Here is a 72,089-nt window from a genome sequence, read left to right as displayed (position 1 = left end):
AGTGGCAGCCAAGGTCGAGGTACCTTAACAGAAGACTCATAGTCGGGTTCAGACACAGGGTCAAGGAAGGCGGCAGAGATGCAGGGTCAAGTCCAATCCGGGGTCAGCAACAGGAGGTCCAGGCAGAAGGGAACGGGAACGCAGGCACAGGAACACAGCAACACGGAGGAACTCAGGTAACACGGCAACACAGGACTCAGGAGCAGGAACACACAGGAAGGCAGGGAGGACAGAGGAACGCAGGAATACTAGCAAGGAAGCTTTCTCTTGGGCTGTGAGGCTCAAAGATCCGACAAGGGTAACAGGAAGGGGCAGAAACTTATAGCAGGCCAGCGCCAATTATCGGCGTGGGAGTCAGAGAGGCCATCGCTGGAGCCAGGGAAGGTGAGTAGAGCCGGCTCTAAAGGTACAAGCCGGGACATGGGTGCGCCCGCGATCCGAGACAGCGATCACGGGAGCACCCATGACAAATCCTCTGTATCCTTTCCTCTTCTTTCCCCTCACACCTCGTAACTCACTACCTAACTTTATATAGATAATTTCTCATTGACTAGCATGTGGAAGATATCTTATTGATAAGATAACTCAAGTTCTTACCAAAACTCCTACTTGCTATTTATTAATTAATGTATACTATTATAAAGGTGGCCCAACTTCTTCTTTTTGAAATGCAGAGGGAGAGTTGTGTGACAGTATAGATAGACATCTCTACGCTGACAATCCTGGAGGTAGCCATAAACTAGATATTGTGGTTTCCTTTGTATAATAACATGTAAGAAGTCACTTGCAATTCTTCCTGTGCAGAGACTTACTCTACAAGCTACAGACAGGTAAGGTCTTTATCCAGGGAAGGGGTAGGTAGTCATAGCAGAGCTGACTCTGTGTCTTATAGGTAAGTTAGCAGGGCTGAGAGTGTCACTGGGGGGCATGTATCTTAGCTTTTTTTCTTTGGTGTATAATTGAGTAATTTGGCAGGTCTTTTTTTGCGCCTTATGTGTGATCATGTCTTTTTTCTTTTGATATATTTTCCTAGTCTGGCAGGGGCAACTTTAGGGTATTTTTTAGACTTTTGTTGCAAATGCCTTAAATCCACATGGAAAAAGCCATGTGAGGGAGGGGGGGGGTTATATACAGGATTGGACTGTAAATTTTGGATTTGAGGCTGTGACCTGTATTTTTAAGAACTCTAGCCACACCGCAGGGACATGACGGCATATGAGACTACGGTCACACATTGGGGTAAATTTATCAAGTGTCTGAAAGTCAGAATATTTCTAGTTGCCCATGGCAACCAATTACAGCTCTCCTTTAAAATATTCATGAGCACTGGTAAAGTGAAAGCTGAGCTGTGATTGGTTGCCATGGGCAACTAGAAATATTCTGACTTTCAGGCAGCTTAATAAATCTGCCCCATTGTGTTAAAACATGCATTTTAAAACACATCACAACAGCTGAGAAGAGGAGATTCGCCTAATTACATTGCTGTCAACATTGCATTTACAAAATACATGTGTTAACAATATGTTGACATACACGCTAACACATCTTTAACAAACGTGTGTGCTAACACGGTGTTAACATTCACTGGGAATGACATGTGGACAGTTGTGACGCGTGTGGCCTCACCCTATAAAGTAAGTAAGAAATTTAAATAAAATGTGAATGAAAAATTGATTTGTATACCTTATATCTGCCTACTTTAAACTTATTGTAGCCACCAGAGTTTCCTGTGAACATACAGAATGTTCTATGGAGTTTGTATTTGTGATTTTGGCATATTTTCTAAAGTCTTAAGTCTCCCATGCACAGTATCAGTCTGATGCAATGTGATCACATTAAAAAAAAATTGAAATGTTTTATTTCTAATAGTGTTTTACATTTTAAAATTATTTAATATTTTTATAAAAGCCAAAGATTTTTCACAATAAAGAAAGTATTATAAGGGTGCATTCACAGGGTGGTATGCCTGCCGGGCGGGCATACCGCCGTGCGCTGGAGAGGAGGTGACCCCTCCCCTCTCCATAGGAAACAGTGGTGCACGGCCGCACACTTGGGAAAAGATAGAGCATGCTGTGGCACTGTACCGCTGCTGGGCTACCATTGCCGTCTATGGGGAGATATATATGTAGCAGCAAATTTGCGGCGGCATATACATCCCCCCAGATGGCCTTGTAAATGCCCCCTAAAGCTATCAATACTTGTCCTGTAGAAAAAAATCCCTAAACATCGCTGTAAATGAAAAAAAAATTAAAAAGTTATGGCTTTTGGGAGGCAGGGAAAACACATGCAAAATGGAAAAGGACTTAGTCCTGTAAGGGTTATTTATTACATCACTTGGGATTTGACATATATATAGAGCCAGAACAATTCTCTATGTAGTGGCCGGGCAAGGTTACTGCACTGCATAGAGTATTCAAATAAAGCTGTTCTTAAGCTCCAGTCATCAATATCAGTAAGATGTAAAAATCCTTTAACACAACTTCATAGATACAAACAGAAAAAGGCAGATGTTTATGGGTAAGCAAATAACAAATTTTTATTGAAATAAATGTGAATCATAAAAACAATTAAAAACCCTATACAGGAGAGTGAAATAACAAAGATTCTCCCCAAAATTCAAATAAGGTAAGAAAATTGCATAGCACAAAAATGTCAAAGGGAGTAATGTGTTCCACAACGCCGGAGAATGAATGCCTATAGTCTGATCGGATAAAGGTAGGAAGGACATCCGTATCAAATACACACAGGGAAAAGTTTGTATAAAAATATAGATCATAAGAATGTACTACATAAGGTAAGCACCAAAAAGTCTTGGATTTACAGTATGTCCTGATATAAGTAATAGGCAGCATACTACAAGAAATATTAACTATATGACGAAAATAGATAATCTCTAGTGGACGGCGATAATAAGTACTACCTGGGAGGTAGCTAGTAGGCGCAGAATAGATATATTCATATCGCAACGAGATCGCATAGATATCAAAAATAAAACTAATATGTTGAATAGACCATCACTAATAAATAAATAAATAAATACTCAATTTCATAAGAAGTAGTGCCACCATTATGACAATGTTTACTAGAAAAAAAACAAAAAATAACACAGGGGATTGCTTCAATAAATATACATGTGTAAAGTTGGAGTTACAGAAGGTAGGCAAACATATAAAGGAATAAGGAGAAGCTGATAATCAAAAAGGTACTAGATGAATATAGTCCCAATAAATAAATCACAATCACAATACATGTGCAAGACAAACAAATTCGGAAGTGAAGCTGTTCTTAAGCTCCAGTCATCAATATCAGTAAGATGTAAAAATCCTTTAACACATCTTCATAGATTATATAAAAAATGACTGAATTATTCCAAGGTTCTCCTTATTCTAATACACACGAGTTATACAAATAATGTTCTGTGCAATAAATATCTATGTAGGACAATTTCTTTGACTTTTCACTGTTATAATAGTATTTTACTTGCAGTGAATCAGTTACTATTTATTATAATCTAACTATATCATTTTCAATTGTCTATAAATACTGTTTTGTTTGGTGTTATTGCACAGGCATATTAAGGTTTGTTACATCTGAAAATGTTCTTTCGTTATTTACTATATGTCAGCAATCCTTCATGAAGATCCGTAACTGGGAAAAGAAATCTCTGCAGTCAGTTCTAAAAATTTCATTAAGTTCCAGGCTCTCATCTAAACATTGCACTTAAAAATAACACTCTCTATTGCTGCTTTGGGATAGTGTTTTGGCAGAAACAAATATTCCCTTCTGCTTTCAAGAAACTTCTGTTTTAACTGAAACAGTAAATAAATATAATTAAATCTTGGAAATGAAGGATAAAATACAATGTTGGTCGTTTTTCAAAACTACCAACGCTAAATTACTGTTTGCCATTTTGGCCCACATAGAAGTACATTGTTTGAACATATGCTAAATAAAAAATAATCATTTATTATATCTTTTTTCACACACTAGATTTATGTTACAAATGTTTGCGTAAGATCTGTATTAAACTGGGACATCCAGCAAACTGTATGTTGCAGCAAGCTGCAGTGAATTAAATAGTTTCATTGCTTTCCTGCTGTAGTAGGTCATTTACCTACACAGAGCTGAAGCTCAGAACATTCATAAATTCTGACAAGGAGCTTTTTCTATAAATGTGCTTTACTCAGCACTTACAAAGTTCCTTTCCTTGGTAACTTTAGAAATGGTTTTCAAAAAAGAAAAATAATAGACACTTTCATTAGTTGAATCATTGGTTGACTATACTTATATACTACAGATATATATGTATATATATATATATATATATATATATATATATATTATATCTATACAGCGGAATTTTGCCCAGAAATATATCACTCACTATCAAAACAAAGTTTCAGGCCATAAATGGTAAACCCATGGTCTACTCCTGGGTGGACAAACACTTGGTGCAGATTGTAAAACTGACCAGTAAGTAAGGAGTGTACTTTCTTTCTAAAACCAATTCTATGTAAATGCCTTAGATAATTAATCAAATGACTAAGAAGTCCTAATAGATTGTTAGAAAAACACAAGGGGGTTCTCTATGATATTCAGGATTACATTGGCAAAATAACATTGTGGCTAGGCTCATTTGTAGAAGTTAGCTATACCCCTATACATTAAAGCTCAAAATTAGAGAACAACACACAATTTCCTACATTTCAAGTTCCTTGAGGTGACTAATTCTGCCTTCTCCTCCAGTTTTCTAGCAGATAAAGCATATGAAGAGGCCGGAGCCTCTTAGTGGATATGGGCACAGAAGCACCAGCAAAGCAAATTTTAAAACTGGGGTTCAAAACGTTAGTCTTAATGAATTCCCCTCATTGTGTAGTCCTATGTAAATATATCCTAACATGTGTAAAATTTTAATCTTATTCCATAAATTGTATATCTTCTAAATCAAAAAATGAATATATAAATGAGATAAATGAAACATTGAACAAAATTATGAATTATCACAAAGTTTGAACCAAAACAGAATTATATCTCAATTAAATTAATTATGGAATAAGTAATCTTATTCCATAGATTGTGTACAGGTGGTCCCCTACTTAAGAACGCCTGACTTACAGACCACTCCTAGTTACAGACGGACCACTGATAATTGGTAATCTCCTGTACTTTAGTCCTAGGCTACAATAAACAGCTATAACAGGTTCATACATGTTCATGAGCTCTTGCACCGAAAGCCCACTTTGCAGTGACCAAACCTCTCATTAGCATAAAAAAATCAAAAAGCTAGACTCACCTTTGCTTAGCAGCATGTAGACTGGAAAGAGGAGAAGTGGTCCACAGGTAATTTTAGTGAGGAAAGTTTATTTTATTTGGATCTGATGGGAAACATGTTTGTCAGTAAACTGGGTAAAAACTGAACCAAATAGTGTAAAGAAGAGGTGAGTGAAAGGTGGTGGAGGAGGTTTTGTGGGTTGGGGAATGTTTTCTGCAGCAGTGGTTGGACCTTTCATACAGCTACGCGGCAGACTGGATGCAAGTGTTTATCAGAACAAAAAGGGTGCACTCCAGCAGTGTGCAAAGGGAATCCTCGTAGAGTCGTAGTCCAATTGAATTATCCATTCATTAAAAAGATGCACAAATTCACATGAGGAGACAATAAGGTTGACGGGTTTCGATGCTGAGCGTCTTAATTATAACCTACAAATGCTTCTGACATTATGTCTTATATCAGAGCCAGGTGAACTGAGGGAGGAGTCCCACCTCTCCCTCAGTCACATTACTCAGTAAACACACCTACTCTGTCACATGAACATAGGTAAGTTGCAATATGATTACATGCACATAAGTTAAAAACGCAACGTACTTAAAAACTACATAACCTAGCTGACTAGCAATGTTGGCAGACCAGCAAATGTATGAAGGCAATAGGAAATTGATAACATAATTACCGCTACTATATTGCACGGTAAAACTTTAGTTCCTTAAAACGGACACAATATAACACTGTTAATCATATAAATGTTTCATATAGGTGACCACTTAGAAAGAGGCATACATAAGGAAAATCAGGGAACAACCTCCTATAGTTAACATGTTGATCTTCGATCTTCATACTGGAGAGCAGGACTCCAATGGGTCTAAATAAACGGCAAGATCTTATTCTTACCTATTGATACTTACTGTGGGGGTCCTGTCACTTTGTATTCATATGATCTGGAGCACATCGTGGTGTAGGGAACTGTCACCATCACTGTGATTAGTTTTTTAAAGAGAACCCGTCATGCAAAATAACCCCCCTAAACTAAATATATTTTCATAAACTGCCATTAGAGAGCATTGCCTCTATCCCTTCATTGTCCCTCTACATGCCTGTAAACCTAAGCAATGAGGTCCTAAAGCTGTATGCAAATGACCTGTGAAATGTCCAATGAAGCATTAGCATATTCAAGCTGTCCACTCTATTCATGAGTGGGAGGCACAGCCACACCCCCAGTGCATGACTGACAGCCTGTATAATGATGTGAGGCTGTATAATGATGTGCTTCCTGGTGCTGGCGCCCCCTGCAGCCTGTGTGTGCATGTGTGTGCATGTGTGTGTGTGTATAGGAGAGATACAGCAGCTCCAGGCAGCCATGTTACAGCAGAACATGTCAGATTCATGTGTAGCTGATGTCTGTGTCTCTCACCTGTATATTAGGAGGATGCAGCATGTCAGCAGATACAGCACTCACACACTAGCCATGCTTTACTATACATTACACACAGACATGAGCAGGGGGAGGAGAGGGGAGGGGGAACAGGGGTGACATCACTGCCTCTGACCATGTGACCAGCCTCATTTATATGATAAAGAAAATATGATTTTATAATGATTAATGTATGAAATAACTAGATAAAGGCTGGGATGGGATCCTTGTGAGCTGCTCCAACAGGTAGTAGTGACAGGACTAGTGGCAGAGACCTGATGACAGGTGTCCTTTAACATGTTAACTAGTTTGTTAACTTGTTAACAGAACAATATAGTAGCGGTAATTATGTTATCAATTTCCCATTGTCCCATACATTTCCTGGTCTGCCAACATTGCTAGTCAGCTAGGTTATGTAGTTTTTAAGTACGTTACGTTATTAACTTATGTGCATTTAATCATATTGCAACTTACCTATGTTCATGTGACAAAGTAGGTGTGTTTACTGAGTAATGTGACTGAGGGAGAGGTGGGACTCCTCCCTCAGTTCACCTGGCTCTGATATAAGGCGTAACGTCAGAAGCATTTGTTCGAAACGTGTCAACCTTATTGTCTCCTCATGTGAATTTGTGCATCTTTTTAATGAATAAAGGATAATTAAATTGGACTAAGACTCGGCAAGGATTCCCTTTGCACAGTGCTGGAGTGCACCCTTTTTTTTCATCCTTTTATCCAGATGGCTGTGGATCATCTTTCCGTGCACCAAAGGTGAGCCGAGGTCGGAGTGCCATCTTTTGAGGTCTCGTGGTTGGGTGACCTGGCATTTTTTTACTACTTCATTGTAGTGGGATATATATTTTTTTACACTGTTTATCAGAACCGTCTTCTTTTTTACATTCATTACTCATTCAACCAGCAATTTTCATTTCCAACAGCTTCCCTTATCACACAGCAAAACAGGTGAAGTAGTTCCTTGAAACAGAAAACATTGAGACAATTAAATGACCAGCCCAGAGTCCTAAACTAAACACAATAGTAAATATCTGGAAAATCCTTTGTCACAAAGTTATGGCAGAGACTGTAAGAAGAGTGGACCAAAATCCCACCAGAGTGTGAGAGATAAGTGATCTCCTGTGGCCACAGATGTGCTGAAGGCATTCAAAGCGAAGGCCTTTAAACTCATTACTCACTGGTGACTGTTAAAAACTTTAGAAAATCTTTCTCTGTGCCACAGTCATTGTTGTTCTCTAATTATTATTATCACGAAAAGTTTTAATGTTGATCTACTTTGGTAATTTTGTAAAACGCTGTTCACATGGTGTACCCCTTACAAAAAAATCCTTTAAACGTTGTTCAATGCAGAATACATTATTTCTGAAAAAAAATCAAGTGATTATACATTTCGCTCTAATTTTGATCTTCAGCATATATCTTAAGCCATGTGTACATGACCTGGGCTGGAAATGAGGGGATAATAGAAAATGTCTGTGCTGAAAACTAGGGCAGGAGAAGGACCCGCTTTATTTTTTGCGCAGCGGACTGATGCATGGCAGTAGACATAAGCCCATGGAAATAAATGGGGATGTGTGCTAGTCACTGAAAAGACAGGTAGCATGCAGCCCCATTCTACAAAGAAAGAGAGAGAGGTAAAGACCGGCACTACCCCCTCTTATATCAGAACAACAGGATGGTTTTAGGCAAGAAACATCAGTGGTGTGCGTTGGTACCTCTGGGGTGCTCAGCGCGAGCGTAGATCCAAGTCACTATGCGAACAGTTGCAGAGAAGAAGGTGCGGCACTCTCCAGTACGGTACATCAATTTCTTTATTTGGTGCAGGTGCAGGTACAGGACGCCGACAAGCAGCAAGGCAACGGGCCGTTTCGCGCTACAAAGCGCTTTCTCAAGCCTCTGACGTCACTTCCTCGGGGCGTGCTGAATTTATGCATGGCCCGGGGGAAGTTGCCATAGTAATTGACAACAAAGTTACAAGTTAGTGTATCTGGATATACAACAAAGTCATAAAAGTATCCAGATGGAAAGTGACAATTTTAAAAAGATACTAATACAAGCGAGGGGAGGCTTATACATAAGGACAAAAAGGAACAAGAAAAGCAGTAACGAAACCAATTGGTTAATTATCATAGGAGACACAAGCTTAAAAAGTTACAGAAACACACTAAGATCATTGCGATCGTTTAATCCTAATGCGCCCAATGCGTTACATTTAAGGATCCATCTGGCTTCGCGCCGTAAAAGATCTTTCTGGCGGTCTCCCCCTCTGGGGTTCACCCATACCCTTTCAATGCCGGAGAAGCGTAAGGGGGAGGGGTCGTTCGCATGATGCTTCCTAATGTGTTCGATAAGTCTTGGGCAACCATTCCCTGATGATATGGAGTTTAAGTGTTCTCTGACTCTAATGAAAAGGCTTCTGATTGTTTTGCCAATGTAAAATCTATTACATGAACAAAATAGAACATAGACAACGAAAGAGGTTCTGCATGTAATGAAATCTTTGATGTCTATATGGATACCTCCTAGTTGCAAGGTCTTGGCTTGAATATTGAGTTTACAGAAATTACAGTGTCCGCATTTGAAATTCCCTTTTGGGATTCCTTCACTGAGCCAATTATGTCTAGAGACGGAGTATCTACTCCGGACAAGCTCAGTTTTTAGAGTGGGACAGCGTCTAAATGTGACCAAAGGTCTAGAGGACGCAAGCTCTGCCAATTTTGTTTCCTGACGCAATAGGTTCCAGTGTCTATTGATGGCCCCGCGGATAATATTTTCGTTGGAGCTGAAATCAAAGGAGAAGGCAAACCTTCTGTCATTCTTTAATTTTTTAGTTTTGACACTCGGAAAGAGATTGCGCTGGGGAACCTTTACGGCCTTCTCTAACGCCTTTTGTACAGTCTCTTTTGGGTATCCCCGTTCAATAAATCGTGTAGCCAACTCATCTGCCTGGCGGTGAAAGTTCGAGATCTCACTATTTAGCCTTCTAAGGCGGAGGAATTGGCTATACGGAACGCTGGACTTAGTGTGTGCTGGGTGAAAGCTTTTAAAATGCAGAAGCGAATTCGTCGCTGTGGGTTTTCTATACCCTTCTGTGGCTAGGTAGCCATTTTTCGCTGTCACCCGAACATCTAAAAAGTCCAGCGACTCACCCCCAAAATTAGCTGTAAACTTCATGTTCATGTCATTGGAAGTGTTTAGGTAGTGGACAAACCCGGAGAACTCCTCCTCTGAGCCGTCCCATATCATGAAGACGTCGTCCACATAACGCAAGAATAGACGGATATGTTTGGCGAAGGGGTTGCAGAGAGAGTAGATAAAGCGGGACTCAAATACGGCCAGAAAAATGTTGGCCAAAGTACAGGCGACGGGAGTACCCATTGCCGTACCCACTCTCTGCGCGAACCACCTATCGCCAAACATGAAGGCGTTATGGGATAAAATAAACTCTAAGGCTTCGCAGACAAAGGAGATGTAGCCTGCATCTTTACCCGCACCCTCCAGGACCCGGCGGACAGCGTCTACCCCAAGGTCCTGGGGGATGCGGGTGTACAGGCTTTCTACATCAATAGATGTGAGGCTGAAAGTATCTTGCCACAAAAAATCTCCTATCGCAGTCAAAAAAGAGGTCGTATCTTTCAAGTAAGACGGGATGTCGGGCAAGAGGGGTCGTAGTAGCCAATCCACATACTGAGATATAGGTTCAGTCACTGATCCGATACCGGCCACGATCGGACGGCCCGGTGGATCGTGAAGGGTTTTGTGTATCTTCGGGAGAAAATACCATGCTGGATATGTGGGGTTTCTTGGATAAAGGCGTTCGGCCGTTTTTTTAGATAAGATCCCATTTTCCACACTGCGTCTTAATAGAGTTTGTAAGCGCGATTGATACTTTTTGGTAGGATTATGGTCTAAGGGTGAGTAGGTGTCCCTGTCTCCCAACTGTCGTCCGGCCTCCAATACATAATAGTCACGTGTCATAACCACCACATTCCCACCCTTGTCGGCCGGTTTTATAATTAAGTCATCGCGTGCCCTGAGAGCGCCCAAAGCCTTCCTTTCTCCAGACGACAAATTGTCGTCCGGGTTAGCATATATCAAGGCTTTCACGTCCTCTGTGACACGCCAGACAAAAACCTCAATGGGGTGACCGGCCGGCAAGGGTGGGCAAAAGGTGGATCGGGTCCCTCCTCTAAAATCTTCAATATGGACAATTGAGGGATTGCTGTCAATTGTCTCTGTATCTTGTGAGAGGTGTAGGTCATGTAGCAGTTGGATATCTGTCAATTCAATCTCGTTTGTATTGTCGAGGGGACTGAATCCCAAGGGACCAATGGTACTCGGGACTTCCCCTGGTCTACGTTCCCTATCGGGTTCTATTTTGTCATGGAAAAATCTACGGAGATTCAATTTGCGAGATGCTTTAAATAGGTCTATTTCAAAAGTTGTGAAATCAAACTGTCTAGACATAGCATAATTTAAACCCTTCGACAATAAAGACAGTGTATCAGTGTCCAAAGTGACGTTAGTGAGGTTGACCACAGGCTGGTTTTTATAGATAACGTCCCCATCTCCTATCGCCAGGAGACTTGCTTCCGTTTCGTGCTCTGGTTTCGTCCTCGGCCTCCTTGTCCTGCCCCGCCGGATGCGTCTCCTAAAGGGGCCGGAATTTCGGTAGTATTCATATTGGATGTATTAGGAACATCTCTGGCGGATACTCCTGCCTCGTCCGAGGGACTGGAGTCTGACTCTGTCGTCCAAAAGTCCGTATTGGTCTTTCTCTTAGTCGGTCTCCTACGACCTCCCAGTCTCTTTTTATTTGGACCATTCTGCGAGTGCCAATCTGAAAAGACAGGTAGCATGCAGCCCCATTCTACATTTGGCACATAAGGCCTTAGTCTGTTCTAAATATTTGAATAGCCTTTACACTATTTCCTATAGTGGTCACATATATTAAACCTTGACCGTTGGTGAAACATGCTTCAGATAACTAGTTATAACAAAATCAGGCATTTTATGAGTTAATTTTAAAATGTTGACAGTATATTTATTTTGGCCATAAATTTAATACCAAGCAGCAATGTGATACTTATGACTACATGACTGTTCTTTTACCACTTGGTAGGAGCTCTTGTCTCTTATATCAAAACAGAGGCAAACTCTGCTCTGCAACAGTAATTAGAAACAGCAGGAGAAGACCCATCTTGAGTTTCTGATAAAACAATAGCTACAAATACAAAACTAGAGGGAAATGGCCAATGTATAGCAACATTGAGATTAGTATGCTTAGTCTTTAGGGACATTTAAAGGCAGATATAGTAGCAAAAGACAAAAAAGACAAAAAGATTTTTGTTGATATATTTCATATACATATGTTTGAGTCCATATACACATTGTATGTGCTAATATTTTGAAAAGTAAAAATATAATAACACAAGCAGATATTGTAACCTGCTCAAAGCTTTTATGTTTGAACACTTTGGGGACATATATCATAGTTTTTTCTTTCTTTGCGTCTTATGTATGATCATGTCTTTTTACTTGTGATACATGTTCAGTTTTTCCCATCCTGGCAGGAGCAAATTTTGTCTTCTTTTTGAGCCTTTTTTTTCAAATGTCTTAAATCCACATGGACACAAGCCATGTGAGGGGGTTATATAAAAGAGAGGACACAAGCCATGTGAGGGGGTTATATGCAGGAGAGGACACAAGCCATGTGAGGGGGTTATATACAGGAGAGGATACAAGACATGTGATGGGGTTATGTACAGGAGTGGACACAAGCCATGTGAGGGGGTTATATACAGGAGTGCACGGAAGCCATGTGAGGGGTTATATACAGAAGAGGATAAAAGCCACGTGAGGGGGTTATATACAGGAGAGGACACAAGCCATGTGAGGGGTTATATGCAGGTGAGGATACAAGACCTGCGAGGGGGTTACATACAAGAGAGGATAAAAACCACGTGAGGGGGTTATATACAGGAGAGGACACAAGCCATGTGAGGGAGTTATATACAGGAGTGGACACAAGCCATGTGAGGGGTTATATACAGGAGAGGATACAAGCCACGTGAGGGGGTTATATACAGGAGAGGACACAAGCCATGTGAGGGGTTATATGCAGGAGAGGATACAAGCCATGTGAGGGGGTTACATACAGGATAGGATACAAGACCTGCGAGAGGGTTACATACAAGAGAGGATACAAGCCACGTGAGGGGGTTATATACAGGAGAGGATACAAGCCATGTGAGGGGTTATATGCAGGAGAGGACACAAGCCATGTGAGGGGGTTATATACAGAAGAGGACAAAAGCCATGTGAGGGGTTATATACAGGAGAGGATACAAACCATGTGAGGGGATTATATACAGGAGTGGACACAAGCCATGTGAGGGGGTTATATACAGGAGTGGACACAAGCCATGTGAGGGGTTATATACAGGAGAGGACACAAGCCATGTGAGGGGGTTATATACAGGAGTGGACACAAGCCATGTGAGGGGTTATATACAGGAGAGGATACAAGCCATGTGAGGGGGTTATATACAGGAGAGGATACAAGCCATGTGAGGGGGTTATATACAGGAGAGGACACAAGCCATGTGAGTGGTTATATGCAGGTGAGGATACAAGCCATGTGAGGGGGTTACATACAGGAGAGGATACAAGACCTGCGAGGGGGTTACATACAAGAGAGGATACAAGCCACGTGAGAGGGTTATATACAGGAGAGGATACAAACCATGTGAGGGGGTTATATGCAGGAGAGGACACAAGCCATGTGAGGGAGTTATATACAGGAGTGGACACAAGCCATGTGAGGGGTTATATACAGGAGAGGATACAAGCCACGTGAGGGGGTTATATACAGGAGAGGACACAAGCCATGTGAGGGGTTATATGCAGGAGAGGATACAAGCCATGTGAGGGGGTTACATACAGGAGAGGATACAAGACCTGCGAGGGGGTTACATACAAGAGAGGATACAAGCCATGTGAGGGGGTCATATACAGCAGAGGACACAAGCCATGTGAGGGGGTTATGTACAGGAGAGGACACAAGCCATGTGAGGGGGTTATGTACAGGAGTGGACACAAGCCATGTGAGAGGTTATATACAGGAGAGGACATAAGCCATGTGAGGGGGTTATATACAGAAGAGGACACAAGCCATGTGAGGGGTTACATACAGGAGAGGACATAAGGCATGTTAGGGGTTATATACAGGAGAGGACATAAGACGCAAGCCAAGTATATGAAATAATTCTAATTTACATATTAAAATAGGTCCATGAAAAAAATCCTTCCTTTGCACCTGCCCTGGAGCAGGTGCAGATTTGCGCCTAAAAAGTCACAAAAATAAGAAAAAAAAGTGATGCATAAGTAAAATGTCGCACGGAACATCTGGAAAATAAGTATACATAAGGCACACTGCACAAGGTGCAGACCAATGTAGGTTTAAAAAAACGACAGTAAAAGTCGCCGCAAATAGTATCAAAATTAACAAAAGTCGCAAAAATGAGACAATTTAACAATTGGAGTGGGTTATTTATCTATTTTGCTGGGAGTAAACCGGTAATTTAACTGACATCCCTCACTTTACCATTATTTTAGTCACATAAATAATATTTATTCTTCTTTTTATTCTACTTACCTGGCCAGGGAAATAACATCATCATAAAGATGGGAAATCTGACTGCAAAACTTGTGGTGCTGTTTGGGTTGAGGAGTGATTGGCTGCGCTCATGCTTTCCCCTAAAAAAAATGAAATATTATTTTTCATTTACTAAAATTTATATTTTAGTGGAAATTGTGAAACGTTTGTGAAACGTTTCCTAGTAAAATTCTGTTCATGGATAATTATGATTCCCTGCTTACTGACTAACTTACCGTAAATATTTACAACTCACAAACACCTACAGAGGCAGGAGGAAGGAAAAGCAAAGTGCAAAATATAAGTTAGAAAAGACAGGCGGTAAATCTGAAAGAGTTTATCAATAAAAAGAAATAAACCATATCTATCCACTAAAATGGAAGCAATGATCTGGTGTAAAATGTTCACAATTATGTGAAAATGGAATCAATGATCTAGTGTAAAAAGATTCTTTACCCTGTGGAACTGTTGATGTCTACAGTTAACTTTTAATTAGTAAAAATAAATGCAGCTGGATTTCAGCCTTCTGAGAAAAATGTCACTTTGATCTTAGCTAAAATAATTGTTAGTTTTTCTTTTTAATCCACTCAGTGTGCTCATACCTTCCTCCTTAAAGAATTTTGCCCTTGAAAAAAAGCTCTCGAATCTTAATCCCCTAACTTTTAACCCCCTTACTTTACAATTTTACCCAGTTTTATTGCTGTTTTAGCTCCTAAAACTCTCTAAGCAGACACTTCATAATTCATTTGTGCTATGAAATGCTGTGTGCTGACATGGTGCTTAGATTATCAAGCTGCAGGGTTTATCTGCACTTTTATTTAGCTTCTGAACATTCTACTAGTAACTGACAAATAGAACAAGAGAGATGAGATATATGAGAGATGAGATGGTTATAAAACACAATGACACACTCAGTTCTGCTAACTCACCTAATAAATAAAAACAGAGTCGGCTCTGCTATAAAGACCTTATCTGTCTGTAGTTTGTAGAGTAAGTCTCTGCATTCTGCTGCTGTGTCTGAGCTGGTCTTGTAATGCAGGGGCAGGAGGCAGAGAGCACTGCAGTGTATAGACCATATTACCAGATTTATGGTCGTATCCAGGGACAACCAAAATAGCAGGACTAATAGATTCAGGTTGGAATTATACCTGTGCATTGCTGTATTTTTGTTAATAATGGTGTATTAGAGAATGTGATATTTTGTTATCCTGAGAATATGTAAGAATCTTGTCTTAGTAGAAATACCCCTTTAAAGCACAAATTTACTTACATGCATTACCTCCTGGAGTAAGACTTGCATAGAACATTGTCACAATTGCTATTTCATTATACATAAATTGTTTTAAAAAACTGCACATTTTAATAATATTTTTTTTTGAGTTTGACGATGTTTGTTCAATGTTTGTAATTTAAGAAACATTTAGTACATTTTAGATACAATTGGTGTGATATATAATATTTCTTTGTATAATTCTGAAGTTATGTCTGATCTCTCAAAACACTACATTCTGGAGACTATTTTACAGAAAGCACAATACACTATGGGTGTTTCCTAAAATATGATTTTCAGTTAAATAGTTGCATGAAAAAGTATGTGAACCATTAAGAATTATCTTGAGTTCTGCATTTATTTTCATAATGTATAAAGTATAAATGAAGACCATTAAAGGGATTCCATAGGAATGCCCTGTATCCGCAAATAGTTATTTGCTTTAACAGTGTTTAATTGCTGCTTATCTTATTTTTATACATTGAACTTTTGTTACAAAACTTAGTATTATTCTGCCTCCTTCTTACATAAGATAAAGATAAAATTATGGAGAATAGGGAGCTCAGCGATGCAGTCATGCTTTCATATTCTCGCACATGCACAGTGCGCCTATTTTGGGTTTGTGGGCGAATTTGGGGTGACCGGTTCCCTTTAATATTTCCTTGATGCCTTGCACCCAAGGCCTTTTTTTGCTCATCTTGCATAATATCAATAGGAGTATGGTCAGGGCTAGAGATGAGCGAACATACTCGTCCGAGCTTGATGCTCATTGGAGCATTAGCGTACTCGCAACTGCTCATTGCTTGGACGAATATTTCACCAGCTCGAGAAAATGGCATCTCCTGCCGTTTTGATTTTTGGCGGCCAGAAACAGAGCCAATTACAAGCCAGGAGACTCTGCAGTACACCCAGCATCACGTGGTACACTTACATGTCAATAGCAGTGGTTGGCTGGCCTGATCAGGTGACCCTGGAATATACTATCCACTGCCGCGGTGCTCAGATCATTCTCTGCCTGGATGCTGTTAGGGATAGAGCTGCTGCTGGTCAGGGATAGCGTTAGGGTGTTCTATTAGATTAGTGTTAGGCAGGAGTGATTCTACAAGAACCCAACAGTCCTTGTTAGGGCTACAATAGCGTTATTTATTTATTTATTTTAAATTGCTTGTGGCTGGGCTTGCTGGCACTAGTAGTGCAGCTACTACCATATTGTGACAAATTTGCAGGAAGACTTGCGAACATTATTTTTGGCTCTTAGTGACACACATATCCATTTCAAACAGCTAAGTGGGTCAATTTATTGGGGCTTTGATTGAATTAGGCACAGTCTGCAAATATTTTTTTTTTTTCAAAAGTGAGTCACAGCACAAAATCCTTTTGTGTGCTGTCAGTGGTGCAAATGCAATTTTATCTAGCTTAGTCTGCCTGCTACTGTTTAGCAAGCTAGTCTCCAGAAATCCTAATCCACATTCTCTCGGTGAAGCGTTCTGTACATCACGTGTGGCGTAATCTAATACGATTTTTTGTTCACATTAGTGTCATCGCCATGCTGTTGCCCATAATTTTACCATAATGGTGCGATTAGGCAGCCTCAGAGGCATCCATGCATGCTGCCCCTGCTGTTTCCAGTCCATTTCCGTGGTGTTTCCATCATTTTCTGAGGTTTCCAGGTTTTTGGCCAAGCTTCCCCATGCAGAGCCTTGGTCCCCCTGAAAAATGTTCAAGTCTCCCATTGACTTCAATGGGGTTTGTTATTCGAAACGAGCACTCGAGCATCGGAAAAAGTTTGACTCGAATGACGAGCATTTGAGCACTTTAGTGCTCGCTCATCTCTAGTCAGGACTGTCATTTGCCAGTTCCAGTTCTTTTGCAGTTTTTAAGAGTACTTTTTAGAGCTTATGATATAGTATTTCCTCGGGTTCTTTCTAACCTTTTTTAGGATTGTGTATTATGCCATTGGGATAATTTGAACAGGGTGTCCACTCCTAGGAAGAGCTGCAAAATTCTACATTATTGTGAGTTGTATCATGCCTTGCACTGCAGTTTTTAGGTGGTAAGGCATTAGTAAGTAGCAATATCTGGTGCATGTCTTGAAAAAAGGGACATTTTGCCTCTTTGTGCCCACTTGAAACTTAAAAAAAAAGGGGTTGAGCATAACGGTTAAAAAGTCAGACCAGGAGTGGACAGCCCATGACTGAAATAGGTTTCATCTACAGAGTGCAAATGATGGACCAGAATTATATGTAGGTCAGGTCTATAGGTCACCTGGTGCTGGTGAAGCTTAAAATGAATACCAGTTTATTAGTGCCCCCAATTTTTCTGATTGTGGGTTGATGTACACTCAAATTTTAACCCATCCAAATTTCATGATTCTTTACAACACATCTTCTGTGGTCTTCTTAATGTTGCTTGCATTTAACCTATTTTTTGAGAAAAACAGATTTATCTTTTTTATCTTTATTAAATGAACACAGCACATCTACAAGTCACACTTGCAATCTCTTCTGCTTGACTAAATATATATTTTTCCAATTAGCCTCTCAGTAGGTTTACTGATGCATAAATAGTACACCTATTTGTGTGTTACCTGGTGTACTTACATTGTGTGTGTTTAAAATGATAGCACAGATAACAATCAGAACACAATCAATGAAGCAATACAAGTAATTCCAATGTGTCCACATTGTTTCCCTACAACTGTTCATTAACCCTAAAGGACACAGCCCTTTTTCATTTTTGCTTTTTCATTTTTTGCTCCCCACTTCCAAAATTCCATAACTTTTTAATTTTTCCGCAAAGAGAGCTGTATGGTGGCCAGTTTTCTGTATTGGGAAGCCGGAAAATAAATTACAAATGAGGTGAAATTAGAAAAAACTAATTTGTGCCATTTTCTTTTAGGCCCTGTTTTTGCTTTCACTGTGCATTCCAAATGGCACCTTCCCTTTATTCTTTAGTTCAATACAATCATGTAGATAGAAAATGCATATAGGTTTTATTATGTTTTAGTAAAATTTAAATATTTTGTCCAAAAATAAAATTCTCAATTTTGCCATATTCTGAGACCAATAACATTTTTAATCTTTGAAATGAGATGACTTTTTTATTGCTATCATTATGGGACTTTACAACCTTGTGATCGCCTTTTGTGTTGATGTGTTGCAAAATGGCAAATAAGTGACATTTTGGACATTTGTGCACTATTCGGGGTTCACCGACAGGAATAATGGTTTTTAAATTTTGATAGTTACTTTTGGGACACAATATTTCCTGACATGTTTATGACTTTTATTACTTTTTTTGTTTTTATATCAGTTGTAGGGAAAGGGGGTGATATTTGATTTTTTGAAAAAAATATTCTCTCATCTTTAAACAAAAATGTTTTTACTACCTTTTATACCCCCTACTTTAACCCTAGGTTGTCTAATGGATTCTACCATATACTGCTGTACTAGCTTTTATGTAGTTTTGCACATGATTTGTTACAGTGTGCCATTGTTACATTGTAACAGATCTTTAAAAATGACAAGTGCTGGGGTGAAAATTGCAATTGATCGTTGCTCCCTGTTGATCTCATGGCAAGCAATGATCACAACCAAGATGGCGGCACCCATGTGAAGGGTTAACACCCGCGATTGGTGTCAGAACTGATCGTGGGTGTTAGCAGTGGGTGTCTGCTGCATTATTCAGCAACACTCCATGTGTATGAAAAACATAGACATTTGTACTGTACAAAAGGTTTAATTTTTAATGAATAAACGTGATATACTCGTAATCGTACTGACTCAAAGAATAACATTCCCTACATTTGGATCATTGTTTCCCCTAGTTTGTTTATAGATATTAAGTCATTAAAAAATTGAATTACCTGAAAAGCATAGATAGTCACAAATGCGGCCATAATATATGTAAGTTTTGGCAAGATATATATCATGAAAGTACTCAATTTTATCATATGCATATAGAAAACAATACAAAATCAACACATATAATAATTGTAATAGAGCCTATGCTACATATCTGATTTCTTGTTTCATTAATGTTTCATTAACATTAACTGGCTCCCTGTCAGCAGTGTGTGTGGGGAGTCCCGGGGTTAGGGCACTTTTAATTAATATTGCTTGTGCCGGTGTGCTGACATAAGCAGGGGAGGTAACTGGGGAGTGTCATTTTGTGAGCACACATAGACACATACAGGGTAGAAAGCTAACCCGCTTGTGGTACCTTAACATTTTATAATAGCAAATCATATAAAATTATTTCTCATGAGACAAATTTATGGACATGTCCACCCAGAAAGGATTATTCCATATAACAATTCACTGTACTATTCCTAAATAACAAAATGTGGGCACATTGAATCTACTTTAGTTTCTGCTTGATCAATGTTCTGAGCTATAAGCTGATTTCAAGAAGTAAAAAAGGTTCCTATTCAAGCTCTGTAATCCATCCCAGTACACTGACTGACATGTCCGGCCACATGCTACCATATGGGTTTAGTGCTTAGGGACTGTCTGCCCATATTCAACTACATTCCCTAAGAACTCAATCCATATGGCAGCATGTTTGTAGCAGTGAGATCTGGCAATCAGTAACAGAGAGCCAGGACAGTGCAGTGTATACAGGGGCAGTAGGAAGTTGAACTCAATCAGTTGTTGGAAAATTGAGAGAGAGACGCACACACAGTCAGAGCTTGTAATTTTTATTTTGATAGTAGGACAGGCTTTCCTTGAAAAAATATTAGCAGCTATAAATAGATTGTTTAACCCCTTCACGCTCCGCGGCGGATATATCCGCCACGGAGCGCAGTGACTTAGCGCTCAGTGGCGGATATATCCGCCACGGCGCCTATGCCGGCTCGGCTCTGGATCAGAGCCGAACCGGCATCGGGAAACACGGGGTGCCGGCTGTAACTAATAGCCGGCACCCCAGTGTAACACCCGCGATCGGAGTTGTCTCCGATCGCGGGTGCTTAACCCTTTAGATGCCGCGGTCAGCGCGACCGCGGCATCTAACAAGCATCTGGGGTGTCTTTCCCCCACGATCGGCCCCCCCGAACCGTTTTCGGGGGGCGCCGATCGTTGCTATAGTAACTCTGGGGTCCGATCTGGACCCCAGAGTTACTAGCAAGAATTGCCAGTAAGATGGCGTCTGTGACGTCATCTTACTGGCACAGTGCCAGCCTATGCAAGTGTATAGGCTGACACTGATAATACTCTGCAATACATGAGTATTGCAGAATATTATCATGAAGAAGCAATCAGATGATTGCTTCTTCATGTCCCATGGTATAAAAGTAAAAAAAAAAGTTATTCAATAAAAAAATAAAGCCATAAATCACTAAAAATGCCCCAAACCCCCAAAACATATAAAGAGACATATAACTCAAAAAAAAAGTCTAAATCATAACACAAACCCCACATATATAGTATCACCGCGTCCGTAACAACCCGTAGAATAAAAGTAAATCATTATTGAACCCCCACGATAAACGCCGTAAAAAAAAACTGTTATAAACCCTCCAAAAATTATGATTTTTACCTTTTCAATCCCACAAAAAATGCTATAAAATGCGACCAAAAAACCATATGTACTTAGACATGATACTGGTGCAAAGTACAACATGTCCCGCAAAAAACAAGCCATCAACCAGCTCCGTAGCCAAAAACGTAACAAAGTTATGCCACTTGGAAGACGGCAATACAAAAATTATAGATTTTTCCCCACATTAGGGTTTTGTTTGACAAATTTAGTAAAACGTAAGAAAATATATTCATGTCTGGTATCCCCGTAATCGTATCAACCCATAGAATAAAGCTAACATGATTATTAGTCTATACGGTGAACACCAAAAAAAAAAAAGTCAAAAATCCAGTACAGAATTGATGCTTTTCTACTCCTGCCCTCAAAAAAAGTTCCTAAATTTTCAACAATAGGTGATACCAACCCCAAAATGGTAACAATGGAAAAAGCATCTCATCCCGCAAAAAAAATGCCGTCACATGGCCCCAATAACGAAAAAGCGAAAATTTTATAGCCTTCAAAAGGGGCCAATGAGGAAACTAAAATCCTGGCAGCTGCAGGGCTCTCCTTCCCTTCTGCGTCTCGCTGTGCGCCCATAAAACAAGTCACAGCCACATGTGGGGGGTCTTTGTACTCAGGAGAAATTGCAGAACAAATTGTATGGTGGGTTTTCTCTTTTTATATTTTGGAAATGTGTAAATTTTAGTGCTAAATGAACGTATAAGGGAACAATATGACCATTCTAAATTTCACCTCCATTTTGATTCAATTACTATGAAGATCTCAAGGGGTTAACAATCTTCGTAAAAGCTGTTTCTGATAGCTTGAGGGGTGCAGATTTGAAAATGGGTAGATTATATAGGGGGGTTTGATGCTAAATATGTAAAATTTCATTCAAAACTGTATTTATCCCCAAAATAGTCAATTCTGAAAATCCGGAAAAGCGATATTCTATTTGTAAGCCGCGTGACATCAAAATAAATTATCCAGACATTTCAGAAATTATGAAAATGTAAAGTAGACAAATGGGAAATGTTATTCAGCAACTTATTTAGGTGGTAAATCTATCTGCCTGAAAACGCAATGATTTAGAATTTCGAAAATGGCAAATTTTTCAAAAAAATTATCATATTTTCTTTTTTTTGTAAATAAACGCAAAACTTATCAGCCAACATTTACCACTAAAATGAAGTACAACATGTGGGGAAAAAACAATCTCAGAATCGCTTTGATAAGTAACAGTGTTCAAAAGTTATAACCATATAAAGCGAAGCAAGTCAGAATCCAAAAAATCGGGCTGAGCCTTAAGCTGTAAAATGGCTGCGTCCTTAAGGGGTTAAAAGAAAACATTGCATTTCCAAAATTGCAAACTTTTGTCATGTTCCTGAAATTTAATAATCTAGCTTGATATTCTTTACAACCCATTACTGGTATATTTATATCATCACCCATACCACACTCTGCATATTTTATATAATCACATTCTTATGAAGTATCAGAAGCAGAACATATTTAGAATCAATAGCTTTTGTGGTTTCACTCCCTCCAGTGACTGAGGATATATTCATTTTAGCTAATATACCTCATTTATTCTAGAATATATTGTTGTAGTTCTTTGGAGGAAACACCAATCATTAAATCATTCTACTTCATTTACAGTATTGTAATGTTCCTGTTCAGGAAGTTCTGAAATTCCCTGGCAGACGTGTGGGCTGAATAACAAATTTAGTTCAAAATATTTGGCGAGATGGAAAATGATTTTACTTTTACCAGAAATGTCTTAAACAGACATTTTAAATGTCACAACGTCTGTTTATGGTATGGAGAGGATTGTTTTCCTATTAGTACACAACAAAGAACTTCCTCAGGAACCAAACTCCCTTTCTCACAGATAACATATTGTAAAACAATTACTTTTATGTATAGTAAATCCAGCCCTTATGTGAAAATGTATTAGAGAATGCAAAGAGTGAAATTAGTATTATGTAAACATCTAGTTTTTTGCATGTACATTCATTTTTATGGACACAGCATATTCCCAAATAGTGTACTTTTGTTGTCCTGTTGGTCTGTATTGTATTTTTTTTTGTTAAGAAAAATGTAGGTTGCTGTGTATGCAAAAGGTATATGCATGAAGTATAGCATAGTGCAAAAAACAAGATGTTGACCCAGCCTTATACTAACAACACATGTCCTTAAAAGTACAGTAAAGGCCTTATGCAACAAAGTAAAAGCCTGTCTGGAGTATTACAAAATGGAGCTATAATATAGTCAAATGCATGATTCAATACATGTCAATGCATGAGCCAAAAGCATTCATTTATATAGGGCGGTATTATTACCTGAAATTGCTACTCACCTCTCCCCTCACCATAGGAAATATCTGTGTCCAGCTGTACATACGATAGAGAATGGTCTATCTTTTCCCCTAGTATGGAACATTATGGAGCCACACATGTGCTGCCAGGTCACCATAGCCCTCTATGGGGACGTATATCTGGCCCCAAATACGTCCCCCCCAACAGCCGTGTGAATGGGGCCTTTGAAAAATATAGAAAGATTAGGCCCTTTCTATAAATCAGCAATAAGATGGAGAGCTCCTTACTCCATAGCTGTGGTTCCCTTTATGTAGTAATATTCTGTAAGCTATAGTACAGCAAAGTGTAAGAAGAGTACACACAGTAACAACACATTTATGGAAGAACATGCATTATGGGGTGTGCAGGAATCTGCCTGTAAATATAAATACTCTGCACCATCCCACTTTCTCTCATATTAGGCTATTCTATAACTAACATTTTGAGAGTATTAAGGTGTACGGTTGTCATAGTAAAACCCAGGAATTCTCCATTGACTACAGTGGGGTTCTGTTAGAGATTCTGTCTATTTTGTGGACAGGAACTCTTTTAGTGTGGTATTTTTAGTGGAATCTAAATTGGAGGCTATGATTTTTTTTAAAGAAATGTACAAATGTATGACACCTAGGGGTTATTCATCTTTATTCTGGGACTTTGTGTCTCTATTTTTTTGTCTCTTTGGGGTTTTTTGCTTGTTTTATTTATCTTAGAGGTTGATTTTTGCATTTGATTTTGTTGGTTGTTTGCAACTTTTTTCAATAAAAATGTGCACAAAAGCCATTAAGTCTTCAGTTACCTATACTTTTTCATTGCATATGTTTGCTCAGCAGTGGGTTTTATTTTCAATGTATTCATACATTCACATTTGTATTTTAAAGGAAATCTAAGTCAAAATAGTTAAACACATATTCACCGATCCAGGCACTGTGACTGTGTTAATCTTCTTTTATTTGTTATCCATGGTCTCCTTCCTTATAAATGAAGGAAATTCTACTAATGCCTGAAGTGCTCCTGAGGGTGTTTTTAGAGCCCCTCAGTTCTCTGGATTTTTAGGCTGTCACACTACCTCACCATCCTATTCTGCTCCCTCAGCTCTCCCTCTGCCTGATGTAATCTTCCTACAGCAGAGGAAGTTTTAACACACAGTGGGAGGGGGGAAGTGCTCCTTGTACGTTGTAAAAGACTGTCAATCTGTAGCATGGAGGGCTCTGGTAACAGCCATTAGAGTCCTCATTAGCAAAATTTAAACATTTTATTTTAGAAGAAAGGAGGCCATGGATAACAAATATAAAAAGATAAATTAAGCACAATCTGGAAGATTTACTAAGAACAATGCAAACTGCACTTTTTTGGTGCACCTTTAATATGGGCTGTGCGACACACTGTTGGACTTTGCATGTTAAATCTGATGCACTGTGCGACTGAGCACCAGAACACCCTCTTTAGTGCAGAAATTTGTGTAGCAAGTGTGGCACAGACACTTCTTGTGCAAGCAGTTTGTACCTAAAAGAATATGAAAAATCCACCAGAAACTGCTCCACCAAAACCTGGTTCACGTCCCATGCTAAATGTGCCCCAATATGATGAAAAAGGTTGAAGCAAACTTTAGTGGGTGGATAAAGTATTCAAATTTGCCAAAAAAGTGCAAAAATAAGAGTGAAAAAAATAAGATTAATCACTCCCCCCCCGGCTTACTTCAACTTAATGGCACATATATTTTTAGAGTTGCTAATATTGATGCTATTTCTATTGATGGTGCTACATGAAAAAATGTACTACACAGCGTGAACAAGCCTTTGGGGTAAAGACAGAATTACAAATTAATTATTTAATTATTTATAATGAATTATTGTAATTCATTACATATATTTATTGTACTATGAAAATGATGATATTATAATTCAGAGGTTTTGTTTAGTGTTTTAGTTTCTTTATTTCAATGATGGTATTTGATTTGAAGGTACTATATGTACTATATATTTTAGCCAGGTCACTTGCAGTTACCTTTCCATTTAAGGAATACAATGGACTTTTTCGCTAATTTAAAAATTATAAAAAAATGTAAAATAAAAGTATAAAATTAGAACAATTTGCTAAGTAAAGGCATACATTGTATGCAAGGAATCAGATCCTGTTGTGAAGATTATAAAAATAGTTTTTGGCCCCATCCATGGTTCCTTATTTATAACTACTGGTACATTACAAGTCCTTGGGACTTTACATGGACTATTTAAAATAAGCCATAAGAAACTAAGTAGTTTATTGTTTAGCTGCTTCAAAGATACCCTAAGAAACCATTAGACCTTAGAGATAGATAGATCCTGGGTTGCTACAGGCTGAGCACCCAAAACCAGGCCACCAAGTCAGGGTGGCATAGACGGCAATATGTGAACAGGGACAGCATATTGTGCCAACAGTACCAGGAGCAGGATGGCAAAGAGGATGAGGTCTATAATCAGGAGGTTCTCACATCTCCAACCCGATTTCTGCACCATGGACGAAGAAGAGCAAAACCCTACTGAGGTCATGGCGGCGTATGTGAGAGACATGTGATGTGCCATCAAATGTTATAACCATCATTCCCCTGCACAACATAATGCCATCCTTCAAACCCTCTTCCACAATTCCTAATTTTCTGCTTTGACTGCTTTCATAATGCTAATTTTTATTTGATCCTGCCAATAAAAGTTTTTAATTGCATTGAATTTAATGATCATTTGGTCTTTTAGCAGATACAGTACAGTATATTAAGTCTTTTTAGTGGCTTTTCATTATTCACCTAGCCTAATATACTGTCAGTTTAGAGAGTGCCTGATAAGCCATATTTTCACAATGAATCAAAAGGCAACTGCATGTCTTCTTCCTTTATTATGCATGCCACATTTGAAGCTAATGAAGCATAACTTCTGAGCTGATATTTCTAAAGATGAAAGAGACATCATGTCACAAATTCTATTTATTTCATCAAATCTCTCACAACTAACACAACACCCAATGATTGCTCTGCAATTCATCCCTGACAGATGATAGGCATTATTGCTGATGCTCTGTCTAATAGTTTCCTACTCTATTCATATTACAATGATAACAATGTATGAGGGAACATGGTGGAAACATAAGAATAAAGGAATGCTTAATTGTAAAATTCATAGGGAATAACCTGACTGGTCCACTATATTTCACTTTTTTGTCACTTTACAGACATAAAAATGTGTAAACTGCTGTATTTTCTCAAGATGCTAGGACCTGCCATTATGTTTTACTTAGTTATATTGGAAAGTGTTAGCACAAAATAAAATGACACCTTCTACAGCTTACTCTAATAACTGGTAGGAAGTGAGAAATAACTGAAATTGTAGATTTTAAAATTATTGAAATTTGTAGATACTTATTTCGAGTATAATGTTTTTTTAACAAATAAGTAGGAAGTAGACAATACGATTTTTCCAGAATCACTTGAATGAATTTATTTTCTGGTCAGGCCTAGATAAATTACAGGGTCTGTATAAGTTGGAGAACAATTTGGAATCTGGTGTCTACTTTATTTTTTTATGTTTTATTGTTATGTTTGGGTGCCTGATTTTTTTTAAATTTAAACATTTGGTGATAGTAAATTTGTTTTTGGGAGGTCTGGGATCTGAATTTATTTGGGGGTGTAATTATATAGTATATTGAAGTCATGGCAATAAAATAGGTGTCACGGGTGCTCTCACGACCCATATCTTTGGTCACAGGCTCACCCACACTGCTTACCTGCCCCCGCTCCTGTTCCTGGTCCTCCAGGTGTACAGGTCCCCTGTCCCCATCTCCTAGGGCGCCTGCTTCAGAAGATTTAAAGGGCCAGCAAATCGTTAATTGGCGCTGGTAATTTCCTAGAATTCTATGTAGATCTGCTTCTCCTTGCAGACCCTATGCGATCTTCGTGCCTTGTGCCTTAGAGAAACCTTTGTCTCAGGCCCTACGCTGTTATTGTGAGTTCCCGTTGTGACCCCGGTTTCGTTCCTGACTGTGTTCCTCTACTGCCTGCCATGTCCCCAGCTCTGATCCCGTGCTGCCCGTCCTGACCTCCTGCCTTTTCCCGACTATGATTCTGCTCAACGTCAATGTACCTTGCCCTGGCTTCCACCGCGGACAAAGTTACACCTGTGGAACGACCTGGTGGTAACACGCAGCAAAAAGTCCAACCTGCTTCATGGTGGGCTCTGGTGCAAATTGGGTGCCACTTACATTCTGGTCCCAGGTATTGGCTTACGTCATGGTCCATGGTGGTCCAGTGGGTCCACTACCCCTGGAGCCAGACAATAGGTTCTTGAGACATTTGTGTGACACAGTATATTGTTGGGGGAATGTTGGAGGTACAGTATATGGGTCACCTCAATAATTCATCATACCTGTATAAGAATACAGCTTGCGAGTTCTGAAGGTAAGCTCCTTAGCATGTTAGTAAATTTTGTATGACAATCTTGGTGTGAATCTTGGTTAACTGCAACCTGTAAGAACAACTTAGGACACTAAACCAGCCAGAGATTCTCAATAAAAAAGAAACATATGTACTTACTTTGATCATTAATGCTAGTGTGTAGGAATTCAATGAAGCCAGTACAACCCTGCTTCACTTTGGATCTTCCAAAGGTACGCTGCATGCAAAATGAAAGCACCAGAGAGAAATTCAATGCACCTTATTGGACTCATCTCTAGGTAAGTACATACAGATACTTAACATGGGGATTTGGGTCAGTAAACCACAGCTCCACAAGGATCTGTAGTTGATTTAATGTCCCAAATCGCCCTCACAGGTTATTAAAAGTGTGACAAATAATACTGAAATTTCTTGGAAAATCTCTGCAATACCCAGATCTGTTCTGCATATTTGCCGAATTGTTTCTGCAGCAGTTGCATAGATTTTTGAAAATTACAGACTCATGGAACAGTCTTGAAAACATCAAGAAAAATCTGGTAAAAATCTTCAACAATTATCCTATATCTGAATTTACCCAAACCTCAACCTCTAATTGAAAACTGACAATACAATAACAATAAAACAATACAATAAAAGGCAGTTCAGGCCACAAAATGGGGTTAAATAGGACCTGCTTTGTAATTTGCAACCTGAACCGTCGGCTCCTGCATAGAACAGTATAAAAGATATGGAAACATCCAAAAGTATGTCATAACCAGTCAACATAAACCTATATCCAGACACAAATAAAACATACCTTTTATTAAGAATGACTACTGCCTTTTTAAAAGATATAATATGCAACTAGTGGGTAAGAAAAGTATTCAGACATCTTTAAATTATTCACTCTTTGGTTTATTACAGCCAATTGGTAAGATCAAAAAATTCTTTTTTTGCAAATCAATGTACACTCTGCACCCCATCTTGACAGAAAAAAACTGAAATATAGATATTTTGATAATTTATTAAACAAGAAAATTGTTCAAAAGTAGAGATGGATGAATTTGTTGAAATTCGATTCGACCTGATTCGCAGAATTTATTTAAAAAATTTGATTTGACCCGAATGGAATCATGACGAATCACGTTAAAAAACAGGTATTTCCTGGCTGCAGAAAGCCTGCAGGGTGTTGTATAATGTTGTACCATGCTCAAATATGCATAGGAAGCGTGGTTTGGTCTTCAAACAATTCTGTGTTTTAGTATGACACACACACGACAGCCGATGTTCTTAGAATCGCTTCACTCTTCAAATCCATGGGCACTTACAAATTCTGTAGGTGGCAGCATCATGGTAAGCCACAGTGTGGCACAATGATAGACTGTGGAAGTGGCAGCAGCAGCAGGAGGTCAGAGAGTGGCACAATGAGAAATTCTGGAGGTGGCAGCAACATAGTAGGCCACAGTGTGGCAAAATGATAGAGCGTGGAGGTGGCAGCAGGATGTCAGGGAGTGGCACAATGACAAATTCTGGAGATGGCAGCAACATGGGAGGCCACAGTGTGGCACAATAATAGAGCATGGAGGTGGCAGCAGCAACAGGAGGTCAGGTACCCCCTGAAGAAGCGTGGGCGAAACGCACGTTGGGGAGTCTGAGCAGCAACCACAGATGGCAAAAAAATGGGTAGGACACTAGTCTTCCACTTATAAGCTTATGTCTAGGTACACATCGCATGTTTATTTTTAATGTGATCGACTGTGGAAATAATACTTTCTTTGGATGTGCTACCTGACTGAGCTATGTACCCTATAAGGCACAATGATAGAGCATGGAGGTGGCAGCAGGAGGTCAGAGAGTGGCACAATGACAAATTCTGGAGGTGGCAGCAACATGGGAGGCCACAGTGTGGCACAATCATAGAATTTGAAGTTTGATATGAATTTCAAGTTTGAAATGAATCCGAATTTTGAAATGAATTCGAAGTTTTAAATGAATTCGAAGTTTGAAATTTTTAATTTCAATTTGATTTTGATGATTAGAGATGCCTCATGCATCATTCATTATAATTTCCCTGTCTTTGCCAAAAATAACTGAAATTTGGGGTATACAGCTCCCCAAAAATGGATACCCTGGATATCACTCCAGCAACTATGTGGATTTTACACCGATTTCTTGCTATTAACTTCAGCAACAAAAAAGAACTGCAATTTGGGGTATACAGATCCCCCAAAATGGAGACCCTTTGATTGTTGCAAAAATCACTCCAGAAATTACGTGGATTTGATACATATTTTTTGCTCTCAACTTTAGCAACAAAAAATATTGAAATTTGTGGTATACAGATCCCTCAAAACCGACACCCTGGGATAGGACCAGAAATCACTACAGCAACTATGTGGATTTTACACCGATTTCTTGCTATTAACTTCAGCAACAAAAAAGAACTGCAATTTGGGGTATACAGATCCCCCAAAATGGAGACCCTTTGATTGTTGCAAAAATCACTCCAGAAATTACGTGGATTTGACACATATTTTTTGCTCTCAACTTTAGCAACAAAAAATATTGAAATTTGTGGTATAGAGATCCCTCAAAACCGACACCCTGGGATAGGACCAGAAATCACTACAGAAACTATGTGGATTTTACATAGATTTCTTCCTATTCACTTCAGCAACAAAAAAGAAATGCTATTTGGGGTATACAGATTCCAGAAAATGGACACCCTGGGATTGGAGCAAAAATCACTCCAGAAATTACGTGGATTTGAAACATATTTTTTGCTCTCAACTTTAGCAACAAAAAATATTGAAATTTGTGGTATACAGATCCCCCAAAACCGACACCCTGGGATAGGACCAGAAATCACTACAGAAACTATGTGGATTTGACACAGATTTCTTCCTATTCACTTCAGCAACAAAAAAGAAATGTTATTTGGGGGTACACATATCCCCCAAAATGGACACCCTGGGAATGGAGCAGAAATGAAGTGCAGAAAAGGAGTTCATTGTGAAATTGCTGCCTGCTGTGTGACATCACATAAGCCTGCCGGTCACTGATTGGCTTACAGGTCTGCACATGTCATCGAGAGTTTTCCTTTCTCTTTCCCAGAGTTCTCTGCCCCATGTAACAGATTGTGCTCACGCCCATTTAGCTGAAAAGGGGGGAACTTTGTTCCCACGAATCACAATAAACTTCTGATTCTTGATGAACCGAATTTTCCTTGAAATTTGGACCAAATTCCACTTTGTTATTATCGATTCGCCCATCTCTAATCATAAGTATCAGACACTTTGCTGTGACACTCATACTTAACTGACATGCTGAACATTTCCTTCTGATACTCCATGAGGACCTTCTGATAGGAGTCCAGCTGTGTTTAAGTAAACACAGTAATTTGGAAAGGCACTCACCTGTCTAGACGTCTCAGCTCACAGTGCATGTCAGAGCACATGAGAATCATGAGGTCTAAGGAACTGCCCAAGAAACCCATAGACAGAATTGTAACAAGACATAGATCTCGCCACGGTATCAAAATAATTTCTGCAGCACTCAAGATTCCCAAGAGCACAGTGGCCTCCATAATCCTTAAATGGAAGGAGTTTGAGATGACCACAACTCTTGCACAACCTGGCCATTCAGTAAAAATAAAGCAATCATAAGAGAAGACCTTTGGTGAGAGAGATAAAGCAGAACCCCATGCTCACTGTGGCTGAGCTCCAGAAATACAATAAGGAGATGAGAGAAAGTTCCACAAAGTGAAGTATTACTGCAGCCCTCCACCAGTCGGAGCTTTTGACAGAACATGCTGATAGAAGCCTCTCGTCTGTGCAAGACATATGAAAGCTTGCATACAGTTTGAAAAACACATGAAAGACTCCCAGACTATGAGAAATAAGATTCTAAGCGGTATGTGCGGCACTGCTCAACACCCTCCAAATACAATCCATACAGTGAAAGATGGTGGTGGCAGCATCATTCTATGGGTGTTGTTTTTCAGCTGCAGGGACAGGATGACTGGTTACATTTGAAGGAAAGATGAATGCGGTCAAGTACAGAGATATCATGGATGAAAACCTCTTCCTGAGTGCTCTAGGTCTCTGACTGGGCCAAAGGTTCACCTTCCAAGTAGTCAATGACCCTAAGCACACGGCGACCAGAAATGGTTAGACATTTTGTCTATAGCTTTGGTTTACTCTATATTGCGGATCAATTTGCTTATGTTCATCTACAGTTTCGTACATCTATTTGACTTGTCTTTTTAGGCTACATACATGAATTACTTCATTTTAGATTTTGCAAGGACCAGACCTATGTTGTAGTGGAACAGTGGGTTGTGATTTAGGTGGCTAGATCACTACCATTATTACCTCTGCTTGTGAATTGTGTAAATTGTATATTACATTTTTTAAATGGTTTTAATATTTTATCTTCAATGAAGATTGTTATAGAGTTTTTGATACCAGAGAGACATATCTAGCGCATTATGTTGTTTAGCTTCTATTACCTAAGCACACAGCTAAAATAACAGAGCAGTGGCTTCAGAACAACTATGTGACCATTCTTGACTGACCCTTCCATAACCCTGACCAAAACCCAATGGAGCATGTCCAATGGAGAGCCTTGAAAATGGTTTCCACTAACCTTCACCATCCAACCTGAGGGAACTGAAGAGGATATGCAAGGGAAAATAACAGAGGATCCTCAAATCTAGGTGGAAATTTTTTTAAATCACTCCCAAGTAGACTCAATGCTGTAGTAGCTCAAAAGGTGCTTCTACTCAGTACTGAGCAAAGGGTCTGAATACTTATGACCAAGTGATATTTAAGTTTTTATTTTTCAATAAATTAGAAAAAATATCTACCCTTTAGTTTTTTCTTTTAAGATTGGGTGCAGAGTGTACATTATTAAGCAAAAAAAAAAAAGTCTGAATACAATAGTATCAGTACAAACAAAGTGGTAGGTATAGAAATGAATTGATTATTAGGTAGGTATGGAGGTAAATGTTAACTAGTCTGTTAACTAGTCAGAACGTTAGCGCACTCCTGTTGTATACCCTCCATCTACACTTTAATTGCCTTAATATTAGCACTCAGTTGTGTAGAAAAGGCTGTTGTGTAAAATATCCACCTAATGTAAGGCTGCAGTTTGTACTTTGTATGTACGCTGTTTATTTAGCAATACAGGTAGCAAGATGTTGAAGATCACAGTTGATCACAGATTACAACATTATAATTGTTTATCCCCCCACATATATATATACAAACAGCGACTAGCACATGACCAAAAACAATGGCCATATGCATGTGTTAATTTTATATCATAATTATGTGATCTGCTAAGCATAGTCATGGTGAAAACGTTTTATTTTGGAGCCATCTTGCAATAAAAGCCAAAAAGTATACCAGAAAGTGTTAAAATATCCTATCTTCAGTTTTGTTATCTTCATATAAATAATTTGAGTAAAAGTTTCTTGAAGAAAACTTTTGCTTTGCTTTTTATTTTCTTATATTAGCAATTATGAACAAAAAAGAATGCATGCCTCCAACTGACTATATTTATACAAAGTGTTACTTAATTCATCCAATTTGACAAATTAAACAAGCACTAGCTCTAAAAAAAAGTGTGTGGAAAATTATAAAAGACTCAAATTACAGAAACTTAATAAGATCCTTGTAAAGCTAATTTGATAGAAATTGGGCAGCACATTACTTTCCAATTTATAATTGCACAATATATTATAATCAGTTCTACTTAACATGGAATTCTACGATCTTGTATTAAGTAAGTTGCACATTAGCTACTTGAATTTACAGTAAAAATGTATATTTTTAATTTTACTGCAGTAATAAAAAATACAATTAAATTTCGGTTATAAAAACAAGTCATGAAGTGATACAGTAATTTAAAGGTGAGTGTCATTTATGCAGGATGAGGACTTTAATTTGTGTTCAATAAATACAGTAGCCAATAAATCTACTGGCTAAGAATGCACATTTCAAGTAAAGGTCAAATTTTGCCCTTAATTTTTTTTCCCTGAAAAACCTATACCCTTGCAGTATGTGATCTGAAATTGTACAGCTGATCGGTGATCAGGTTGAAGAAAGACAAAGAAAAAGGTAAAAGATCTTCAATATGAGGTAGAAGTCAAACACCAAGAACATCCCACAGATCAGTTTATTCTCAGCATCTGATAAACAGGGAATGGAGCAGAAAGCAAACAGCTCACTTTTCTGTGTAGTGGCTAAACCATGTATCTGTAGCTTAGTCATCATTCAAATTAATAGGTCCTGATGTGCAGTAAATGGTCACATAACTACTCAGATAAAGGAGATGTCTGCTTCAAGTCCCATTAGCTGTTTATCACATGCTGATGGGTTGCTGATGTAAATGGCTAATCACACTATAAAGTTCCCTTGATACACATGAAAAGTAATGTAGGCACACCACTGTGTCCATAGCACACAATGACAGATGTGGCAATGGTTTCCTTTTTTGGACAGCAGATATCCACAATTGTAGGAGACAGCCACATGAAATTGACAAATCAAGGACATCCATTATTCACAGTTTAATGAACATTCTCAATGCAGGTGCCATAGAGAAGGCCATGACACCATAGCCAGAGTATTGGATATAAAAGGAGACCAATAGACCTGTGTTTTGATATCTCCATTATATCATTAATCCCTTAAGTGTTTAGAGGAGTGGAGGCAGGGCCGATTCTAGCATATTTGCTGCCTGAGGCGAATATTAAAATGCTGCCCCCCCCACTCCTGACCACTCATTGTTAAGTAAATCCTTAAACTTTACTAACAATTAACAACCCAACAGACAGCGCACTGACACTGTGACTACAGGAACTGAGAAGCATTAGTGGCACCTAGTACCTTATAGAGGACAATCTCTTCCATCAGTAGGACTTTATTCCGGGTTCTCCAATTCATTACATATCACTGTTGAATTCACGGCCACATGTCTTCAGCTCCGTGCAGCATCTCCACCCGGAGTCCCTAAAAATACCACAGTCACTTACAGTATAAAGTCTCCTGGATAACAACACTGTGCTCCAAAATATTATATACCCCTCACAACACAACTGACCGCACTCTCCCCACATACAAAACATCCCTTTATTAATTATATATATATAGTACTGGAATTATAGCATGCTAAGCACCAATCAATATACAACACCCCCAATTTATTAATACAGATCCCCCCCAACATTTGGTTTACATGATGCAAAGTAATCTATTGTATCCTTGTCACGGGTGGTCCCGCGACCCACATCGCGGGTCGCGGGCTCACCCGTGCCGCCCTGCCCCCGCCAGCGCGCCGCCAGCGCATCTCACCCGTCCCGGCTCCTGGCTCGCTCCCCTCCGCTGTGCGCGCGCGTCCCCGACTGCTAGGGCGCGCGCGCGGCACCTTCTCCAAATTTAAAGGGCCAGCGCGCCATTAATTGGCGCTGGCCATATTGCCAAATTCTTCATAAGCCTGCCTCTTCCTGTTACCCTTGCCGGATCTTTGTGCCTCATAGCCTTAGAGAAAGCTTACTAGCGATTATTCCTGCGTTCCTGTGTATTCCTGCGTTCCCGTGTATTCCTGTGTTCCTGTGTGTTCCCGCTCCTGTGTTACCCGAGTTCCTCCGTGTTGCTGTGTTCCGTGTGCCTGTGTTCCCGTTCCCACCTGCCTGGACCTCCTGTTGCTGACCCCGGACTTGGACCTGACGTTGCATCTCTGCCGCCTGCCCTGACCCTGTGCCTGGACCTGTCTACGAGATTGTCATCTGCTAAGGTACCTCGACCTCGGCTGCCACCGTGGGCTAGTCACACCTGGGAACGACCTAGTGGTATCCTGCCGCAGCAAGTCCAACCCGCTTTGCGGCGGGCTCTGGTGAATACCAGGTGCCGCTAGGCTCCGGTTCCGGGTGTTGGCTAGTTACATCTCCCGCGGTGGTCCAGAGGATCCACTGATCCTGACAATCCTATAACTAATATATCCCACCCTGTTATTATGTTACATGATTTTACATACAGTGCAACCCTGATCAAATATATAGCACCCCCTAATGAATATATATATATATATATATATATATATATATATATATATATATATATATATAACATTTATTTTTATATAGCCATGCTCTCATATATTTAAAGGCCTCGTTATTCACCCCCCAATTAAATTATATACAGCTCCCATATACAGATCCCCTACATCTTAAATAAAATCTTGTCCCACATATACAATCCCCTCCCAGCTTAGTAATATACTGTATGCCATATACAACCCCCCAGCTTAGTAATATACTGTACCCGATATACAGCCCCCTCCCAGCTTAGTAATATACTGTATCCAATATACATCCCCCCAGCTTAGTGATATAGTGATATATAATATATACAGCTCCCATATACAGATCCCCTACAGCTTAAATAAAATCTTGCCCCACATATACAGTCCCCTCCCAGCTTAGTAATATACTGTATCCCATATACAGCCCCTGCAACTAAGTAATATACTGTACCCGATATACAGCCCCCTCCCAGCTTAGTAATATACACTACCCCATATACAGCCCCCAGCTTAGTAATATACTGTATCCCATATACATCCCCCCAGCTTAGTAATATACTGTACCCAATATACAGCCCCCTCCCAGCTTAGTAATATACTGTATCCCATATACATCCCCCCCAGCTTAGTGATATAGTGATATATAATATATACAGCACCCCCAGTATAAAATGATTCTGGCCCCATATAATATATACTGAATCCCCCCCAGTATAAAATAATTATAGCCCCAAATAATATATACAGCACCCCCCCCAGTATAAAATAATTATAGCCCCAAATAATATATATAGCATTCCATCATTACCCCCAGTGTAAAATAATTATGGCCCCATATGATATATATAGCGTTCCCCCCCCTAGTATTAAACATTTTCTAGTCCCATATAATACATACAGTTCCCCCCCTCCCAGTATAACACAACACTTTCCCACCCACTTATTAGCCACATTAAATTAATTAAAATACATGAAAAATAATAAAATACATACTCACCTGCAGGCAGCTGCTCCCTCGGCGTGCGGGTCGGCGTGCGGCTGCCTGTGTCACTGTGCGGAGCCGCGGCTCACAGGAGAGCCGCGGCTCCGCACAGTGACACAGGCAGCGTGACGTCATGACGCCTGTGTCACTGCTTAGAACTGAGCGACGCAGCTGCCGGAAAGGCGCGGCGTCGCTCAGCATATAAATCGCGCCTGTGTCTTAAAGAGACAGGTGCGATTTATTTAGCTGGTGGGCGATTCGGGCATTAATGGACGCCCGAATCGCCCACTTTAGAGCGGCAAATTTCACCGCCCTTTACAGGGACCCGCATTCTGCCGCCTGAAGCAAGATTTCCATCTCGCCTCATGGCAGATGCGGCCCTGAGTGGAGGCAAGAACAAGGCAATGTTAGTGGGGAGTTGGGGGGGAGGGGAGGTTAAAGGCCTGTCTTAACATTCTCCCATATCTACTAAGGGGGTTTGATGGAAAAGGCATAATAAATCTCCAGTGATGTGAACTGTAATTAAAAAGAAATCACTGCTATCACTACTGCTATGCAGTGGTTTTGTGTTGCTATCACTTGAAAGTACAGGAATGTTTTGAATGCAAAAAAAAGAGAGAAAACAAGCTTTAACCCCTTAAAGACGCAGGGTTTTTCGGCTGATTTCTCACTCCCCAACTTCAAAAATCCATAACTTTTTCATTTTTACGTGTTCAGACCTGTGTGAGGGCTTATTTTGTGCGTAACAAATTTTACTTTCCCGTGATGTTATTTATTTTAACATGCCGTGTACTGCGAAGCTGAAAAAAAATTCCAAATGTGGAAAAATTTAAAAAAAAGTCATGTTCTTGTGGGCTCAGTTTTTACGACTTTCACTCTTCGCTCCAAATAACACGCCTACTTTATTCTTTCGTTCGGTGCGATCGCGGTGATACCAAATTTATATAGGTTTTATTGTGTTTTAATACATTTTCAAAAATTAAACGAATGTGTACAAAAAATTTTTTTGCCATCTTCTGACGCTAATAACTTTTTCATACTTTGGCGCACGGAGATGTGTGAGGGGTCATTTTTTGAGAAATGAGGCAACGTTTTCATTGCTACCATTTTGAGGTCTGTGCGACATTTTGATAATTTTTTATTTCATTTTTTATGTTGTGTAAAAAGGTGTAAAAGTCGCATTTCGGACATTTGAGCGCCATTTCCCGCCTCGGAAGTCACCGCCGCCAATAAACGTTTTTATATTTGGATAGATCGGGCATTTTGGGACGCGGGGATACCTAATATGTCTGTGATTTTTACTGTTTGTTATGTTTTATATCCGTTCTAGGGAAAGGGGGGTGATTTGAACTTTTATTATTTTATTAATTTTTTTTATTTTTTAAACTTTTTTTTTCTTTTTTTTTTTCACTATTTTTTAGACCATCTAGGGTAATGGCGATCGCATTAAAGATGGCGGCAAACACATGGTTAATAGCCGCGATCGGTGCAAGCACCGACCGCGGTTATTAGCGGTGGGGGTTTTGTGCAAAATGCAAAAACCCCCACCTCTGTATAAAGAGGACTCAGCCCGTGAGCCCTCTTCATACATCCCTTATACCTCTGCGCCGTAGAGCTACGGCGCAGAGCGTTAAGGGGTTAAAATCGCTTCACACAGGAGTCCTAGAGCACTAGTGAGAGGTGAAGAATGGCTGGTGCGCTCCCTATATGCATAATTATTCACAGCTCAAGTCTGGTTGCATACCGGGAATGGGAGGAAGTAGGAGAGAAGAAGGGCCCCTCTGGCTGCGAGCTATGCATAATTATGCATGTAGGGAGCACCCAAGCTATTCTCCGTCTCTCTCACATGCTTCAGAGCTCCAGTGTCCAGTGATTTTAAAAAAAAAAAAGTCTTTTTTTATGCAATCAAAATGTTCCTCTACTTCAGCTTTATAGATTTGTCTTCTGCAACACGGCATTAGTATGTAAGTGATAGCGGCTCAAAGCAACTGTATAGTCGTGGTTGATTTCAATTAAGAAAGCTGATGTAGTAGCCTGGGGCTCAATGGAGACTAGAATATTTCAGATAAAGGGGTTTCTACCTTTCTATTGCGAGTAGCTTTAGACCAATTTATTGAAAAGTGGAATGTCAGGCTTCAGGGCTAGTGGACCCACTGAACCACCGCAGACGATGACATAAGCCGACACCCGGGAGCGGAGTTTAAGTGGTACCCGCTTTTCACCAGAGCTCACCGCAATCCAGATTAGACTTTCTGCGGCGTGGTACCTAATACTTTGTCTGCGGTGGTAGCCAAGACGAGGTGCAGAGAAGGAGTCGAGGAAAAGCATGAGGTCAAGACAGGCAGCACGGGGACATAACCGAAGGTCAGGACAGGTGGCAGAGAATCAGAGTCAGGAACAGAAATCGAGGTCACAACGGGAAATCACAATAATCACAGGAATAACAGAGGAAAGCACTCTCAGAGGCACAAGGCACAAAGATCTGACAGGGGAAGTATGAAGGGGCCAGGCATTTTAACAGGGAAGACCCTTTAAACCTCAGAACACTGGGGACGCACACTGGATCGATGAGACCGCCTGTGGAACGCAGGCATGTAAGAAGGGTTCCTGCTGTGATGAGGGGACATGGGTCGCAAGCGCACCCTTTCAGGTTCAATACTGAACAAAATATACACTATGTGTATACTATGTGTGTGCATACAGTGTCACTAGAAACAGCAACATGGTTGTGATGAACAAGGGGGATTCATATGCCAGATATTGTGATGAACATACATGTACAAGGGAGATTCACATGCCAGGCTTTTCTCCTGTTCATCAAGCTAGTAATATCCTTTACTTCTCCCTAGCCTTATATTGTATAACTAATGACACCTTGGAAACTTCCTACTAGAAAGGCTCCAGAGGGACTCTGGCTCTGTTGGGGAGAGCTGTTTTGCAGCCACAGCAACTCCAAAAGGCTTGAGGAGACTTCACTCAAATATTTAAAGCAGAACAAAAAAGGATTCAATGATACCAGAACCCTGACCCTATTACATTCCCGGGTTCTGGATTTAATACCAGGTAGGATGGTCCTCAAAGCCCTCTTGGGGATGGGCGGGGTTCTGTCTGCACCTAATATAACTAGAACACCAAAAAGTGGTGCACTCTGTCGGGGCAGTGGCACTAGAAACTTGCAGAACGTGCTACAGAAATCCTGAATCCGGTGTTCGCTGCACTATACACAGGCAAATGTCACACCATTTGCACTGTTCTTAGAAATGTGACCCACTGGGGGTCATTTACTAAGGGCCCGATTCGCGTTTTCCCGACGTGTTACCCGAATATTTCCATTTTGCGCCGATTGTACCTGAATTGCCCCGGGATTTTGGCGCACGCTATCGGATTGTGGCGCATCGGCGACGGCATGCGCGCAACGGAAATCGGGGGGCGTGGCCGAACGAAAACCCGCCGCATTTAAAAACCGAAAAAGTGTCGCTTAGGAAGCGCTTACCTTCACCTGGTCCGAGGTGGTGCATTCCGGCGCGTTGAGATGATTTTCAACGCAGCAGCGCCACCTGGTGGACGGCGGAGGAACTACCTTCATAAGTCCCGGCTGGACCCGAATCCTGTGCAGAGAACGCGCCGCTGGATCGCGAATGGGCCGGGTAAGTAAATCTGCCCCACTGTCTGTAACATGTTGGGTTTAATAAAAGTAAGTATGCATTATAAACCATAGCTTCATAATGTTAAAGGGGTTGGCTCATGAAAGAAAATTCCAAAATCTCAATCCCCTAGTGATGTTTACACAATAAAGATCATTTTAACCCTTTACTTTACATTTTTACTCAGTTTTATTGCTGCATTTGCTCCTATCACTCAGTGATGGCCAGTGTAAAATTCTAGGGTGTGGGTGGGGACTCTCAAAGCAGATACATTATGATCCATCTAGATATGTATGGTGACAATGTGGTTAGATGATCAGTGTACAGGTTTATATACACTGTCATTTACCTTCTGAACATTGCATTAGTATCTGACACATAGAAAGAGAGAGATGAGACAGATCAGAGATGGGATGATGAGATTCATGAGATGAATATTACATACTGTTAGCTCTGCTACATACTGTATCTGTTCTCACAGATGTATGCCTGCCTCCCCTTTCCTCCGGCCATCTGCCTGTAGCTTGCAGCTTCTCTCTCCTCACAATGTGCTTTTTTCTGGCAGGAAGTGAGTGTCTGTGGGCTCTGTCCTGGACTGCAGGGGGCAGTGCTAGAGTGCAGGAAGCAGAGAGAGAGAGAGAAAAATCTTAGCTCATAACCATCACACAGAAATCCAAGATGGCTTCCCCGACCCTAAGTCAGAAGTTACAGGTTTGTGTCTATGGGCAACTGAAATTGTGTACACCAGGACTGATAGAGACAGGTTGGAATTATATCTGTGAAATGCTGCATTTTTGTTAATAAAATTAGGGAATGAGTTATTTTGTTATCCTTAGTAGATTTAAGAAACTTTAAGAGAGACAGTTAAAATTGGTATGGGGCTAAAAGTATATGCTGCTGTCCACAATACATACATTTACTTCAAATTGTTGGATATGATATATCAGTTATTACTGGGATGTCTATTTTTTGGTCTAATGGTTAAATATCTCTGCCTATTATTATAACATTTGCATATTGTACTCATTACATATTGATAATCATCTAATACCTCTTTTTGTCAATAATTACTTCTCTGTGCAAAGTCATAGATAATGATCTAGAATTACAGACCTAAAAGCTATGAAGGTCAACGATACTGAGAGTCAATCACATTGTCTCTTTCGATTCAGAAATTATTCGTCACTGTGATTACAATGATTAGTTATAGGTGCAATTCCTACAAGATAAAAAAAAATACTGTTAGAAATAACTTGTACCATTAACTATTGTTTCTTGACTCATTAAAGTTCTTCAAACTGAGCAAATCATTCCATAGAATAGATAATTCTATCCTGACACCTAAAACTGATTTAACTAATGGCGTGTAAGGTGATAGTGTGTCAGCTAATGGATGCTGGTAAGGCGCACAAAGATATAATCATGTGATACCAAACTCCAAATATGCATTTCTGTAAATTGATTACCAGTATAAGGTTTAGTCGCTATTTCTGTCTCTTTCAAGAGTAGATGTTTCGCTGATTGTGAATTTTGCTAATTACAGTTCTAAAATGGAAATACAAGGTATATCAATGTAATTTCAGCCAGTTTTAAATATGTATATATATATATATATATATATATATATATATGCAAAAAGCAGCACAGAAATATAAAAAAGAAAATAATAGGTGCACGCTAACCAGGTCCGGGCTTCAGGTCCTCCAAAAATAACAGCACTCCAGACGTAGAATTGTGTAATAAGATAAGTGGATTTATTCCATGTTCAAAGCAACGTTTCGACTCAACGTGTGAGCCTTCCTCAAGCTCACAACTTGAGCCAAAAATGTTGCTTTGAACATGGAATAAATCCACTTATCTTTTTGCACGGTTCTATGCCTGGAGTGCTGTTATTACCTTTCTATATACTGTATTTACTATACTATACAATATACTATACTATATTTCCTATATATACTATACTATTTATACACACACATATTTACACTCATATATATGTTCTTTAAAACCATTATGACGTAAAAATATATACAACTGTCCAAAGAATAGAACTGTTAATTTTGATATTATGAACTTTGATGGACGTAGTTAAATTAAATGAAACCTACCACTTGGTAGTGGCAGGTTTCAGATGGAAATACCGAGCACCAGCTCAGGGTGAGCTGGTGCCGGAGCTTATTTTTGTTAGTGTTTTAAACCGCTGTATTGCAGTTTAAAACACTTTTTAAACTTTATAGCCGGTGCAAGGAGGTACGCGCTCGGCGCTTACCATGCGCGCGACCATGCTCTCGGCTACATAGGAAGCAAAGGAGAGCCGCGCGCATGGTAAGCGCCGAGTGCGTACCTCCCTGCGCCGGCTATAAAGTTTAAAAAGTGTTTTAAACCGGTTTAAAACACTAACAAAAATAAGCTCCGGCACCAGCTCACCCTGAGCTGGTGCTCGGTATTTCCATCTGAAACCTGCCACTTCAAGTGGTAGGTTTCCTTTAAATACATGTTGCACAGCAGCAGGCCATAGGAAGCGGTAAGATGCTGTAAAGTGACTAGTGCTGCCCAACGCGATTGAGAAGTTGGAGCCCAGGTAGGAATGAAACTGGTTGGCTGAACACTGTTTAAAGATGTCATACAATGCATTTACGATATAAAAAAATAAACTCAGTGGATACAACTAATAACCTGTGGAACAGTCTTTCCATATGTATAATTGTTTATTTTAAGAGCACCATTGATGCCATAGTGCTGTACATTTGGAAAGGGACCCCAGCAATTACACTCAGAATCAATACAGGTAATGAAATTGGAAGTCAAGCACTGTTCTCTGTTTAGTGGCTGACCCCAGGAACTGCAGCTTATGGACCATTCAATTGAATAAGATTGCTGTTGGTTTACATTATCCTTCATTTGGATAAAATAAAATGCCATGCAAAAAGTAAAATAATAGGGAAAGTACCTATGCATTTACAGATGGTATATGCACATAACCCAGTGGCAGTAAACAGCACTGATTGAATTTTGTCATTCTGAATAGCTAGGAAGGAGTGCACTGTGACCTAGGAAGGGATTAATATAACTGGGGCACTGGACAGTATTCCCTAATACTGCACAGTATTCCCTTAACTGAGTCAGCTCATTGTCTATCCTCCCTGAGAGTCTAGAGCAGTGAGATCTTAACTGTGACACCCAAACTGTCAACTGCCTGCTTGTCTTAGTCTTATCCTAGGTGATATAGGCAATGATGAAGACTGTTCTGTCTTCATATACGTCACAGCTGTGTATACTCTGACATACAGCATAAACCGTCCTGTCTTCCAATAAGCCAGACTGTTGTGGTTATGTAGTCCAACTTTATTGCTCCAACAGGTTGACAACTGAACAGTGAGGATTTGGATATTCAGATGTCTGTTTAATGGTAAAACTGAAACAGGCACATATAGGTAATCAGAATAAAGTACAGATGTACATATAACATAATGTATGTTAGCCAGTCTACTTACAAAGCATTATAGTTCATTAACAGTAACTGAGTTCATAGACTATAACATTATTTTACACCTCTTACCAGCTATGCTGTTCACAAGGAATGAAAAGGAGAAAATATATGGCGGGTAGAATGACTAAGATGGAGAGTGTCTGATCTTCCCAAAGTACAGTCTCAAAATGGTGGAAGCTCCCACAATGCATTTCACCTACTACCAATAAGATTGCATTAAGTCATAGGTCATATGACAATGACATAAGCATTAGACAATTACATGTTTTACAACTAATAACAATAACAGCTGACAGCCACTAGGCGGCGTACTAACCAAAAATTAAACATTTTAAAGGACACCTGTCATCAGGTCTCTGCCACTAGTCCTGTCACCACTACCTGTTGGAGCAGCTCACAAGGATCCCATAACAGTCTTTATCTAGTTATTTCATACATTATTCATTGTAAAATCATCTTTTCTTTATTATGTAAATGAGGCTGGTCACATGGTCAGAGGCAGTGATGTCACCCCTGTTACCCCTCCCCTCTCCTCCCCCTGCTCATGTCTGTGTGTAATGTATAGTAAAGCATGGCTAGTGTGAGTGCTGTACCTGCTGACATGCTGCATCCTCCTAATACACAGAGACACAGACATCAGCTACACATGAATCTGACATGTTCTGCTGTAACATGGCTGCCTGGAGCTGCTGTATCTCTCCTATACACACACACACATGCACACACAGGCTGCAGGGGTCGTGGCCACCAGCACCAGGAACCACATCATTATACAGCCTCACATCATTAAACAGGCTGTCAGTCATGCACTGGGGGAGTGGCTGTGCCTCCCACTCATGAATAGAGTGGACAGCTTGAATATGCTAATGCTTCATTGGACATTTCACAGGTCATTTGCATACAGCTTTAGGACCTCATTGCTTAGGTGTACAGGCATGTAGAGGGACAATGAAGGGATAGAGGCAATGCTCTCTAATGGCAGTTTATGAAAATATATTTAGTTTAGGGGGGTTATTTTGCATGACGGGTTCTCTTTAATGATCATAATGTGGTCAACAATGCTTTCCACCTTATGCCCTCATTGAAGGGCAGAACAAAGACAGCTTTTTTTAGATCACCATACAGACGTAAAACAAGACTCACAAACAACATAAAAACAAGATCAGTCACAACAAAGCATATACAAGAGCCAAAATTGGAAAACCAGAATAATCAGAAGTATAGAAAACACACAGCAAACAGTAAGCTAAGTTAGAAACTGTTATATTTAGTAACAGCTAATGAACTGTTACTGGATCAGAGGTGAGCTGCAGAGGAACTGGGTATGGTACAATCATTCCCAATAGAGCTAGCAAATTAAGCCACAGTTCACACACACAAAAACACAGATGAACAGTCAACACATCTTTAGCCAAATTCTGGGGACAGAAGACGATGCTGGCACGGATGTTACATGTATACATTACAGCAAGCACTAAACATAACAATTCTCAGTAAAAGAAAAAAATTAACTTTAAGGGGAGATGGTTGTGGGCATGATGTGTGACTGCAAAGGGAGGATGAGCATGGAAGAAATTTTATCGTCTATCGGGCTGTGATGCTGGCAAAACTTTGTCAGAAGAGATTGCCCTGCTTGTAGTTAACACATTACAAGATTAGAACCGTATATACTCGAGTATAAGCCGACCCCAGTATAAGCTGATAACACTATTGACTCAAGTATAAGCCGAGGGTGGGAAATGCATTGATCACAGACCCTCCCAGTATATAGCCAGCAAGCCCCCAGCAGTATATAGACAGCCCCCTGTAGTATACAGCCAACCTGCCCCCTGTAGTATACAGCTAGCCCAGCCTTCCCCCAGTAGTATACAGCCAGCCCAGCCTGCTCCCAGTAGTATACAGCCAGCCCAGCCTTCCCCCAGTAGTATACAGCCAGCCCAGCTTGCCCTCAGTAGTAAACAGCCAGCCCAGCCTGCCCCCAGTAGTATACAGCCAGCTCAGCCTGTCCTCAGTAGTAAACAGCCAGCCCAGTCTGCCCCTGTAGTATACAGCCAGCCCAGCCTGACCCCTGTAGTATACAGCCAGCCCAGACTGACCACTATAGTATTATACAGCCAGCCCTGCCTGCCCCCTGTAGTATACAACCAGCCCTGCCTGCCCCCAGTAGTATACAGCTCGCCCAGCCTGCCCCCAGTAGTATACAGCCAGCCCAGCCTGCCCCCAGTAGTATACAGCCAGCTCAGCCTGCCCTCAGTAGTAAACAGCCAGCCTGCCTGCCCCCAGTAGTATACAGCCAGCCCAGCCTATATAAGTTTTTTTTTAAGTGCTGGGCTGGCTATTGACTTGTGTACAAGCCGAGGATTTTCAGCACATTTTTTGTGCTGAAAAACTCGGCTTATACACGAGTATATATAGTAAGTCAAATCTCACATATTAATATAGTAGAGTTGATTTATTTTGTACAAAGTGGCTAAGGAAATTTTTCACACATCTTTAATATTAACAAAATAAGTTTTTAAAAGTGGGTACATTTTTAATGTTTTAACTTATCTCATTAGATATTATTTATTTGCCTTGTCATATAAAATGTTGAATAGTGCAAGATAAGTACATTTACCAGATGATACAGTGATTTCCTTCAAAATCCATGTACATTCATAGCTTATTGGAAAAAGATGAACAGCAGAGGTCAGCATTGCATGCATTTTCCTGTTAGAATTTAGCATGTATTAGCAGTTTTCTCCATAATTTTAATATCAGTCTACAAACATTAGCAACAAAGCAAATATACACCTGACTATACCTTATTAACAACAAAAATGTTTCACACAGCTTTATTTACACAACTGTGTAATTAAAAACAAAAAAAATAAATAAAATTACCAAATGCTACAAAGCATTTCATGTTTTTATTTCATATATAAGGGGGAAACCAAAATAATTCTTAGAAAGATATTTTCTTTATTCAGCTTAAAGATAGAAGAATCAATATTCCTCTTATCAACCTGCAGTGGAAATGAAGGCAATTGCAGAAGTCAGCAAATTGATTTTATAGAGTTGCTTTATAATGACCTGTCCACAAATCTACTTAAGCAAACACATTCAGGAAAGAGGAAAAAAAAAAAACCGTAACAACCAGATGTCTTGTAGAGAAAATTTGTTTATGCAGTGTAACAGATAATATATAGAATGACACAAAATGTAAATAAACGATTGATTTCTATAATAAAATGATCTGTGAAGTTATGATGGCAGAAACAAGTAAACTCCTTGTAATTAACTCATTATTTGTATAAATCTAACTCAACATCTGGGAAAGGAAGAGTATTATTTCTGGCTAATTAAGACAAGGCTCATTAGTGTGTTAATGCATATTCAAATAGAAATTATGCACTTTTTTATATTTCCAGAAAATAACTTTTTTTTTTTCATACTGAATCTATAAAGGACACTTCTATGAATATATGGTCTACAGAGGCTAAACGCCTTTATTTGTATCCTGCTGGAGAAGCGAGCTGGACAGTCAGCTGCATGTAATTTACTCCAGGAATATAGACAAGCAACATTCTGCCAAGCTTAGAGCAAAAATAGAAGCCTGCAAATACATTTACATCGCAACCAAATAATGTTTCTGCAGACCGCCAATTGTTTTATTAGGTGATCTTTAATTTTGGATATTTTTAAGTAGTGACCTATTCCTTATTAAATGAAGTGTCTTGTATACAAAATATGATCATTTTTTACTAAAAGTTTCTGCTTCATGAATTGTAATTGCCTAATTTTGGCAAGCGGAACCATGTTTAATACTAAAAGCCTAAGTAAAAAAGAAACTTACAAACTACATTTACAATTTAAAGAATTAACACCTAAAAAGAAAATTCACACTGTATACCAAAATTGATTTTTAACCAAAAAAAGTTTTTTTTATTATTAAATTTAAAAACAGAACATATAACCATCTGAATCATTTGAGAGACAAGATATATGATGTATAAGCATAAAACATACATAAAAGGAACATATAAGATTTTAAGCTAGGGGAAAGAAAAACAACAGGCGCTGCCTAGTGCAAATAAAAGTGATTTCTTTAGAGTGTATATGAATTCATATGTGCATTCCGCTCACCTTTAGTGGTTGTGCAATCAGGCACAACACTATCAGATCATGTTTTTGGGTGCTGCGCCGTCCTTGCCCGTGGGTGATTTGCTCTCCTCGGGTTGTAGAAAATGCATAGGTGGATCCAAAAGATGTGGAGTGTAATTTCCTCAATGGATACTAGATAAAAAATAGGGACTTCTTCTGGCACAGCCCAAGGAATCCCGGCTATATGTAAAGCTCAATCGTGACTCAATTTAATATTATAATCAAGATAAAATACATACGGATAAAATCGGATGAATAAAAATAACAACGCGTTTTGCGCCACAACCAGGTCTTAACTGACGAAGCGCCCGGTTGTGGCAAAACGCGTCGTCATTTTTATTCATCCGATTTTATCTGTATGTATGTTATCTTGATTATAATATTAAATTGAGTCACGATTAAGCTTTACATATAGCCGGGATTCCTTGGGCTGCGCCAGAAGAAGTCACGATTTTTTATCTGGTATCCATTGAGGAAATTACACTCCACATCTTTTGGATCCACCTATGCAAGATTTTAAGCTCACAGGCTCGGCAAGAGGCGGAGTAGCACTGAAGAGCCCCAAGTGCACACCTCTGCCATTAAAGAATAAAAATATTCTAAAATAATATGTATAACATACGTGTATCTGTGGGATATTCTGAGAACTGATCAATTTTTTGTAAACAGAATGGAATTGTCATTCGAATGAAGATATGATGGTCTTGCACTCATTATTAATCAAACGGATTCAACTACTGAACAGCGGCTTACTATTTGACCGTAGATGTGACTATATCAGAGGCCGTGTGACTTGATGGAATACTGATGATGATGAAACATATATCCTTTTTTTGTGATATTTGTTATGGTTTGTACAAACAGTCTAAGTCTGATGAATCAAGTCCATATAGGCCTAGGACACACAGTAGTGGATTCGACCATATATAGAATATAGAGTTTATTCTCTATGCGGTGATAACACAGAAAGAATGTTAGGACTGTTTTTTTACAAGTTTATGAAAGATGGATAAACTCACGTTCTCTGACCGTACATCAGGTAGGTTCTTCCTACCACGATCGTAGAGCATGGAGCCGTTGATCTTTACTTCGGCTTCCTCTTAGTTCGCATGCGCTTGCGTTTATATCCAAACCACTCTATTGGGTCATAGCCTCCGCAATCGAGGTTGTCAATTACCGGATGCCAGGTGAATTCTCTAAAGATCAGATTTGTATCTGAACAATGTATGCAATAGTAGTATCTATCTGTGTAACGCTCTCTCCACGGAAAAGTGAAATAGCTAGCTAGATGAATTTCTAGTCTCTTCTCGGCTCCTTCCTCAGTAGCTGATTTTAAAAAATGCCCATAATGCCTGTTTTATACAAAAAAGTGCTAAAACCCCGCCTGGATCTGGACTGCAGAATATCAACTGTGTTTTAAAAACTTAACAAAATTAATGATGATAACAAAATAATTGTTGTTAGACATAGAAATCTATTTTATAGCTGATAGCACATTGTAATACTATATATATTGTATATGTTTTCAAATTAACTTAACGTGACCATTATAAATGAACTTCCTGGTGAGTGACAGATGTTTTGATATATAATATGTATAGTTGCAAATGGGACGACTTTGGTGATGATTGAATAGTGCATTAGGGTATTTTTATTATTTTTATTGGGTATATCATAAAAGACCCCTGGTGGACATTTCCACAGTTTTTTAAAATAATTTTATTTTCTCATTACATTCTGTAAGAGCCACAGTTACATGGGGAAACGACTTCCAGTGGAGGAAATTTCTGATCATAGCTGTACTAAGTATGATCAGACCCAGTTAACCCCTGCAGACCCAGAGGTCACGTGGCTCCTGCCTTCACAGCATAGTGCTATTCAAAGTAGAATGGAAGGGAGAGTGGATTCACATTGGCATTATTTTCACATCAGTGATTTTTTTACTGAAGCCATTTTTGCATATGGACAAATACAGACTTGTTTTCTTTTCTTGGCTTCAGTGATTTTTTTTTTAAGTAATGCCTTACTGAACCATTTTTTTCAATCTGCTTTTTCACACTTTCGCACTGATCAGTTGAAAATAAATTTTGAGATAGGTATTTTTTTGTTCCTTGACAACATTGTATCAGTGGAAAGAAATGTCGAGTCGGGTCCTTTTTTGAAAATAGACAACATAAGAGCTGTGAAAAAAAATTGAAGTGTGAAAAAGCACATTGAAAAGAACAGTTCAGTAAGGCATCAGTGAGAAATTACTAAAACCAGGAAGAGAAAACGAATGTGTCCATAAGCGATATCTATGATGTTGCAAAAAAATGCCACGGTGAATCTGCCCTTGGTCCTTGAATCCTGGACCTTGTGCTGGACAATTTCACGGACACAGTTCAGGGGACAGAACTCTGAGCATCGTAGTGATATATGATACAAGGAATCCCTGCTTCTCAGACTGTAATGTGGATTTGCTAATAATAGCTATTGAAGCCTTTAAAGAGAACCAGGCAGGCAAAATAAACCCCCTAAACTAAATATATTTTCATAAACTGCCATTAGAAAGTATTGCCTCTATCCCTTCATTGTCCCTCTACATGCCTGTAAACCTAAGCAATGAGGTCCTAAAGCTGTATACAAATGACCTGTGACATGTCCAATGAGTCATTAGCATATTCAAGCTGTCCGGCTTATTCATGAGTGGGAGGCACAGCCACACCCCTAGTGCATGACTGACAGCCTGTATAATGTTGTGATGCTGTATAATGATGTGCTTCCTGGTGCTGGCGCCACACCCCCTGCAGCCTGTGTGTGTATAGGAAAGATACCACAGCTCCAGGATGCAGCTGTTATAGCAGAACATGTCAGGTACATGTGTAGCTGATGCCTGTGTCTCTCACATGTGTATTAGGAGATGGAGCATGTCAGCAGATGAAGCACAGACACTAGCAATGCTTTACTATACATTACACACAGACATGAGCAGGGGGAAGGAGAGGGGAGGGGTGACAGGGGTGACATCACTGCCTCTGACCATGTGACCAGCCACATTTACATAATAAAGAAAAGATGATTTTATATGAAATAACTAGGTAAAGGCTGGGATGGAATCCATGTGAGCTGCTCCAAAAGGTAGTAGTGACAGAAATAGTGACAGAGACCTGATGACAGGTGTCCTTTAATAGATTTTAAGCTGTCATTGAGCTGTTGAGCATTGTGCCAATGTTGAAGTCACGGGTGGGCCCGACCAGCATTTAAAGATGGCAGCTCCCAGGTAACGCACTTTGCTGCTTTTAGATTTAACCACGGCACCCAACAGGTTGTGCGGTCTCGACAGATATTACAGTATATGTAACCACTTACAGTAACCAATTAAAAAATATATAGAAAATAAATATACATTAGCTACAGAGATCAGGGGCATCGCTAGGTCAAAAGATACAAGGCACAGGCCTCAGATGTTTTGGGTGGGGCCCTAAATTTCAACTGGCGAATCTGGCTCGAGTTCTGGACCCACTACCTGTAGCTGAGGACTGCACAATCTTTGCACAAAATATGGATATTTTACTGCAACACTTTGGGCACCAACCCATAGCAAGGTTAGTAAACATTTTACAGCATGTTTATCTCCTCCTGCTGGTTTGCATTGGCTGTACAGCATTGTGACGTTTCATACAGCATCTATTCTTCAAGGGTCTGAGTGAAGGTGCACTTGGTGGTGGGAAAGTCACCTCCTAGAATTGAGGATGCAAAGCACACCATTATAACAAATGCATCATAGATTGTAGCCTGCCCTCCATGTGCAGAGGTAGTGACTGCTACTGCTCATGAGTCCTGGTGCACAGGCTGTTTCTGGGTGCTGGATGGAAAACACTTATGTGTCAGATAGTTGTCTCACTCAGGGTCCCAAAATTTCATTTATATACAGTATTTTTTGGTGGCCCTGTTTTTTCTTTAGGTGATAGTAAGGTCTGGTTTATAGCTGTCTTAAAGGGGTGATTGTCTTACTTCAAATCAGCTGTGCCTTCCTGCCACCGGACCTCTGCCAGGCTCCTCTGGGTCTCCTTTATTATTTGTCATGGTTAGTGATGAGGGATTTGCTCTTGCTCCTCATGTGTTATGCCATTCCACTGGCATGCTATAGATGACCAGAGGCGCATATTTATCATTATCGCGGCTGTTTTGTGCCGGACTCTGAGGGTAAGCACACAATATATTTCCTACATTGTGAATTGTACATCACCCCTGAGGAAGCCTGTGCAAACAGGCAAAACGCGTGGGCAGTTTTTCTGTCCCCAGTGTCCAAAATTTTCACTTTGTATACTTAGGTAACTATGGCTCTATTACTGTCTATGCACTAGTTTTGCTGACACTACACTAATGGGCATGATATTTGCGCATGTAGGATTTATATCAATTGTATCTGGTTATGTTTGTATATTATAATTGTATATTGGTTATGTTTGTATATAAATATATTATTGGGTACTGGGGCTATTGCTTTGTTTGATGCACTTATTTGTGCTTTTTAAATGTTTTTTAAAAAATCTTGGATTATTTAATAAAGACTTATACGAATTTAGAAGAACTATGGACATCTCCTTTCATTTCTGTTATATGAGATACTAACTTGGATGTGATTGGGTTATTATGAAGCCCCCTATTCTTATATATGTGAAAATATAAATAATATGACCAAGTGGTCTGTATAATTGGTATTGGTAGTCATAATTGTTTTTTATTATAATATTTTGGGGCATAATTACCAACAGTGCAAACTGCATTAGATGAAGTTTACCTGTGTAGTGTGCAGGGTGCACCAGATTCAGGATTTCTGGCGCAGGTTCTTCATGAATCTGGCACACCCTGCACAGCTCCGACAGAGTGCACCGCTTTTTTTGGTGCACCTTTAACGTGGGGCGTGAGACACATTTCTGTCGGACTTTGCATGTTAAATCTGGCACGGTCCGACTGAAGACCAGAACGCCACCTAATTTGTGTTGCATGAGGCCTAGTGCAGCTGTGGCGCAGACACTTCTTAAATACCTGTGTAGTTTGCACTAAAAATAAAGTGCAAAGTCTAAAAGAAAACTGGCATATGGCTCTTAGTGAATGTGCCCCATTGTTTTGCCTTGTCTTGATTATAATGTATCTATTACAAATAATGCTTTCTGATTTTGCTTATTAAAAACAACACAATCAAAAGACAATGCATGATTTAATGTCAACACTAACTTTCTATCCACATATGTTTCAACCCTCTTCTGCTGTACTATGATTTGTGTTCCATTATATATGTAACTAAATCAGCTGACTAGCAAGACATGTAAGGTCTGGAATCACATGATTGTCAGTTCGTATTTTAAAAAGTTACATGTATTCAGAATCTATTAGAACTTTGAGAAAGGCACAAAGCTGAAACCCACTAGTTTCAATACATTTCTGGCTGTGTATTTCAATTTTGGAAATGATTATGGACTTTTAGTCAAGATTTAATATTTTATATTTGTATAATTTATATATTGTGTTGCACTGATTTTCTTTATAATCACATCCCCCCTTTTTCTACGTGTATGTTTTTTTTACTGTGAGAAGGTATGTACATCCAATGGGTAAGGTGTAACATCCTTTCTAGCATCATCCTCTGTCTGCAGAATGCGGTTGAAGATGCGCTGATTTTTACTTTGTTTTACCCTGACATTCCTAGTGTAAACAATAGTTTAGGTTTGGTTGTTATGTTGATTGAGTTGCACCACACTCAGTTCTTATCCTATCAGTAGTGAACCAGAATTCTGACATCACATAAAGGTTCTCTGATCCTTTCCTCACTGCTGGTTATAGTCCACACTTTACCAAGCTAGCTTTTATTTTGAATGCTTATATCTTATATCTCCTGACCTTCTTGGTATCCCTTTAGTCTTATGATTTGGAACATTGTCTGTTTTCTCGGTTGTGACCTGGCTCTGGTGACCATTCTTATCCTATCCTTTGTTTTGTCTTTGTGTCTAAATTTAGCAATTTGGAACAGGGAGGGATTGACAATAACTTACTGGCCATTATTGAGTGTGGTTTCTAGAATGTAGGTAGGGCCAGTCTGGTTGGTCAGTATTATAGTATTACAGTATTATAGCTGTCCCCAGACTCATGCATTACATAACGTGTCTGTGTTTGACCCCAAAAGTGGGATTTCTTTAAGGTTGTTTTTATGATGAATGTTTTATGTATTATATAAAGGTTGTTATTAGAGATGGGCAAATCGATTCTAACAAAATGGAATTCGTTTAGAATTTCAGGAAAACTTCAGTTCTGCACGAATCCAAAGTTTACGGTGATTCGTGGGAACAATTTTTTTTTTGCCCTTTATTAGCAAAATGGCCTTAAGCACAACGTGTTACATGGGGCAGAGAACTCTGGGAAGAAGAAAGGAACACCCTTGAAAACCAGTCAGCGACCTGCAGGCTTATGTGATGTCACAGCCCTTTAAAAACAGACTGCCATTTGCAATCCTGTCATTTCACACTAGTTATGGGAATTTCGGTTCTTCTTAGTGAGCTGGCTCATTAGGCTATGCTCAGTAAGAGGAGCAGCTCTTCTGGCTCCTGAATAGCTCCCTATGAAATATATAATAGGGAGCCACAGGCCAGTCAGCCGTCCCGCACCACTCCACTTTTAACCCAATATTATCAGGTTGAAGGGGGCGTGGTCAGCCATTTAGGGGCGGGGTTTAGAGAGCCATCGGCTCAATAAGGTGAGCCGGCTCAGGTCATTCATGAAAAAAGAGCCGGCTCTTTGTGCTGGCTCCTTCACGAACGACTCATCACTATTTCACACTGCATGTGCTGTCTTTAGCGTCTAGCTGCTTGTACTCAGTAGCTGATGGAGTGATTTTTACTCAAAGTCCAGGTTGATCTGTTTATCCCAAATTTCAATTATTTCATGTTGCTAAAGTCGATATCAATAATCCGTGCCAAATCAACATAGTTGAGCAAAAATCACTCCATCAAAGTCCAGGGTGTCAGTTTTGGGTGTTCTGTATTCCCCAAATTTCAATAATTTTTTGTTGCTAAAGTAGATATCAATAATCCGTGTCAAATCCACATAGTTGATGGAGTGATTTTTGCTCAAAGTCCAGGGTGTCGGGCTTTGGGGTTGCTAAAGTTGATATCAAGAAATCTGTGTCAAATCAACATAGTTGATTAACCAATATGTCAGACAGAGAGGTGACAGGTGGAGCAGCCACTCTGTGAGGCGAGAACAGTGGCAGTGTGTTAATGAACAACCCAAAGGTTCTCGATTGATTGAATAGGTCAATCACTTCCTCCAAAATGACATCTGACAACCCCAGCTAAGAGTCCGAGAGTTCGTCAGATACCAACAGTTGGCATGTCCCAGAAGCAGGTAAGCGGCCCTCAACCAAGCTCTTTCCTGTTGATTTCCCTCAGCCAGAGATAGCTACTAGGTGGTCTGGGCTCAGCGCCACTATACATCAAGGTTGAATTCTTTGAGGACAGTCAGCAGCTGCTTGGCAGTGAAGAAGTGGGGCAGAAATCCGCTGCTTTGTGCAGTAAGTGGGAAAGCAGAGATGTGGAGAGTGGCATGGAAGGTTATGTTGCACTTGCAAGTGTGAGGGTCAAGATAATGATTATATATGCTTCTAATGATTATATGTTTTATGATTGTATACATGTGCCCTTTGCCCTATATTTTGTACTCTGTCTGTTGTGAAATACAGAGCTTTTCCCTTACATCAGTTTTAACCAGACATGCAACTGTCAGCGAAACTCAAGTCTTATGATCAAAAAGCAGATGTTTGTTAAGAATAGCATCAGCATCCAGACTAGCGGTCTATTTACTGTAGACAACGTGACTGGAAATTCCCCTGGCATAGCAACCAAGGCCTAGTTTTGAGGACCAATCAGCAGGGGTTGGGGGCCAGACATATATGCTTAGCTATAACCAATTATAATGATTTTAATGTATGTAACCACACCTTTTTGTAAGGGTATAAGAAGCTATGTATCAGGAAATAAAGACACAGTTCATTTCTCTTTTCTGTACGGCAAGTTAGGAGCATGAACTTAGGATAAAACAGAACTTCAGTCTTCTGTCTTTTCTTATCAAAACGTGCACGCATGCTCAAATAATTTGGGGTGTCTGAGAGAAGAGGATAAGGCGGTCTTATGCTGCCCCGAAACAAGTAGTCAGGTTGTGCATACTGAGATGGTTGAGGATAATAGCAGTGACAGGGAAACACAAATCGATGATGATGTAGCTGATCATACTTAGGTGTTGTAAGAATAGGGTGTCAGCTTGCGCATCAGGCAGCGAAGTAGGCAGCAAGTCGCTACAGTGTCCGTGAGTCATCAGGGTGGCAATAGTGCGAGGACTGGACCTAAACAGCTGCGGGGTACAAAACCCACTTTGCAGATCCAAGTAAGCAGTGACACAGGGCCTCAGCAAGGCATTGGCGTTAGAAGTCACTAGGTGCAGAGTGTTGGCGGTAAACTCATCCACTCGGCGGTGTGGCAGTTTTTTTGTTAAGACACCAGAGGAGCCGAACGTGTGTATATGTAGAATCTGCTGGCAGAAATTGAAGTGTGGCCAGGGAGCTAACGTTGGCACCACAGATCTGCATCAACACATGCAGCGTCACCATCCAATGGCCTGGGAGAAACTTGTTTCAGATGTAGTGATCCATCCTGCCGCCGCAGCAACAGCAGCAGCACCTAGTGGCACACATACCATTTCAGCCAGTCAAGGCTCCTGCACCTCTGCCGTCTCTGTCTTTGACATCATCTCCGCATGGCGCCATGGTCTTTGAATGAGGCGATTACAAAGTGACAACTGTATGCATCCAGCAATCATAAGGTGCAAAAGCTGACCGTGCTCCTGTCCAAGTTGTTGGTACTGCAGTCCCTCCCTCTCCAAGTCGTGGACTCTGCACCCTTCAGAGAACTAATGGTTTGTGCCGAACCGAGGTGGAGAGTTTCAAGACGAAATTTTGTTTCCAAAAAGGCAGTGCCTTTACAAATATGTAGTACAGAAGATGGGCCAGTTCTTGAGCTTATCGGTTTCTTCTAAGGTGCACGGCAGCACGGATGTGTGGAGCTGTAACTTTATGGCCCACTGGGTGATTGTGCTTCCCACCAAACCACACCAACAACTTGAACAAGATACAACGCTTCCTCCTCTTTCTCCACCCCCACCTCAGCCTCCACAAGTCTAAGTGCTGCTCCATCATACCACATGTGCAGGGCATAGAGGGTGTCACGCAGTTCTACACCTGGTTTGCCTGGGTGAATAAAGTCACACATGGGAGGAACTGCTCTGTGTCACGCAAGAAGAAATCAATGTGTGGCTTTCTTTGCGACAACTGCAAATCAGAACCATAGTGACAGACAATGAGAGGAACATGGTGTCCGTGCTGCACCAAGGAGGGATGGTCAATGCACCCTGCATGGCGCACGTGTTCAATCTGGTTGTCAAAAGGTTCCTGAGGTCTTTCACCCATCTGCAAGACATTCTAAAAATGGCCATTGGTGCATGCACTTCATCTATTCTTACAAAGACAATCACACCCTCCTCAAGGTGCAGCGGCAGAACGGCCTCCCTCAACATAAGCTGATATGTGATGTTTCCACCGGTTGAAATTCCAGCCTCCATATGTTAGACCGCCTGTATGAACAGAGAAAAGCCATTAATGATTTTTTGATGCAAGCAGACCCTGTGTATCTTTGATGTCAGCCACTGGCAGCTCATGCGTGACACCTGCCATTTGATCAGGCCCGTTATTTGTCAGTTGCCAGAACTACGGGATGAATAACGTCATTCCACTGCTTCATATCCTGCAGCAGATGCTGCAAAATCTGTCTGGTCAGGACACTGGAGAAGGTGCCAGGAGAGGAGGAGCAGGAGCATCTGGAGGAGGAAGACGAGGCAGAAGACCCAGAAGCACCGTGGCAGTATAGAGTGGAGATGGAGGCTGGGAGTCCATCAGAGTCACTTTCGAAGATGGCCCGCACCATTCTGCTTTTCCTAACTAGTAACATCCGAATAGTCAACATCCAGCATAGGGATGACTTTTGTCTCTCTGTCCTCTTGGACCCTCTACTGGTCCAAAATGGGTGCCTTTTTTCCAACTGCCGAGAGGGAGGAAAAACTGGTGTACTAATACTGTGCACGGGCGCCATTGTCCATCCTCTGTCATGTCTGACCAGGGTATTCATTGCAGTCATCGCTCACATACTACTGCCACAGCTGCTGTGTGGAGATGGGGGGGGGGGTAGCTCCATTAGCAGCAGCTTGAATCTGGAGTGAACCTTATTGAGCAACTTCCTTACCCGCCTAGTGAGAAGGGTAGCTGCTACCAGCAGCAGCAGGACATGAAGCAGACCCTGCACCAGCAGGTAGTGGACTACTTGGACAGCACTCTACCACCCCAGGCAGAGGATCCCCATGGGCTACCTGGCAGCCAAACTTGATGTGTGGCTGCCATTTGCGGAGTTTGCAGTAGTGAAGCTGTCCTGACCGGCCAGTAGTGTGGCATCAGAACGGGTGTTCAGTGTGGTGGGGGGCATCGTTACCCCAAGGAGAACCCGCTTGTCCACCTGCAATGTGGAGAGACTGACCTTTGTAAAGATGAATCAGTTGTGATCGGCCAGGATTTCAACACACCAATGCCTTATGCATCAGATTAGATCAGCCACACCTCCCCCAAGTGTTGAGAAATGAGTCTGGATTCTAACTACTTGCCTCAGCCACTACTCTGATGCTGCCACACAACTGCAGCCAGTTGATCCATTTGCCTCCCACCATCTTTAACAGGGGCTGGAATTGTCACCCACCCCCACACTCATTGTACCATTTACTGACCTCCTGCTACTGCTGCTGCCAGCACCCCCACACTCTGACATTATGCCACACTTTGGCCTACCTTGTTGCCACCACCACCAGAATTTCACATGGAGAGGGTATTAAAAAATAACCCGGTTGTTTTAAAACATGCTGCACGTAGTTAGGTTGATGCGACACAAGTTTCTTTTGTTGAGAATTTATTCATATAGAAAATTAACTACATGTTGCATTCATTTATACATGAACTCTTCTCTTTCACATACACTCACCGGCCAGTTTATTAGGTACACCTGTCCAACTGCTCGTTAACAGTTAATTTCTAATCAGCCAATCACATGGCGGCAACTCAGTGCATTTAGGCATGTAGACATGGTCAAGACAATCTCCTGCAGTTCAAACCGAGCATCAGTATGGGGAAGAAAGGTGATTTGAGTGCCTTTGAACGTGGCATGGTTGTTGGTGCCAGAAGGGCTGGTCTGAGTATTTCAGAAACTGCTGATCTACTGGGATTTTCACACACAACCATCTCTAGGGTTTACAGAGAATGGTCCAGAAAAGAAAAAACATCCAGTGAGTGGCAGTTCTGTGCGCGGAAATGCCTTGTTGATGCCAGAGGTCAGAGGAGAATGGGCAGACTGATTCGAGCTTATAGAAAGGCAACAGTGACTCAAATGGCCACCCGTCACAACCAAGGTAGGCAGAAGAGCATCTCTGAATGCAAATGTAGTCGAACTTTGAGGCAGATGGGCTACAGCAGCAGAAGACCACACCGGGTGCCACTCCTTTCAGCTAAGAACAGGAAACTGAGGCTACAATTTGCACAAGCTCATCGAAATTGGAAAGTAGAAGATTGGTAAAACGTTGCCTGGTCTGATGAGTCTTGATTTCTGCTGCGACATTCGGATGGTAGGGTCAGAATTTGGCGTCAACAACATGAAAGCATGGATCCATCCTGCCTTGTATCAACGGTTCAGGCTGGTGGTGGTGGTGTCATGGTGTGGGGAATATTTTCTTGGCACTCTTTGGGCCCCTTGGTACCAATTGAGCATCGTTGCAACGCCACAGCCTACCTGAGTATTGTTGCTGACCATGTCCATCCCTTTATGACCACAATGTACCCAACATCTGATGGCTACTTTCAGCAGGATAATGCGCCATTTCATAAAGCTGGAATCATCTCAGACTGGTTTCTTGAACATGACAATGAGTTCACTGTACTCTAATGGCCTCCACAGTCACCAGATCTCAATCCAATAGAGCATCTTTGGGATGTGGTGGAACGGGAGATTCGCATCATGAATGTGCAGCTGACAAATCTGCAGCAACTGTGTGATGCCATCATGTCAATATGGACAAAAATCTCTGAGGAATGCTTCCAGCACCTTGTTGAATTTATGCCATGAAGAATTGAGGCAGTTCTAAAGGCAAAAGGGGGTCCAACCCGTTACTAGCATGGTGTACCTAATAAAGTGGCCGGTGAGTATATATATATATATATATTCAATTGTTCATTCCCCTATTTGTTCCACATGCTAACTTTCCAATCCCCTACATATGCATTTTAGACATTCTGTTTTATATAACTCTCACCGTGAAATGTAAAGAATTATTTTTTTATATATGGTTTATTATATTCAAAAAAAATTTTTTTATGTAATCAAATCTCATTACTATGTATCTGTATGTTTTTACGAACACATGTATGTATATGGATTAAATCAAGGTTATGGTGGCACTTATCAATCTCTGTTGTGCCGAGTCTGAGTGCATCCACAGTAGGTCTCAACACCGAATGAGACCAGGGAAAATAGAGCAATCTTTTTAAATGGGTGTGGGCACAATCAAAAACGGTTTCAGATGTACAGAAGTAAAACGTTTTTTTAATTTATAATAGTTTCTAAAATATGACAGACATTGAGTAAAATTAACATGAACAATGTAAACACATCCGCGTACAAATCATGTAAAGATCTTAATATAGATATAGGAACTTAGTTCGACCTTAATTGTATGTGTATCTTGTTAACAGGATTCCTTCGTCAACAATTTCGTAAACAATTTCTATTCCTTCTGATAGCGGTTGATTCTCTAGATATAGTAATATTAGTAGTCCCGTACACAGTGGGGAGTCCTATGTCCCAATAGAAAGATTCATAAAGATGAAAAAATTCGTAGAGCTGAAAAATTCATGGGGATGAGAAAGTTCATAAAAAAGAAAATTGCATGCATTAAAAATAAAGATAAAAAATGAGTAGTTAAAAACAAATTTGTTTAAGAGTAAATTGGTATCCAGGAGGTTTTTATGTTGCACAAAGTGTAGGGCCCTACACTTGTGTAGACTCTTACAGCTATTTGCCAAAAATATATAGGATGTTTAAAGTCTAATCACTCACAGTTGGTTGATCATATGCGTCTTTCTCTCTGTTCGAGCTGGAAACGTTTACTATTGTGGAGGTTTTGGTAATCGTTTTTAATATGTGATGGCGTCCTCCACGTGCAGCGGCATCTGTGTATGTCCTCCGGGAGCGCTTCCACGGGAAACAGGTTCGTACGTTTCACACTCCTCACTCTCCTCCTTTCACGGTGTGGATTCTGTGTCTGTTAGATGCCGCGGAGGATGTCGCACTTGAGAATATGCAACGTTCCAGACAATAGGCTCGAGCCCACCCACGACTCGTAAGTGAAAGTTTTCTTGTATTTATATCGAGGGTGGTGTAGTGGATCAAATTGTGAGGATGTTTAGGTTCTGTAAGAGTCCAGTAATTTGTGGATAATGGCTAGACGCGTTTCAAAGCGCAATGCTTCTTCCTCAGTAGCCTTGCAATTGTGAGACCTCCTCATTGTTGTGTGTGGTTAAATATCCATTTTGGGTTAGACATTGACTGGTCTGGATCCATATGGAGTGGATCGGACTATAGAAAACCAGACCTGGACCAATTTATTTATACTCTCTTAAAGCAGCATCTGCTCATGATGTATGTGTCAGAGCGAGTCTTAGCAACATACGGACAAATTCTGATCATAGTAAAAATATACATAAACCCACATAATGGAAAAATTAATCAGAAAACATAGACATGGAAATAGGATAGAATCAGAAAGTCTATTTATATCTCTGTTCTTGACTATGAGTTTTTGAATATATGTTTTTTATAAAAAATCCTTGTAAGTAAAGTTGAGTGACTATGAGATATGTATCTCATTTTGTTCAAAGGTGGATTCAATAATGTCTGTGTTATGTCTTATTCAGGATTAGGGATGGGGGAGGCCGGAAGATGGCCACATGTGCTGGTATACAGCCGGACTAACGTGGCTAAAGTTACGGCTGCCTCCTTCCAATGCTTGTATGTTCAACTTTATAAAAAACCAAAAATTTCCAATTCTGCATTAAGGCCCTTAGGTAACATTGTTTCGAATGTAAAGATATATCTTGATTCTATCCTGGACATTTTGGCAATAAAATTTCCACCTCTCCAGTCCTTTTTGATAGACTGTATGGCACAAAACTTTACCCCTGTTATATCCATGTTATGGGCTATTTTAAAGTGTTTCGATAAAGAATGTGTATCTAATCCTTTTCTGATATTTCTTAAATGTTCTGAAATTCTTTCCCTTAGGGGCCTGATTGTCCTCCCTATGTACTGTTTTTTGCAAGGGCAGGTTATAATATAGATTACCCCGCTACTATTACAGGTAAGAAATTCGTTTATGTTGTGTACCAATTTGTTGCTATATGATGTAATTTGTTGAGTGCGTTTTTGAAAAGAAGTTTTTTTACAGCAGATGCAATCACCACATCTGAAGAAACCTTTTAAATTTAACCAAGTTTCATTCAATGTTTTTGGTTTGGTTTTCACGGATGGAGCTATTTGTGAACCTAGGTTGGGGGCCTTAGTATAGATTATGGGTGGTTTGTTAGGTAGGATTGAATAGAGAGTTTTGTCATTCTTTAGAATGTCCCAATGTTTGGTGATTATGTTTTGTAGTTTTTTGTGTTGTGTATTATACGGTAGAACTATTTTGCTCTGGTTTGCTTGTATGGCATTGGTAACTTGTGAATTTTCTAAGGATGTAGTTCCTTCTGAAGATGTAATTTTTTTTTTTCTGAAGATGTGATTTTTTCTTTTATCAGATCGTCTCTATTTAAATGTCTGGCTTTCTGTAAGGCTGATGCTAGAGTTGTGGTGGTATAGCTTTTTTCTTGAAACTGTATCGTTAGTCGGTTAGCCTCCTCTTCAAACTTTTCGATTGTTGTACAGTTCCTCCTCAGGCGTCTGTACTGGCCAAAAGGTACATTTTCCAGCCATCTAGGAAGATGGCAGCTATATTTGGATATGTAACTGTTTTTGGATGTTGGTTTTGTGTATGTGCTACATTCCAATTTATTGTCTATTATGTCTATCTGTAGATCTAAAAATTCGACCCGTGTTCTGCTTATGTTCGGGGAAAATTGTAAATTAAATGTATTATTATTAATAAGTGAGATGAAATTCTTTAATTCCAATTCACTTTTGTCCCAGATTAAGATGACGTCGTCGATATACCGGTGCCAGAGCACCAGGCCGTCGCCAAGCCTGCCATCTATGGTCAGTTCTTCCCAGTAAGCCATAAATAGATTGGCATAGCTTGGCGCGAACCTGGTGCCCATGGCAGTACCGGATATTTGCAAGTAGAACTCCCCTTCAAAATAAAAATAATTGTGTTCTAAAATAAAACGGATACAGTCTAGCAAAAAGTTAATCTGTTCGTGTCTTATGTCTCCCGTTCCTCTCAAGTAGTGTTCAACTGCTTTAATCCCTGCCTCATGTTGTATACATATATACAGGGAGCTTACATCTAATGTCGCCATAATCCAATTATGTTTCCAATCTAGGTTTTCCAATATTCTTATAATTTGGGTAGTGTCTTTTAAGTAACTTCTTGTTTTCTTTACATAGTCCTGAAGGAAATGGTCTATATATTGGGAGAGGTTGGCTGTTAGGGATCCTATCCCTGAGACTATAGGTCTTCCGGGGGGCTTTGACTTATCCTTATGGATTTTCGGCAAACAATAAAAAAACGGTATCCTGTAATGTCTCTGTAAAATGTGATTGTATTCTTTTTCTGTTATGATTTGCATTGTGAAAGCTTCCTCTACAAGAGTATTTAGTTGTTTTGTGTAAAGATCAATAGGATCGTGTGGGAGTCTGTGGTAGGTGTTGGTATCTTTAAGTTGTCGTAGGCATTCATTATTGTATTCTGATGTGTCCTGTATCACGATTCCCCCCCCTTTATCTGCCGGGCGTATGGTTATATTGTTGTTTTTTTGTAGGTTTTTTAATGAACACTGTTCTGATCTAGTTAGATTTGATTGTTTGCTTATTTGTTTTAGTTTCTTTACATCCTTCTCACAAGATAATTTAAAGGATGTCATCTCCTTGCTCATTTCCTGCCGAGGAAAGAATTTTGATTTCGGTTTTAAACTAGTATGTTTATAAGGTCCTAAATCTGTAGTAGTCTTTTCTAATGGATTTTTCAAAAAATATTTTTTTAGGCATAGGCTTCTCATGTACTTCTCTATGCCTACATATACTTCGAACTTATCTAAAGAATGACTAGGTGCAAATTTCAAACCCTTGTTTAACAGACTGATATGGTTTTTGGTGAGTATTGTTTTACTTAGATTGAAAATACCTGATGTTTCTAATTCCATGTTATTTATATCTTCCCTATTTTTGTCTTCGGAGTTGTGTCTGTTTCGACGTCCTCTTCTAATTCTCTTTTTCTTGTGTATTGTCCCAGGTTCACTGTGGTTTGTGTCTGTATGGCATGTATTCCTTGTGTTAAGGTGGGTGAACTCTGTGTTGCTTGTGCATATGTCTGAGGTAAATGATCCTTGGTTTGTCGTGAATTCCTTATTTCGTTGGGTTGCATCCATGTTCTGTGTATGGGTCTTGGTGAGTATGGGTAGGATCGTTTTTGGTACATTTGGTGATGGTCGTGATAGTGATATTGGCTGTGATAAGGTTGTTGTTGTGTGTATGTGTTTCTGGTTGGTGTCCTGTGTGCTCTTGTTCGTGGGGGAGGGGCATTCTGTGTTTTTCTGTTGTGGTCTGTGGTGGAATGAGGTTTCCATGGAAAGTGTTCCTCTCTTTGTTTTGGAAAAGGGGAACTCCCATTCTGAAGTGGTAAATATCTATTCTGCGTTGTAATGGGTTGTGAATATCTATTTTGCATCGCAATGGGTTGTGAATTTGGGTGATAGTATTCTTGTTGTGATCTGGTCATTTTTGTTTGATGTGAGGTATTGTCTAATCTGGAAAGGTTGTATGTCTTGTTCTGATTCCATTTAAATTTCTTTGTTTTTTTCTCTATGATCTCTTTTTCTACTCTTTCTAATTTATTGCAAATATGTTTTTGCCTACTAATCGATTCCTCATTTTCTTCACAGGATTCTATTTGTCTCTTTTTCTCTAATATGAATTTTTCTAGTTCTTCTAGCATTTGTGTTCTACGTTTTATGATGAGTTTGATGATTTCTATTGATTGGTTCATTAATAATGTATCCCATTCTGTATTGAATGTGTCTGCTCGTAAGTCCTCTGCTGGTGTTTTATGAATTCTCAGTCCTTGAGGAATTACTTTATGTTCAATGTATTGTCTTAACGTTTTTATTTCCCATTGTTGTTTCAGCTGTTTTATCAGAAGTTTTTCTAGGTCATTAAACGTTTCTTTAAGCTGTTGATCATTCTGTGTTCTTTGTGTTTGTATTCTATGTATGTTATCATCCTGTATAAATTCATATTCATTAATTAATTTTTTCTTATCATCTAAAAACTTCCAAAACTTGCTAGACTGTATCCGTTTTATTTTAGAACACAATTATTTTTATTTTGAAGGGGAGTTCTACTTGCAAATATCCGGTACTGCCATGGGCACCAGGTTCGCGCCAAGCTATGCCAATCTATTTATGGCTTACTGGGAAGAACTGACCATAGATGGCAGGCTTGGCGACGGCCTGGTGCTCTGGCACCGGTATATCGACGACGTCATCTTAATCTGGGACAAAAGTGAATTGGAATTAAAGAATTTCATCTCACTTATTAATAATAATACATTTAATTTACAATTTTCCCCGAACATAAGCAGAACACGGGTCGAATTTTTAGATCTACAGATAGACATAATAGACAATAAATTGGAATGTAGCACATACACAAAACCAACATCCAAAAACAGTTACATATCCAAATATAGCTGCCATCTTCCTAGATGGCTGGAAAATGTACCTTTTGGCCAGTACAGACGCCTGAGGAGGAACTGTACAACAATCGGAAAGTTTGAAGAGGAGGCTAACCGACTAACGATACAGTTTCAAGAAAAAAGCTATACCACCACAACTCTAGCATCAGCCTTACAGAAAGCCAGACATTTAAATAGAGACGATCTGATAAAAGAAAAAATCACATCTTCAGAAAAAAAAAAATTACATCTTCAGAAGGAACTACATCCTTAGAAAATTCACAAGTTACCAATGCCATACAAGCAAACCAGAGCAAAATAGTTCTACCGTATAATACACAACACAAAAAACTACAAAACATAATCACCAAACATTGGGACATTCTAAAGAATGACAAAACTCTCTATTCAATCCTACCTAACAAACCACCCATAATCTATACTAAGGCCCCCAACCTAGGTTCACAAATAGCTCCATCCGTGAAAACCAAACCAAAAACATTGAATGAAACTTGGTTAAATTTAAAAGGTTTCTTCAGATGTGGTGATTGCATCTGCTGTAAAAAAACTTCTTTTCAAAAACGCACTCAACAAATTACATCATATAGCAACAAATTGGTACACAACATAAACGAATTTCTTACCTGTAATAGTAGCGGGGTAATCTATATTATAACCTGCCCTTGCAAAAAACAGTACATAGGGAGGACAATCAGGCCCCTAAGGGAAAGAATTTCAGAACATTTAAGAAATATCAGAAAAGGATTAGATACACATTCTTTATCGAAACACTTTAAAATAGCCCATAACATGGATATAACAGGGGTAAAGTTTTGTGCCATACAGTCTATCAAAAAGGACTGGAGAGGTGGAAATTTTATTGCCAAAATGTCCAGGATAGAATCAAGATATATCTTTACATTCGAAACAATGTTACCTAAGGGCCTTAATGCAGAATTGGAAATTTTTGGTTTTTTATAAAGTTGAACATACAAGCATTGGAAGGAGGCAGCCGTAACTTTAGCCACGTTAGTCCGGCTGTATACCAGCACATGTGGCCATCTTCCGGCCTCCCCCATCCCTAATCCTGAATAAGACATAACACAGACATTATTGAATCCACCTTTGAACAAAATGAGATACATATCTCATAGTCACTCAACTTTACTTACAAGGATTTTTTATAAAAAACATATATTCAAAAACTCATAGTCAAGAACAGAGATATAAATAGACTTTCTGATTCTATCCTATTTCCATTTCTATGTTTTCTGATTAATTTTTCCATTATGTGGGTTTATGTATATTTTTACTATGATCAGAATTTGTCCGTATGTTGCTAAGACTCGCTCTGACACATACATCATGAGCAGATGCTGCTTTAAGAGAGTATAAATAAATTGGTCCAGGTCTGGTTTTCTATAGTCCGATCCACTCCATATGGATCCAGACCAGTCAATGTCTAACCCAAAATGGATATTTAACCACACACAACAATGAGGAGGTCTCACAATTGCAAGGCTACTGAGGAAGAAGCATTGCGCTTTGAAACGCGTCTAGCCATTATCCACAAATTACTGGACTCTTACAGAACCTAAACATCCTCACAATTTGATCCACTACACCACCCTCGATATAAATACAAGAAAACTTTCACTTACGAGTCGTGGGTGGGCTCGAGCCTATTGTCTGGAACGTTGCATATTCTCAAGTGCGACATCCTCCGCGGCATCTAACAGACACAGAATCCACACCGTGAAAGGAGGAGAGTGAGGAGTGTGAAACGTACGAACTTGTTTCCCGTGGAAGCGCTCCCGGAGGACATACACAGATGCCGCTGCACGTGGAGGACGCCATCACATATTAAAAACGATTACCAAAACCTCCACAATAGTAAACGTTTCCAGCTCGAACAGAGAGAAAGACGCATATGATCAACCAACTGTGAGTGATTAGACTTTAAACATCCTATATATTTTTGGCAAATAGCTGTAAGAGTCTACACAAGTGTAGGGCCCTACACTTTGTGCAACATAAAAACCTCCTGGATACCAATTTACTCTTAAACAAATTTGTTTTTAACTACTCATTTTTTATCTTTATTTTTAATGCATGCAATTTTCTTTTTTATGAACTTTCTCATCCCCATGAATTTTTCAGCTCTACGAATTTTTTCATCTTTATGAATCTTTCTATTGGGACATAGGACTCCCCACTGTGTACGGGACTACTAATATTACTATATCTAGAGAATCAACCGCTATCAGAAGGAATAGAAATTGTTTACGAAATTGTTTACAAAGCTCTAAAGGAATCCTGTTAACAAGATACACATACAATTAAGGTCGAACTAAGTTCCTATATCTATATTAAGATCTTTACATGATTTGTACGCGGATGTGTTTACATTGTTCATGTTAATTTTACTCAATGTCTGTCATATTTTAGAAACTATTATAAATTAAAAAAACGTTTTACTTCTGTACATCTGAAACCGTTTTTGATTGTGCCCACACCCATTTAAAAACATGTATGTATATGTATATATTTTATTACTTTTGCCTAGTACCTCTTACCTAAAAAGGGTGTAGACCACCCCCGAAATGTGTAGTTCATTTTCTATATGAATAAATTCTAAACAAAAGAAACTTGTGTCGCATCAACCTAACTACGGACAGCGCATTTTACACCAACCCGGTTATTTTTCAATACCTTCTCCATGTGAAATTGTCAGGCTTGCAAGTGTGGATCCTCTAGACCACTGCAGACGATGACGTAAGCCCCTACCTGGACCGGAGTCTAAGTGGTACCCGGTTTTAACCAGAGCCCACCGCAAGCCAGGTTAGACAAGCTGTGGCGTGGTACCACCAGGTCGTGACCTGTCTGCAATGGCGGCCAAGGTAGAGGTACAGAGACAGCAGACAATCTTGTGGTCGAAGTCCAGGCACAAGATCAGGGCAGGCGGCAGAGGTGCAACGTCAGAGTCGGGTCCTGAGTCAGCAACAGGAGGACCAAGCAGGAGGGTACGGGAACACAGCACACAGGACAGCAGCACGGAGGAACACTGGTACACGGGAACACAGAGGAGCTCAGGTAACACAGGAACACGGAGGAGGTCAGGTAACACAGGAACACGGAGGAGGTCAGGTGACACTGGAACACGGAGGAGGTCAGGTACACAGGAGACACAGGAACGCAGAAGACACAGGAACGCAGGAATCGCAGGAAATCGCAGAATAGCTTTCTCTCAGGCTGTGAGGCACAAAGATCCAGCAAGAGCTTCCTCTTCGACCTAAGAAATCTCTGGAGGAGAGTCCGATCCAAAATGTTTTCTTTGGGCTCCCAAGATTTCTCCTTAGGCCCAAACCCCTTCCAGTCTACAAGAAAGAACCACTTACTCCTCACGATCTTCATGTCCAGAACATCCTTAACTTCATAAACATCTGGGGAATCCGCTTCAGGAGCAGGAGGAGGGGATTGTTGGGAGAAGCGGTTCAAGATGACTGGCTTCAGGAGGGAGACATGGAAGGAGTTTGGGATGCGCATGGATGGAGGGAGGCGGAGCTTGTAGGCCACGGGTTGATACGCTTCAGCACCTCAAATGGACCCAGATAGCGAGGACCAAGCTTGTAGCTGGGAATCCTTATCCGAACATATTTTGAGGACAGCTACACTTTATCCCCTGGAGAGAAGATGGGAGGAGGCCTGCGTTTCTTGTCAGCCTGGAGCTTGGTACGGGCGGAAGCCTGCCGCAGTGAAAGGCGAGTCTGCTCCCAGATGGTCTTCCGATCGCATATCAACTCATTAACTGCAGGAACATCCGTGGGCATAGACAGAGGAAGAGGAGAACGTGGATATTGTCCATAAACGATGAAGAAGGGAGAACCACAAGAAGTTTCAGAGAATTGTATGAGAACTCCGCCCATGGTAATAAAGTGGTCTTGGTGGGCCAAGATGAAAAGGCAAAGGTAGCAGCCTAGAGTTAGGTTGACTCTCTCTACCTGTCCATTAGACTGTGGATGGTATGCAGAAGAGAAGTCCAGTTTCACCTTTAGTTGGTTACACAGAGATCGCCAGAAGTGAGAGACAAACTGAACCCCTCGATCCAAAACGATGTGCAACGGAAGTCCATGTAGCCGAAAGATGTGGATGAAGAATAGGCTGGTGAGGCGCGGAGCAGACGGCAGACCAGGCAATGGAACAAAATGGGACATTTTTGAGAACCGGTCGGTTACCACCCAGATGACAGTATTCCCAGAGGACGGTGGAAGGTCTGTAATAAAGTCCATGGCCACGTGAGTCCACGGAGATGAGGGCTATTGAACGCTGTACTCCAGGGTGTCCAGCCACACAAGAACAATGTCCCCAACTTAGAATTCTCCTAGATAGGGCAGGTTGAACATACGTCTTGCCTGGTGGAAGCTGCCAGAGATCTACTGGAGCAGCAAGAACCAGCCGTTCTGGAGGTACAATATGACTAGGAGCAGGATCTTCACCAACCACATCTGAAGCACGAGAAAGAGCATCGGATTTAGATGCTGAGCAGTCTGGAGATACAGGAGATTCTTGTGGTCAGTATAAATATGGACCGGATGACGAGCTCCTTCCAGAAGATAGCGCCATTCCTCCAAAGCTAGCTTTATGGCCAAGAGTTCCCAATCTCCAATGGAATAATTCCTTTCGGCAGGTGTGAACGTCCTTGAGAAGAAACCGCAGGTATAGGTATGACCCTTGGGCCCCTTCTGGGTAAGGACGGCCCCGGCACCAACGGATGAAGCATCAACTTCTAACTGGAAAGGCTTTTCCGTGTCAGGCCTTGTGAGTACAGGCGCAGAGGCAAAAGCAGACTTCAACCTAGTGAAGGCATCTTCAGCAGCCAGAGGCCATTGTCTCGGATTAGCATTCTTCTTAGTCAATGCCACAATAGGAGCCACAAGGGAGGAGAAGTGGGGAATAAATTGTCGATAATAGTTGGCAAAGCCCAAAAATCTCTGTATGGCACGTAATCCCACTGGGCGAGGCCACTGAAGTACTGCTACCAACTTGGAAGGATCCATTTGAAGGCCTTTATCTGAAATGACATATCCCAGAAACGGAAGACTACTCTGGTGAAATAAGCATTTCTCAAGCTTGGCATATAAACGGTTGGACCTTAAGCGCCTGAGGACCTGTCGGACATGGATCTGGTGAGACTGAAAATCTGGGAAAACACCAAAATGTCATCCAGGTAGACTATGACACAAGAATAGATGTCATTAACAAATTCTTGAAAAACTGCTGGAGCATTGCAGAGTCCAAAGGGCATTACCAGATACTCAAAATGTCCGTCATGGGTATTGAAAGTTGTCTTCCACTCGTCGCCTTCCCAAATATGGATGAGGTTGTATGCCCCTCGCAGATCCAGCTTGGTGAAAACCTTGGCACCCCGTAGTCGGTCAAAGAGTTTGTTTTTCACCGTGACCTTATTGAGACCGCGGTAATCTATACACGGACTTTGGATACAAAGAAGAAGCCAGCACCAGCGGGAGAAGAAGACTTCTGGATGAAACCCTTTTGCAAATTCTCCTTAATGTAGGCAGACATTGCCTCGGTCTCAGGCACCGACAACGGGTATACTCGCCCTCGTGGAGGAGACATACCCGGCAGCAGGTCAATGGGACAGTCATAGGGGCAGTGTGGAGGCAGAACCTCCGCTTGTTTTTCAGAAAAAACATTGGCGTAGTCTCGGTAGCATGCTAGAAGATTCTTCAGAGGCTTGTCAACCCGGGTAGTTGGCAAGAC

General features: G+C 40.3%; 1 long non-coding RNA gene across 1 annotated transcript; it reads right to left on the bottom strand.

Moving 5' to 3' along the window:
* Window positions 1-14,361: 14,361 nt before the first annotated feature.
* LOC140085820 (uncharacterized) lies at window positions 14,362-44,256 on the bottom strand. Its single transcript, XR_011849960.1, has 4 exons — window positions 44,175-44,256; window positions 41,729-41,834; window positions 41,080-41,225; window positions 14,362-14,456 (listed from the first exon to the last, which is right to left on the bottom strand). It is a non-coding gene; the product is annotated as an uncharacterized lncRNA (long non-coding RNA).
* Window positions 44,257-72,089: the final 27,833 nt, after the last annotated feature.

This window comes from Engystomops pustulosus, chromosome 1 (genome assembly GCF_040894005.1).
Source record: "Engystomops pustulosus chromosome 1, aEngPut4.maternal, whole genome shotgun sequence".
Classification (NCBI taxonomy): domain Eukaryota; kingdom Metazoa; phylum Chordata; class Amphibia; order Anura; family Leptodactylidae; genus Engystomops; species Engystomops pustulosus.
The sequence above is the reverse complement of the archived record's forward strand: the minus strand, read 5'-3'. Positions and strand labels throughout refer to the sequence as shown.